The sequence below is a fragment of the Silene latifolia genome, chromosome 7 (genome assembly GCF_048544455.1).
Source record: "Silene latifolia isolate original U9 population chromosome 7, ASM4854445v1, whole genome shotgun sequence".
NCBI lineage: Eukaryota > Viridiplantae > Streptophyta > Magnoliopsida > Caryophyllales > Caryophyllaceae > Silene > Silene latifolia.
The window spans coordinates 99,761,481-99,833,569 of NC_133532.1; the positions used below are offsets into that span (position 1 = coordinate 99,761,481).

Consider the following 72,089-nt stretch of genomic DNA (forward strand, 5'->3'; position numbering starts at 1 on the left):
TCCAAGGAAGAATGGATATTATATTCTGGTTGTGTCAACCACATTTGCACTCGGAAAGATAATTTTGATGAGCTCCAAGAAGGCGTGGCTAGGAAGTTGAGTTTGGCTGATAACTCAACGGTTAATGTCATGGGTGTTGGGGTGGTGAAAATCAAATTGTCAAATGGGGTGGTGCACACTTTGGACAAGGTTGCCTATGTTCCAAAGTTGCGGCAGAACTTAATTTCACTTAGTCAACTAGACTCTGAGGGTTATGGGTGTAAAGCTCATGGGGGAGTAATGAAAGTAACTAAGGGTTCTATTGTCCTCATGAAGGGGGAGCTAGGTCGTGGTTTATACCGTCTGGATGCATATGCAATAAAAACCTCACAGGATAGCTGGAAACGAAAAAGTCGTACACGTGTTTCGATCGCGGAAGAGGCGACGAAGGTAGATTGTTTTCGGGTTACAGACGGGCGCAAAGGTAAAATTTCTGCTGGTAGAAAGGTGGAGAGCAAGAGGTTTCTCTCCGGAGTCAAGTAACGTCATTGAGTGGGTTTAGGCTATACATGGTGCATTGGCCCTGATATTGAGTTAGGGGTGAGGACCGGATACTAACTCGGGTATGCAGCTGGTAATTTCATAAGGCCAATAGTTGATTCCTCGGTGGTGGTCTCTTATGTTGGAGGGGGTAATTTGTTGGGTTAAAACATCCAACACAAGGTATTAAATTTGCTAAGTGTTACATGTACATAAATTAATGATGTATAAGTAACATTTAGGTAGTGTTAAATGATGGACAATGCATTTGCTAAATATTACGGGAAATTGCTTTAGCATTTGGTGAAACGAATGAATTATTATTTCATTTGTTTAACGTAGAATGATTTTATGGTTTTAAAATCTAACGTCATTTTACGTAGCTATATAAAGGATGGCAAATCCTTTGGAAATAATACCTCACAACATATATCAAACAAGGTGACTTAGCTTGGTAGAAAATAGCAAGTCAGGTTTGAGGGTGGGAGGCAGTACAACGGGTGTTTTTATACAATAATTTAGGAGGTTACTCTAGGGGTTATATTAGTGGCATTGACTAATATTACTGGAGGGATAGAGGTTGTTATCTTTTATTATTGTGGGTTTCGGATTGGTATTAATTCGGGACGGTTACGTTGTACTGGTACTATATTATTATAGTGGATTCTAGTCGATTTGGCTAGTGATTTTACTTCTGTTAGGAAGGTTTTCCCCTGGGTTTGACCTAAATATTTGTCTCGTCTTATTATTGCTTACATTTATTTACTTTTACGTTTTACTTGTCGATTGGTTTCTTCCGTTGCAAGTGGGAGATTGACGCTAATTTCCCAACAGAATATATATATATATATATATATATAGAGAGAGAGAGAGAGAGAGAGAGAAGAGATCATGTAAGTCCTACTATTTTGGTTGAATCCATAAGTCCTCATATGGACCTTTAGATTAGAGCTGATCAAATGGCCCAAGCCCATTGGCCCTACCCGGCCCGGCCCGCTTTTTAGAAGGGCTTGGGCCTTTTGTTTTGGCCCAAAAAAGCCCATGGGCTGGCCCAAAAAGGCCCAACATATTTTTGGGCCGGGTTTGGGCCAAGCATTCGGCCCAAATTTTGGCCCGGTCCGGCCCATATTTATTAATAAATGAATATTTTTTTTATAAAACCTATTAAAATAGTATTTAAGTTATAAACACCTTTTTAAAAACTCAAGTATATTTTTTTAGATTTATAAAACAATGTGTATATAACATAAATCATATCACGAATGCATGATTAAACATTCTAAAGTGGGGGTGTTTGTCTTTATTTTATTTTGGAGAGCAATTCATAAGCATTTCATCATATTTTGTACAATTTTATAAACTACGTATGTTTTCAAAGTAGTAATTGAAGGTATTATGCTAATTATTTTCTAAGGTAAGTCATAAATTTTAGGGCCCGAAAAGCCCATTTAGGCCCAAAAGCCCAAATTAGCCCATAAGGGCCGGGTTTGGGCTTGTCAAATAAGCCCACGCATCTGGCCCGGCCCAGCCCAGCCCACACAAATGGGCCGTTTTGGATAGAAAGGCCCGGCCCAAGCCCGCACTGGCCCGGCCCATGATCACCTCTACTTTAGATCTAATAGATGAGTGGCTAAGATTTGAGCAAAATGAAGAGTCAAGATTAAAACACAATAAAACCCTAACCTTCTCACTTGCAACCCATTTTACTGCCTCCACAAACAATCTCACTTCTCTCTCTTCCTCTCATCTTCTCTCTTCCTTCCATTTCTCTCCGGCCAACCACCCCGCCGCCACCACCACTCTAACACCGCCGCACGCCACCATAACCCAGCGCCGCTTATTCTTCTTCTCGTCCTGCGCCGCCCATCCCACTGCCGCCTCTCTCCCTTCTCCTTTCTCTTTTATTTTCCAGATCTGCCGCCACAGCAGACCATGACGCCGCCATCTGCCGCCACAAACCGCCACACAATTTTCTCTCCTTTCTTTCCTTCCTCTCTGTTCGTGCAACACGGTGTTTTGTGGGTGCTTTTGTGGGTGGAGGATGTTGACAGTGGAAGGTAGGTTGCGGCGAGATCCCGTCTTTGTGGGTGTTTCTTAAGTTTTTGATTTTTTTTTAGATAGTGGTGTCGGTTGGTGGTTGTTTTTTTCAATTTTTTTTTTATTAGTGCCGTGATGGGGATGGGGATGGGGATGACGGTGGTGGTGGTTTTGGTGTGGTGGAGGCGGCTGGGGTGGTGGTGGTTATGGGTTGGGTTGATTGGGGTTGATGATGGTGTTCTTTCATGGTTGTGGGACTAAAGGTACAACGACATGGACTGAAGTTACACCCGTAAAGAAATAAAATTACACTGATATGGACTGAAGTTACACCTGTGAAGAACTAAAGTTACACAGATATGGACTGAAGTTACACTGTTTATGGACTAAAGTTAGACTCGTAAAATGATTAAAATTATATAAATTCTAAAATCACTATATTAGTATAAAGTTACACAGTTAAGGGTTAAGGTTACACTCTTAGAAAACAAAAGTTGCATAAATTAGGACTAAAGTTACAAAGACTCTTAAAATTCTATAAATTCAAATTTATATATTCAAAATATTTTTTTTATATAAAAAATCACTTTAAAAAACTAAAGTTACATTTGCATAGAATTAAAGTTACACTCATAGATTAAAGTTACACTCATAAAACAGTAAAGTTGCACTCACAAAATGATTGACTGAGAATAGGACTTAGGGACTCAACCAAAATGGTTGACTTACCTGAACCTCTCTCTCTCTCTCTCTCTCTCTCTCTCTCTCTCTCTCTCTCTCTCTCTCTCTATATATATATATATATATATATATATATATATATAATCTCTAATCACCTTAATCAAACCGCGGAAATAATCCCGTCAGATAGGATACTCGGTCGAGTACCTGGGGTACTCGGCCGAGTATCTCACTACTCGGCCGAGTGCTCCTGGACAATAAAGTGACCAAAAGTCACACGACGACTTTCTTGGTCGAGTTCTACCTACTCTAACGAGTAACTAAGGACCAGGAAACCGTTGTATTACAACTAAACTTGAACAACCTAAGTAATAACCCACCCCCCACCGCCCACCATCCTTGTGATCGACCTCGACTAATAACTACATTAGTTGCGTTATAAATACTCATTTGACTATAGGTGAAGCGATAAAACCTATATCAGAATGGAGATCTACAATGATACAGCAAGTAAGAAGAAGCTTTTCTTATCACATAAAGGCTATATTCAGAAGGTATTGTCAAGGTTTGGCATGTCTACCGGTAAACCCATAGATACTCTTGGTGCATCGAATGCATATATGTGAATTGCAATTAGACCTATATCAGCTGAAGAGAAGGCGTACATGTCTCGAGTAATGCAGTAGGAAGTGTGATGTATGTTATGGTCTGTACTAGACCTGATGTAACAGTTTGTCAGTGTGGTGAGTCTATTTATGGGTGATCCAAGTAGAGAATACTAGCAAGCTGTGAAGAATTCTTTCAGTACCTTAAGGGTACATCGTGATGTTAATATCATTCATGGAGGTAATACAGAGTGTTAAGTGTCAAGTTATTCTCGCTCCGATTATGCTTTGGAAATGTGGATGTAGAAGATCAATGACCGATTATGTTTTCACTCTTGGTGGTTCATTTCACAGTTGGGTGGGTACTTTGCAGCTTACAATAATGTTATCTACTAAAGAAGTTGAGTATATGGCGTTGACAGCAGTAGCGAAAGAAGGAATCCCGTTAAAGGAACTGGTCAATTATTTGGGTCTACATTAAGATCAAGCTATTGAGTACTGTGACAGTCTCAGTGCAATTTGTTTGGCTATGGATCAAGTCACAAAAGAACTAAACACATTAATGCCAGGGTATCATTTTCTTGAAATAAGAAGAGAATTAGGGTGAACAAAGTGGGTATTGCTAATAACCCAGCTGATATGTTTACCAACTCGATTCTGCATAGCAAGTTTGAACACTGTTTGGACTTAGTAAACATTCGAAACATCTGATTACCCCATGGTGGGCAATATCTAAGGGGAAAGGGAGAAGAGTTTCTAGTACATCTGGCATCTATGGGGTGCATTTGGTATATCTGTCTGATTGTGAGAGGATTCAAGACAAGGTGGAGATTTATTGTATTTGTGCCTTGAATCTGGTAGTCGCCGCTTCTAATGACTATCAGGGGTTCTTGGCTACGCCCTCGAAACCTAAACGGTATCTTATATTTAACTGGGCTAGGTTTTTGCTTTAAGTCTTTCTAGGTTGTTCTGTATTGGTCTTAGAGAGTACTATATAAACCCTCCACCTCATGATTTTCTCTTTATCTTTTATTGCTTCTGTTATAACATCTGATTTGAAGGTTAAATTTAGTAAATACCGAGAAAGTAACTAAAAAAATAACTTGGAATATAAAGTACAACGGGTGTACTTTTAGAATTTGCACCTATTTGGACGTATAATTTTGATAACTTATACCATAGTTGATTATGAGTAAAGAACAACCTAGCAGACTTTATTGTTCGACATCGCTCTGATACCACTTTGTAACACACCAGTAATCCAAGGTGCCTTACCAAGAATCACCTTAGCATATCGAGGTGCTACCATCTCGGTTGCCCGAGGTAAAGTATATCAAATGGACCATAATAGAATGTTTATTGAAAGTACAAACTGTTTAACCAAACTCAAACTGAAAACCAAACCAAAACCGTTTACAACTTCGAAAAGAAACCAACAAAAAAGCAAATGTTTAAGACAACAGTGGAAGCTAGCTAAAGAACCTGTGATGACTTTGCCCCGTCCATATCCCGCGTGCTACATTCATATCCAATACCTGCTAAACCGACTACACATTGAAATGTAAAGCCCTGCCAAGTTATCCATCATAATAGGTAACCCACACCGCCAGTGAGGACCACAACCTTGCCGCCTAAGCCCCGCTCATCACAACGAGCGAACCCAGATCATTAATGTCCACATTCCCCTTGTGACGGGAGCCACAAGGGGCGAACATGGGGTTGGAACCATCTCCCGAAAATGGTCCCACAACAACAACCGATCACATTACAATCTCAATCACAATGATAACAATACCAAACAATCAACCACAATCACATCTTATAATCAATTATACACCCGATCGAGTAGGGAAACCATACCTTTTGCAATCCAAGCATACACAAGTAACCGCAGTAGCAATCCTCCATGAAACCGTCACCTACAAATAATAATCACATACAATTACTAACTACCCCTCAATTAACCGATCTAGTATGCCCAATTACCAATTCCCCCAATTTTCCCAAATTAGAGTTTACTTAACTATAAGAATAGCAATAAATCAACAAGGATAAGACGCTTACTACTGCGGTTGACACAGAATAAGATGCTAAAACTCAAGATCTAACAACCTTCGCCTTGGAGATGATTAGAATGGTTAGAGAGGCAGTGTACGTAGTTTATGTTTGATAAAAGTGAATAAGAAAAGATTAGAAACTCGTAACATGCCTTTATATAATTCTCCAATTATTTTAATCAAAACCGCGGAAAATAAATGTAACTGAACCGGGCACTCGGTCGAGTACCTGACATACTCGACCGAGTACGCCATACTCGACCGAGTACCAACAAGCTCGGTTGAGTGCTAATACTCCAGAAGCCAAACTCCAATCACTCGATGACCCACTCGGTCGAGTATCCCCCACTCGACCGAGTTCCCTATACTCAAAAACCTGTGGTATTATAGTCTTCCCTCTTTAAAAATGAATTTCGTCCTCGAAGTTCACACCCATACTACATAGCATGTACACATACCACTCCACCAACCAACACCACTCAACTCTCATCCTCCAACCTTATCACTAACTCACCCAACAACGCTTACCTCAACAACACAACTCATAACATAGCATCAACCATATAATAGCCCACCTAACTCCATAATACTACCAAATACCAACAACACCAGTGCCGCCAACTTTGCCTTAGTTCCATACCGCTCACTAGCAAATCCAATCCCAACACAATCCACGAAGCGAGATGTCACATTCTATCACCCTTAAAATGAACTTCGTCCTCGAAGTTAACTCACACTCATAAACGTCACCACCAAAACCGTCAACACTATCACAACCATACTTATCTATAAACTTAATCGATAACCATACATATAAAATACATACTGCTACAAGCATAACCTTTACCTTTAATAATGTTAACCATAAGTCCATCCTTATTTTACACCAAGACTCAAAACTACCAAATACACTGCAACATGCATAGCCATCAAACTTTCTCTGTCGCATCCTTCCACTCTTAAGATAAACGTTACGTCCTCGTAACCCAACAAGTACTATATCCTTAGCTATTTCTTTCCAATATCACCATCTCATGTCACCGATCACCGACTAGAACCTCGACACCGACAACCATTTCCATATCTAAGGCTCCCTTTGTCTAACAGTTCCATACCTCTAATCACTCCGCAGACCACCTAACATATACCACAAAATTCTCGGCATAACCACTACTTCAACTCTTCAACATTACCGCATAACCACGTTCTTTCCTATTCACGCACGTATCCGCACAACATCACCCACGATCCATAAATTGCTACACACTCACTAGGTCCTCAAATTTCCCTTTTACTGCCGCCAAACTCGTCCATAACTTAACATGATACTAATTCCCAACACTCCATACTTAGTGCCCCGATAAATATTATGAACCACATGTAGCTTCCAGCTCAGTATACACATGCTCCCCCAATTACTTGCCACAACTATGTCAACAACGCCTCATCTAAAACAAGGTCGAAATTATTTCCACAATATCCCACAACTATATCCCATCAACAAAATATCAATTTTCTATGACAAAAACAACCACATGCATAACTCTCTTCCATATTATACTCTACTCTCACCCACAAGCCGAAAATCACAGGAAAAGACTAAACAAAATAACAATATATAAGCCCATAGTAGGCTGACATACACTTTCAGAAGTTCGTCTCACAAATATCCCGCCTGCTCCACCACAACCGATGACGGATTCACAACACCGCCACCAACAGCCGCACCGCAGCGCAAAAGTACCTGCATCGCAACACGGTGTATCGCGCCCGGATCGCAACCCGGAACACAACAACCACATTACTAATAAACAGTGTCCATCAAAGAGGTCACTCGGTCGAGTATAAGCCACTCGGTCGAGTTTTATAACTACTCGGTCGATGCTCACACTCCATAAGCTAACCTATATATCATATTAAACGAACTCGGTCGAATACCACGGGTACTCGATCGAGTACGACCCACTCGGTCGAGTACTCCAGCTACTCGGTCGAGTGGCCACATTTCAGAAGCTACTGTAAAATCATAAACTACCCCACTCGGTCGAGTACCCGACGCAATTCTCAGCAGTGTCAAGTTTTCGTAAAACGGTCATATCTCCCTCATTTCTTGGTCATTTTGGGCGTGCGACCTATCTTAAGAGAACAAGTTATCACCTCCAATTGGAATCAGATCAATATCATTCCTAAAACTAGACTTATGACCATTTAAAGACAGCCCTTCCATAATCGGACTTCATACAAATCAAATTTTCTTAACAAAACAACTTAAACATTACCAATGCAAACAATAGCATCTCAATACTTCTAAAACCGGTATATTAAGTGAGCTTTTATCATACCAAAACCTTTGCAGTAGTTCCAAACATTCCTACCCTTGTTCATTTTATTAGACACCCTATCTTCATTTTGTTTATTGGTTTTAGATTCCAAAATCGTCGCTCTGATACCACTTTGTAACACCCCCATACACCAAGGTGTCTTACCAAGGACCACCTTAGGATATCGAGGTGCTACCATCTCGGTTGCCCAAGGTAAAGTATATCAAATGGACCATAATAGAACGTTTATTAAAAGTACAAACTGTTTAACCAAACTCAAACTGAAAACCAAACCAAAACTGTTTACAACACTGAAAAGAAACCAACAGAAAAGCCAATGTTTAAGACAACAGCGGAAGCTAGCTAAAGAACATGTGATGACTCTGCCCCGTCCATATCCCGCGTGCTACATTCATATCCAATACCTGCAAAACCAACTGCTCACAGTCCTCTAATTGATCACCACGGTTTTGAAAAAAATAACGGGGTCAGTCAATTGCATAATCAAAATTAGAATTACAATAATACACCTCAATAAACTGTAACCAACAATCCTCCAACTCCAAATGTAACCAGTAACCGACTACAAACCAAAGTGTGTAACCCTGCCAGGTTACCCATCGCAACAGGTAACCCACACCGCTATTGGGGATCGCAGCCTTACCACCTAAGCCCCGCTCATCGCAACGAGCGAACCTAGGTCATTAATGTGCACATTCTCCTTGTGACGGGAAACACAAGGGGCAAACATGGGGTTAGAACCATCTCCCAAAAATGGTCTCACAACAACAACCGATCACATTACAATCTCAATCACAATGATAACAATACCAAACAATCAACCACAATCACATCTTATAATCAATTATACACCCGACTGAGTAGGGAAACTCTACCTTTTCGCAATCCAAGCATACACAAGTAACCGCAGTAGAAATCCTCCATGAAACCGTCACCTACAAATAATAATCACATACAATTACTAACTACCCCTCAATTAACCGATCTAGTATACCCAATTACCAATTCCCCCAATTTTCCCAAATTAGGGTTTACTTAACTATAAGAATAGCAATCAATCAACAAGGATAAGACGCTTACTACTACGGTTGACACGGAATAAGATGCTAAAACTAGAGATCTAACAATCTTCGCCTTGGAGATGATTAGAATGGTTAGAGAGGCAAGGTACGTAGTTTATGTTTGAGAAAAGTGATTAAGAAAGGATTAGAAGCTCGTAACATGCCTTTATATAATTCTCCAATTATTTTAATCAAAACCGCGAAAAATAAATGTAACCGAACCGGGCACTCGGTCGAGTACCTGATATACTTGACCGAGTACCAACAAGCTCGGTTGAGTATTAACACTCCAGAAGCAAACTCCAATCACCCGATGATCCACTCGGTCGAGTATCCCTCACTCGACCGAGTTCCCTATACTCTTTTTTTTTTGGTAGAATGTAAGAATTCAATTAATAATAATGAGCTATTACAATCTAGTTTATCAACCAAACAACAATTTATAGAGTGCAAAGTGCATCTCTACACAACATATTCAGAAATACATTACTCAACTACTAATGGGATTCCAAATCAACTTCTTTCTAGCCTTGTTCATACTACCAAGACGACCCTGAACCTCATGTTTGACACGAGTTCCAATAATCTCTGGTCGCCACACCACCTGCTGAAACCTGCAATGATTACGAGCCCACCAAATATGGTAGATCAATGCCATCACTACCAGGGAAATAAAAGTCCTCCTATTCTTGTTTTGAGCCTGCCACCAACTCAAAACATTCAACTCAGGAATATCTAAGTTACTCCATTCTTGTACCAGCTGCAGACATTTTTTGCTATAAATACAGAGGAAGAACAAGTGCTCATGGTTTTCATCCTCCACACCACACAAAACACAAGCTGTATCACTGCACTGAAACAACCTGTGAAGTCTATCTATGGTTAGAAGACGATCTTGTACAAATAACCAGCTAATGAACTGATGTTTAGGCATACCAGCAGAAATCCACACTTAACTATGCCAGGTCACAATATTTTCCTCACTTCCAAGCCACTTATAACCTTTAGAGATCCAACAAGTTGCATCTTTTTCTAACCAGTCACGCTGTACGTAACCAGGTAGAAGGGTTTCCTTAACTCTACAAATTCTTTTCCAAGCCCAACTACTACCTTGAGATGGTTTATAATCAGGCCAGGGCAAACCTTTTAAGTAGGTACAATGCACCCACTTAACCCAAAGGTGGTCTTTCTTATCCATCAACCACCAAACATACTTACCCATTGCAGCCACATTCCACCTTCTGATATCACACACTCCCAGACCCCCTTGCTCTTTTGGCAAACATATTTGCTTCCAAGACACAAGAGCATTAGAGTGTGAATTAGCCTCTCCTTTCCATAAAAAGTTCCTGCAAGTTCTCTTTATCTTTGCCATAACACTGGACGGGATTATGTAGATCCTTGCCCAGTAACTATGGAGAGTACCAAGGACACTTTTAATCAAAACTAACCTTCCTGCATAAGATAATTTTTTTGCCCCCAAAGCTCTAATTCTATCCACAATCTTCTCCACCATAATATTGCAATCAAGAGCAGATAACTTCTTAGCAGAAATAGGCACCCCAAGATATTTAAAAAGAAGTTTACCTATCTTTAAGCCTGTAAAATTAGCAAATTTCTCTAGCAGTCCACTCTCCAGACCATTGCCATACACATTAGACTTCAATTTGTTCATATGCAATCCTGAAGCAGCAGTAAATGTGGATATAGCTCTCATCACAGAAATCATAGAATCCCAATCCCCTCTACAAAAGACTAATAAGTCGTCAGCAAAGCAAAGGTGAGTGAGATTCAGTTTCCTGCAGAGTGGATGATGCTTAAAGCCATCCAATTCAGTCAATCTATTCAGAATCCTTGACAAATATTCCAAGCAAATAGTGAACGATAGAGGAGACAGAGGGTCACCCTGTCTTAGACCTCTTTGACCTTGAAAATATCCAAATAACTCTCCATTAAGTGATAGGGAATAATGAGGAGTAGTGGCACACTCCATCAATAGGTTAGTAAAATGAATAGGAAACTTCAGAGCTCTAAGCATATCTTTCAGAAAGGACCATTCTATAGAATCATAGGCTTTTTGCAAGTCTAATTTCATGAGCACTCTAGGAGAACAAATCTTCCTATTATAGAGCTTGGTAAGATCTTGACAAATAAGGATATTCTCCACAATATCTCTATCCTTAATAAAAGCACTCTGGTTGGAACTTATAATGTCAGGAAGAATTAGACTCAATCTGTTACACAACACCTTTGCTATGCATTTGTAAAGAGTATTGCAACAAGCAATTGGTCTAAATTGGCTCACATTCGTAGGAAAATCAGTTTTAGGAATGAGGGTAAGTGTTATACTATTCAGTTGTTTCAAGAGCTTCCCAGACTGGAAAAAATCCTGAATAGCCTTGATCACATCATTCCCAGTCACTGCCCAATTATCTTTAAAGAAATGTGAACTAAATCCATCAGGTCCAGGAGATTTAGTGCTAGGAATGGAAAAGATAGCCAGCTTTATCTCCTCTCCAGTGACTGGCTTATTCAATATAGCAATATGATCAGCAGTGAGCACCTTCCCTTTTCTTACAGTAGGAATATGCACACTCTTCACACTATTGTTTGTCCCCAGTAGCTTCTTATAGTAACTTTCAAAAGCCTCATTAATGTCCTAAACCTGTGTCAGAACCCTACCATCAGAATCCTCAATTTGCACAACCTTATTAGCAGCTCTTCTCTTTTTAATCACATAATGAAAATAAGTTGTATTGTCATCCCCCTCTGCCAACCACTGAGCTTTAGATTTTTGCAGAAGAAAAGATTGCCTAGCCTCCTCTAACTGCCTATAACCATCAGCTGCTTGCCTTTCTGCTTCAATAAGAGATGCATCCTGAGGTTGAAGTCTTAATTCAGCTTGAATAGAATGTAGAGACATAAGCATAATGTGAGCATTTTTTTCAATATCATGAAAGTTATCCCTATTTAACTTCTTCAAATCACCCTTCATTGCTTTCAATCTCTTCACTACAGTATACATAGGAGTACCATAAATGCCAGCATTCCAGTGTTTTGTAACAATGTTCATAAATTCAGGAGCCCTTGCCCACATATTGAAATATCTGAATGGTATATTCCTCTTCCTATTGTCCTCAGCAAGTTGCACAATACAAGGACAATGATCATACAAACCTTCTGGAAGAAAATTTGCAAACGATTCAGGGAACATTTGGATCCATTCATCATTAATCATAACTCTGTCTATTTTGCTGTAAACCCTATGAGAAGCCTCTTGCTTATTCGTCCAAGTAAAGAAAGATCCCACTGCTTTAAGATCCTCAATACCACAGTAATGCACACAATCCTAAAATGGTGTTATCTCAGCAGAAGTAATCTGAGACCCAACTCTCTCATTAGGAAAGAGCACACTATTTAAATATCCTCCAATAAGCCAAGCTCCAGTAGTCTGTTGCTGATAATTTTTCAAACTATTCCATAAACTCCTCCTATCTGCAGCTTTATTGAACCCATAGACAAAAGTAACCCAAAATTCTCTATTTCTCACTCTATCAGTTAACCTAGCATAAATAGTTTGTGCAGATACATGCTGGATATCCACTTGATAGACCTGAGGATTCCACAACATCCATATTCTCCCTCCTTTGTGACTTTGATGATTAGTGCAAATAGCCCAATTATTACAAATATTATTGCTAACTTTCAACCAATTATTACTTTTAACCCTAGTTTCTATTAGACCAAAAACATCTACCTTATTCATATGCAGAAAACGTCTAATATCCATCTGCTTATTCATTTTATTAAAGCCTCTAATGTTCCAAAATCCAATACTACCCATTAATGCTTGTTTGACCTGTATCCATTCCCACCTCCTTATTTCCAGCTACACCTTTCTTCAAAGATTGAGTTACAGCTTCCAAATAAGAGTGTCCCCCTGGAGTAATAGTAGGAGGATGTGTTTCCTGTCTGCTCAATTGAGATACATGCTGACCAGGTGTTACCACTCTCCTATCCCCAATGACACCCAAATTAGGAGTAACTACTGATTGTACTGCAGGCTCACTTACTTTCTTACGCCATACCTGAGTCACCTTAGAACCCTTCTTTGGTGCTTCTTTCTTCCTACATTGACCAGTAGCATACCCTATGCCATTGCAGGTATTGCAAGTAATAGGGAGCCAGTCATACTCCAGTCTTACTTTCTTTTCCACCCCTTCCTCATCCAGAAAACTAATTGACTTAGGAAATCTTTGATTAACTTTCACCTCGATCATCAAACGAGCATATCCCAAGAATGTCTTCTTCTCAGTGGCTTCATCTATTCTTATAACTTTGCCTATCAATCTACCAATTTTGTTCAAACAATCCTTTCCCCAAAATTTAAGATCAAGACCCATCAGTTTGACCCAAATTGGCAGATATTCCATTCTTTGTTTCACAAGTTCAGTACCCACAGACCACTCTTTTATCACAACTGGTTTGTTATCAAACATAACAAACCCATGTTGCAATACCCTTTTCTGAATTGCATTCGTCTTAAACCTCACCAAAAAAATTCCATTAGGCATAAACGAAACCTTGTCATACTCATCCTCTTTCCACATCCGTTTAACAAATCCTTCAAGAACATTCCATGGGGGATTTGCGCTAACAACATAACCAAAAACAGAGGTAGACCAATATTTTATCTCATCCTTAACATCCTCAACCGTAAGCTTAAGTAAAGGAGTCTCAGTTACCTTAGGAGCATGACGACGAACCTCCGTCCATTCCTGTTCGTGCTCAGGATTATCCTCCTGACCTAGTTCAGGGTTGTCATCCTGACCTGACTCAAGATTGTCCTCCGGAGCATCATCAAATTATTCAAACAAGTCGTAAGGCTCAAGAGTTTCCTCAGTAAACTCCAAAACCCTAGCACTGGTTCCATTGCCCTGACCATCAGTTACAGTAGAACTCGAAATTTTATTCTCCTTATTTAATGGAGATGATTTAGTAGCAGTAATATGAGATTCAATAACTTATTTATTTATTTTTGAGGTATTTAATGCAGGTTTTTTTGCTTTTGCCATCTTTTCACAGATCCCTAAATTGATTGAATTTTTCAGATTTTTAGAGCTTTCTCTCTCTTCATTCTCTCTCTTTCCCCTTCTATCCACGTCATTATTTTGAGTTCCCTATACTCAAAAACCTCTGGTATTGCAGTCTTCCTTCCTTAAAAATGAATTTCGTTCTCGAAGTTCACACCCATACTACATAGCATGCACACATACCACTCCACCAACCAACACCACTCAACTCTCATCCTCCAACCTTATCACTAACTCACCCAACAATGCCTACCTCAACAATGCAGCTCACAACATAGCATCAACCATAAAATAGCCCACCTAACTCCATAATACTATCGAATACCAACAACACCAGTGCCGCCAACTTTGTCTTACTTCCATACCGCTCACTAGCAAATCCAATACCAACACAATCCACCAAGTGAGATGTTACATTCTACCACCCTTAAAATGAACTTCATCCTCGAAGTTTACTCATACTCATAAACGTAACCACCAAAACCGTCAATACTATCACAACCATGGTTACCTATAACCTTAGTCCATAACCATACATATAAAATACATACTACTACAAGCATGACCTTTACCTTTAATAATGTTAACCATAAGTCCATCCTTATTCTACACCAAGACTCAAAACTTCCAAATACACTTCAACATGCATAACCATCAAACATTCTCTGTCGCAATAAAATAATTCTAAGAAATCACACAAAAACTCAACTCTACTAAAATGGTGCCAAGACTAAACTAGGGATATGCCACCACGCCATGTGATAAGTGTCGATGTAACACCCCCACATACCAAGGTGCCTTACCATGGACCACCCTAACATATGAAGATGCTACCATCTCGGTTGCCCGAGGTAAGTATATCAAAAGTAACCATTCAAAAACAATTATTAAAGTATAAAGTTTAGTGAATACATCGTCTTATCTGAAAGCCAAAGTAAAAGTATATAAATCTCAATATATCAAAACAAAGTATCTAAACTCATGACAGCGGAAGCTAGACTCAAGTGATGACATCCCATCCTCGTCTCCGTAGCTAAATGTAATCATCACTTGTCACAATCTGCTCACCATCTCCGAATGGATCACCGCAGTTTTGAAAACACAACACGCGGTCAGTTCACTGAATAATAAAGATAAGCTAATCGCATATAAACAACCAAGGCAAACAGCTGTACAACCATTCTCCAACTCCAATCATATCTCATATCCGGCTACACACTTAAGTGTGTAGCCCTGCCAGATTACCCGTCGCGACAGGTAATCCTCACCGCCAATGGGGGACCGCGGCCATGCCCACCTAAGCCCCGCTCATCGCAACGAGCAACAACCCATGTCCATTAATGTGCACATCCTCCTTTGTGACAGGAACCACAAGGGGCGATGGGTGAATCAAGGGCGTGAATCCATTCCCGAAAATGACTTCACTCAGCCGAGGACGCACCTTATAACCATAGACAAGCAACAACAATTCCAACAACCAAGAAAGACAACTCCAATTACGATAACAATCATGCCATCAACACAATAATTCATCTTAAATCAATTAAACATGCAACTGAGTAGGGAAACCTTACCTTATCACTGATCTGAATCACAAGTATATAGCGAAGTTAGAAACGTTCCTCTACGAATCCTTCACTTAACAACAATCTAATCACAAACATGCCAAATAACCCTTTTCCCCAAATCCAATATTACGGAAAAACCCTAAAGAACAACTCTATACAAAAGATGTGAAACTTGTGACTTACCGAGGAACTGACGCGAAAGAGATGAACGAAAAACTCACGAACGATAAATTTCCTTGAGAGTGATTAAGGATGATTATATGAGTGTGGAACGTAATTAGATTTTGGTAAAAATTGAAAGTATAATGTAAAACACGATTTATATAACCTTTAAACATCCTTAATCAAATCCGACAACTCCATCGAATACCAACAACACAAGTGCCGCCAACTTTGTCTTACTTCCATACCGCTCATTAGCAAATCCGATATCACCACCATCTACCAAGCGATTTGTTACATTCCACCACCCTTAAAATGAACGTCGTCCTCGAAGTTTACTCACACTCATAAACGTCACCACCCAAAACTGTCAAGACTATCGTAACCATACTTACCTACAACTTTACTCCATAAACATACCCATAAAATACATACTACGTACTACAAGCATAACCTTTACCTTTATTCCACATCAAGACTCAACACTTCCAAATATACCTCAGTAGCATAACCATTAAACTCTCTTTGTCACATCCTACTCCTCTTAAGATAAATGTTACGTCCTCGTAACTCAACGAGTACCAGATCCTTAGCTATTCCTTCCCCTTATCACATCTCATCTCGCTGATAACCGACTATAACCTTAACACTGATGACTATTCCCATTTCCAAGGCTCTCTCTCTCTCCTTAATTCCATACTTCTAATCATTCCGCACACCACCTAACATATACTACGAAATCCTCAACATAATCACTACCACAATTCTCCCACATTACCGCACAACCACATTCTTTTCTATTCACGTACCTATCCCCACCACCTAACTCACGACCCAAAATTGTTACACACCCACTTGATCCTCAAATTCCCTTTTTTTTATTGTCTTCAAACTCGTCCATAACTTATCATGATACTAATTCCCAAACACTTCATACTTTCTGCTCCGATAAAATATTATGAACCAACTGCAACTTCCAGCTCAGTACCCACATGTTCCGCTAATTACTTGCCACAGCTATGTCAACCAAAAGTCTCATCTAACATAAGATCGAAAGTGTTCCAACCACCTCCCCCAACTATGTTTCTTCAACAAGGTATAAATGTAACTATGACAACATCGACCACACGTACAATTCTCTGCCATGTTATATCTAGTCTCACCCACAAGTCAACATTACAGGAAACAGCGGTAAATAGAACAACAATCTATATGCCCATACTAGACTGACATAATCTTTCAAAAGTTCGTCTCACAAATACCCACCTACTCCACCACAACCGATGACGGCATCACAACACCGCCACCAATAGCCGCACCGCAGCACGAAGGTACCCGCATCGAAACACGGAGTACCATGTCCAAATCACAACCCGGAACACAACAACCACATTAGTAAAAAGCAGAGTTCTGACACGGCAAACGGAGTACCGTGTCCAAATCACAACCCAGAACACAACAACCACATTAGTAAAAAGCAGAGTTCTGACACAGCAATCATCTCACGACTCATCCAACCACCCATTACCCCTTTATCGATATCGTCATACTGGATCACAAAACAACACATATTACACGGAATAACCAGATCACAACTTTATGAATATCATACCATACCACTACTTATGAGGTCTGAACCTCACACAATCATTTACACACATCATAGACCCATAACCAAATCTAACTAACCAATCCCGACCACGTAAATTGCCACTTGATAATGGATATCTCTCACCCGAGCTTAACTCAGATGCCCTTCATAACATATCCTCCCATCCGCACAATTATCACCACCCGACAAATGTAACCATTAAGTACCCAACTACTAGCAAACACCTCCTATACATACGAACCAGGCCTCCACATAATCAACCTCTTTAAAACGATTAACTTACCTATTTAACATCATCCTTAACCACTAGTGACAACACTCTGACACAACCATCTTTCATATAACTACTCTCTTACCATCACCTCTAAATATAGCAATTCATTTCCTCTCTTTGGTTATCATCCCAAATAACGTACATTAAATCCATCAACAAAAATTACCTCAACAACTATTCAAATTTTATCCTTAATTATATCGTCACCTAGCTCACCACCATAGTCTCATACCATGCAAATACTCTACAAACTTCCTACTCATTTAATTCCTCCAAAACTCATGACTAACAAGTCGTCCTGCAATTTATCTATATCCCTTAACTCACACCCTCATGGTAGTATCACACAATTCCATGATTTCTTACTACGTGTCTCCTAATTCTTCTGAACATTCAATCAACTTACCATCATCTTTCTCTTCCCATTATTTCCCAAAATCAAATTATATTAGCCTATATCATTATTTTTCATTCATTTCTTATCAACAATTCCTCTCATCATACTTCTCACACATACTCCCCACCGATATATCCACCCACTCAATAATTTCTCCTTAATTGATTACATCCTCTTTTAATAATTCTAGAAAACTAAGATTCACTTCATCCCGGAACCTCCCAAATGATTATACACTAGGCTCACTTTCTAGTAATACAAATCTCCATAACGACTTCAATCTAAGCTCTCTAGACAATCCCTCTCCAGAAATCACTATATATCCCAAATTACCAAAAATTTCGCATCCCTTATTTCAAACTTTTTTTTCTCACATTCCTCGAATTTACATTACCACTCTCATCATCACTTGACCATATACGGTCATCACCACACCACTTAAGCCAACGACTAATCCACTCACCATAGCTCACAGAATGTGCTCCTTATCTCAATAACTCGTCAACTTCGCTTATTCTATCCACTATCCATCACAATCACGTGTACCCATGTCCTCCCTACCAAACACATATCCTTCATAAGCTGGTATTCTCCACATCATAGTATCTGGTAACTTACGTATCAAGACCGTCACATATGTAAAGAATGTTTTAAGACCCAAAACATACGTGTGCACATAACCTACTACTCAAAGAAAATATAAGCACATAGCCGTCGACTCAAAACGACCGCCCAAAGAGGTACTCGGTCGAGTACATGACGTACTCGGTCGAGTACAGGACACTCGGTCGAGTAACTATACCACTCGGTCGAGTTCTCGACTCTAGAAGCTGACCCAAATTATCACAGAAATATTATTCGGCCGAATACGAGTTACTCGGCCGAATACGAAAGTTACTCGGCCGAGAAGGCCCTACTCGGCCGAGGTCCTGCAGAGTTCTCAGCAACGTCTAGTTTTCTTAAAACAGTCATATCTCACTCGTTACTTGGTCGTTTTGGGCGTGTGACCTATCGTTAGAATCGTAACAAGACAAGTTATCACCTCAAATTGGAATCGCATCAATATCATTCCTAGAACTCGACTTATGACATTTTTAAGACATCCCTTCCATAATCGGTCTTCATACAAATCAATTTTTCTTAACAAAACAACTTAAACATGAATAAGGCAAACAATCGCAACTCAATACTTCTAAAAACCAGTACATAGGTGAACTTTTATCATACCCACATATAAATTAACAAAACATTCATATACTACACATGCTAGATGTCACGTTCATCCTTTCTTACCACATTCATACTCATACTTCCAAACCGAATAATACGCATCGCATCTCATCAAAATGAAATTCAAATCAAACATATCACAATTCGGTTCTACCACATTGTTCCTCCCCTCACCCATGCAAATCATATTACTCATCAAAATCACCACATTAATCCACATACCCATATTAATGCACATAGACTACCACATAGTACAACTTCCACATCACTTCCAACCCAGATACACATACACCACTCTATCAACACACATATAAACACACACACACACACACACACACACACACACACACAATGATCCTCTTGACACACCCCGTAGTGACCTGCTCGAAGTTGTAAGGGCAATTTTGCGGTTTCGAGACGTCTCTCAAATCTCTGCGGTAGCTCCAAACAATTCTTAACCGGGTTCATTTTAATTAGACACCCTAAGTTCATTTTGTTCATTGGTTTTAGGTTCCAAAATCGTCGCTCTAATACCACTTTGTAACACCCCCACATACCAAGGACCACCCTAGCATATGAAGATGCTACCATCTCGATTGCCCGAGGTAAGTATATCAAAATTAACCATTAAAAAATAATTATTAAAGTATAAAGTTTAGTGAAAACATCTTCTAAACTGAAAGCCAGAGTAAAAGTTTATAAATCTCAATACATCAAAACAAAGTATCTATGTAAGAACTCGGAAAATTTAGAAAAGAAAGAGCACGATACGTGGAAAGTAACGAGAGTGAACAAGAAACCCGGGATAGATAGGGTATACGTGTGTAACAATAAGAGTGATGATGGCAATAGAACACACGAGAACCGAGAATGAGGCTTGAGATTAGACCGAGGAATATTCAGAAAAGAGAGTAAGTGGCGAACTTCGGGGGCGAAATTCATTTTTAAGGAGGGAAGATTGTAATACTCGGATAATTTGGGACACACAAAGGACCTAGGGACACGTGATGGAACCCACATGTACTCGGAAGTAAAGGATGACCCTCCTACGAGACCAAGTAAGACCTCAACTAAACCTAGTAGACTTCCAGTGGACCGAGTAAAACCCCAAGTGGACCAAGTGAGTTGGCACTCGATCGAGTAAGGGTATACTCGACCGAGTCAGTGCCACTCGGTCGATTGAACCGATCACTCGGTCGAGTGGTGCTGAGCTGTACCCGAGAAACAATATTTCAGGATTTTATTCTATCCCAACCCTATCTCATTCATTCTTCTCCTTCTTCCTTCTTACAATAAAACCCTCTCCCCTCTCTGTAACATGATCCATATGCCCTTCCATTAGCCTTCAAGCTTGGATGAATGGCGGAACACCTCTCCTAATTCCCGATCTACCTTTGTAAGTCGAAATCTCACCTTTTCCTCTTTGTCTTATGAGTAATTCGAGTTAGGGTTTACTAAGAGAGGTTAATTAGTATTTAGTTATGTAAAATGAGTAATTAGTGACTAATAACAAGGGATTTTATGTTATAATATAGTATAGAGTGGTTTGTGATAGTTATTACATGATTTATGTAGGATGAGACGGTTTTATGAGATGGATACTTGGTGATTTCGATTAGCTTGTGGATTATGCTAAAAGGTAGGTTATCCTACTTGGTTTTAATATTGTGTATGCATATTTGGGTGTCTTTACTTGATAGTGCATACATGAGTCGATTAGTGTGTATGTGGGATTGAATTCATGAAAGACTCATATGTTTAATGTTGTTCTTCCATTGGTATGTATGGTTGTGATTGTGTTGTGTTTGAGGTCTTTGGTGGTGATACTGGGTTGTCGAGGAGACGTAAGACGGTTGGAAAATCGTCTTGCACTCGGGTCGCCCCTTAGAGCTTCCCACTCTAAGGGGGTGTGCACATTAATGGCTTGAGTCACGAAGGGACTCGTTTGGTTGAGGCATGACGTCTGGCAGGGGATCCAGTTGGCTTTCGGACCCAGTACGTCCGGGCGTGTCCTGGTACCTTTATGTGAGTTGTGGTGTCTTGTGCGTGTCCCTGGCACCGATGATTGTGGGTACGTCTGGGCGTGTCCCGGTACCGGTATGGTGATTTCATAGTCGAGTTTCATTCACATAACTATGTCGCGTCTACACTTATCAAGTCATGTCTTATGTTTGTGTATTGAAACTGACTTTTGTTGTGTCCGTGTAAATGTCACCTATTTCCGGGGTGGTTTGTGTCGATCCATATGATATTTCCGATCATGTGGGGAGCAGTTGTTTACAGGTTAGCTTTGGTAGCATGCGGGAGACGGGACGAGCCGTGATGACATTCGAGTCAAGCAAAGTTGATTAGATTAGTTTAGTAGTCATGAGTTATATTATTCATTTCATTTATGTATATGTAATCCACTAAATACTTATTTATGTTAATTGTTTCTCAATTGCGACTCCGATTTCACTACCTCGGGAAACCGAGAAGGTAACATTTCCCAATTACCTTAGTCGGGTAAGAAGGGGGTGTTACAATCTAAACTCATGACGGCGGAAGCTAGACTCAAGTGATGACATCCCATCCTCGTTCCCGCAGCTAGGGGTGGGCATAATCCGGTCCGAACCGGAAAAATGGACGGTCCGGACCGAATCTAATGGACCGAAACCAGAATTAAAAATTCCGGTCCGCTCTCCGGTCCACCAATTTCCAAGATTCCGATTTCCGGTCCACCAATTTCCAAGTTAAATTTGATTAATTGTGATAAATATATTCATTTGATTTTCATTATCTTGATTTAATTACATGAGATATTGTGTATTTATCACAAAGATAAGGGGTTGGTTGTAATATTGTAGTATTCATTTGATGATACAGATAGAGTGCAATGCTTTAATATGTCACATTTTATTTTACTTCATGCCATCAACTTAATTTTTGAGATCAAATATTGTAACTTTTAATTATTACTTTTGTTAAACATTCACAGCTTTATTTATCAAATAGAAATTGTTATTTTATAAAGGGTAATTATTACTCCCTTATATAATTTACTTTTTGAAACTTACTCCCTTATATAATTTTTCTTCAAAAATTATTCCCATAAAATATAACATTTGTCAAATATTGCTCCCATTTAACGACTGCAGTCAATAAAATGAAAATATTCCATTCAAAATTTGAAATTTGGGAGTAACTTTTGATGTTTATGACTATATTGTCTTTAGACTTATTATATTGAAGACTTCAATACACCGAGAGGGAGAAAGGGATTTAACAAATTTGGGAGGAATGAGGTGAATTTAACAAATTTGGGAGGAAGAGTTTATTTAAATTAAGCATATAATAAGGCTAAGGGTAATATAGTCATATGCAAGAAAAATTAATACCAAATTTCAAATTTTGGAGGAAATATTTCTCTTTTGTTTGACCGGAATCAATGAATGGGAGCAATATTTGAAAAGAGTTATATTTTATTGGAGTAAGTTTCGAAAAAAATTATATAAAGTAAGTTTCAAAAAGGGAATTATATATACCCTTTTATAAAACTAAAAACGAATAAATCTTAGTAACGTGGTTAAGACAGATGCACTGTAAAATTATAGTATTTCAAGTTGGATTATCCTTTACCTATACTGTATTGCCTTTGTTAAGTTAAACCTGATACATACATTTTGTTAAAGATCAATTACACTTTGAAAATACTTATTTATTATGTTAAATTCAATATATCAAAATATACCAACACACAAATTAAATTCCCTCTTATTCAGAATACCTTGTGTATTGTACTTACATACATAGATAATTATACATACATGGATAAAAATAATCTTATGAATGTTAATTACCCTCTTTTTATTTTTTTTAATATCTTTACTTTTCATTATCTTATTATAAATTGATTTTAAGGTAATTTAAAAAAAAAAAAAAAACTTATTTTATAGAGGTGCGATGTCATGTGCTTTAGTAGAACGTGCGGGAAACGTTTGATATTCCATGTAGAAAGTTACCTTATCTAGACTTTCCACTTTAAAAAAAAAAATTGAATATGGAGTAAATATTATCGTTATTACGGTTATCGTATTATTATATATTAAACTGAAAGAATAGATTTTGTGATCGATCTTGGCAAAAGACGAGAACAATAATAAAAAAAAAGAATAAAAAAATTATTTACGGATGAAAGAGTATTTAAAACATGTGTTGGCGAAGATAATAATAAAAAATATAATAAAAAAAGATTATTTACGGATGGAGAGAGTAATAAAAACATGTGCTGATATAAAGTTGGTGTTGTTCAGAGAATCATATGAAAAGTCAAACATCACATCACTTACTAAAAAGAACAAAACAAACAAAGTGATATGTTTGACATGACAAATAGGATACGAATAAAAAATTAAAGTTAAATGAGGACAATATAAATGAGACGCGAGGACACGAGAATGTAAAAGCAGGGGAAAAGTGAGAGATATGAATGATGTGAGTTTCAGAGTGATGAGGTTAGAAATGAGATACAAGTAATAAAGAATAGTAACAACATGCATGAAATACTACGGAGCACTGAATAAAAGAGGACAACCAACCCACCCTATCTTTTCTTCTTTTCATTCTTTATACATTTCTCTCTTTCTCTCTCTTCCTCTTTCTTCTCTGAATGCCCAACTGTTCTGTTTGGTAACTCACACATCACCTCCATTCTCTCTTTTCACCGCCGGCTTCCTTCTCCGGCATTCACCCTTTTTACCGGTAATTTTTTTCATCTACCTGATTTACCTTTTCTTACCATTTTTACTTTTTTTTTTCTTTTCTTCTTTTATGTTTTTGTTTTTATTTTGTTATTTCCAAAGACAACAGTGAATCAGGGTGATATACTGATATTCAGCTAAGAAATAATCAGCTAAAATATCCAACATATAATTTATTTATTTATTTATTGGATTTATTGTCCTTGATGAAACAGAACAAATTCAGAGTTCATAGCTTTTTTTCTCCTTTATTTTTAAGGAATATTAAAAATAAATAAAAATTTGGTAGGTGAAAATGTGTTGATCTGGGAGATCTGGGAGTAATTGTGTTTTTCTTTATTTCGCATTTAATCTAAAATTAATTAAGTATATGATCCATTGTTTCTGCAATACCTGAGCTGGTCTTTTACCTTATAAGTTATCTGGATTATATTCCTTTTGTGTTTAATTTATTTCCATAAAATGAATTAATTTTCAGGTACTAAAGGAAATGGGTCTGATCTGAGAAGAGGGATTTTGTATAACAAGGAGTTTTTTTGGGAAGCAATTTTTCCGGGTCAAATACTCCCCCAACCACCCACCTAATTTAAAGGGAGATTAAAAAAAAAACAAGGAAAAATTGGTTCCTTTGATGAGTTTCCACAGAGGTGGATAATGGAAACTCAGAGAGGAAGATCAGTGTCAGTTGCGAATGAGTTTCATACACAAGGTTCCTGGACACCTGAGACACCAGTGAAGCCAAACATTCCCCGTCCGAGCCCAAGCATCAGTCCAAGCCCGATCTACGACGATGGCCAAGGGGGGTTGCTGGCTCAAGCGTGGGGTGAAAGGGAGGCATATCTCTCCAGAGTTACACAACAAAACGTTTTGTCATACTCGGAAAGTAGGAACTACCCAACAACAAGCAATACCATTTGGGGAAATCCCTTAGAATTAGAGAGAGCAAATGGCGAAATCCAAAGACAGGATTTGGAAGAGTACCTTCCCCATTGGAGTAGTCAAGGTAGGAGATCGGTAATGACTTATGGTTCCAGTGACCACGCTTCAGTTAGTTATCCCATTTATAGTTCTTGGAATAGTAATGGGGCAAGAGAAAATGGAACCATATTAGATCAAAATTTCAGAGACCCTGACTTCAATACAATGTCATTTAGGGACCTCTTGAGTATAAATGAATCACTGACATTGCAGAATAATAATGGTGATAATACATCAGCTGGCATGTTCTTCCCTGGTTGGGTTTCTCAATCCGAAGGCAGCAGAACAAATAATGACCCGTTTCTCAACAACCAAGAAGCGTTACATGGAATTAACATGCAGGGAAATGGCTTTTATGACCTCGGAATGAAAAATGGTATGTCCCTCGTTCAGTCTTGATTATAAGAATAGTTATGGCCCTTGTTTATTGATCCTCTCTTTGCTGAATGATGATATAATTTTTGAAGTACTAAAAGGCAAACATTTTACTAGTACCATAGATTGATGATAATTCGCATGCAAACAGTCCATAAACATGACATGCAAAAGCTGGGTTTAACAGTGAAAAACAAGTGCTAAACATGAATTGATAGGGTGTTTGAGTAGATTCAATAAAGTAGGTGAATAAAAGCAAATGTTGCATGAAGAACAAATTTGTCTTCAACTACAGAATTATTAGTACTACAATTAGTCTAGGTTGAATGAATGAATGAAAGTCTTTGCTCAACTTTTGCAAGATCTTGAAGCTATATAACCCCAAACGATCCAAGGAAACAAATTGTAAACATCATCGGCTTCGTTGTTATGGTTTTCCCTGTAAGAAGAAAAAAATGCCTTTTATTTTTTTATTTTTTTGGTTCAAATGATCGCACTATGTAGCAGGTGAGAATTGAACCCCAACTTCATGGTTGGGGTAAGAGAGCTCTTAACACCAAGACAGTACTCGAGATATTATACAGCCACATGTTATTTACCAAACACACTATATGAGAAACCTATAAGAAAGACTTTTATATGGATGTTTGTGTAAATAACGAGTGGAGATCCTCTCCATTTCCTAAAAAGAAATGGAGAGTCCATTTCCTTTCGGTGGTCCAGAAGGACTTCTGAGATCATCGAACGGTTCTAAATTTGTGAGTAAAAATAAAAGAATAATGGGGTTTTGTGGGAAAAATATTATTTAATGAGTTTAAGAGAGGAATTGGCCTCTCCATTTCCTAAAAGAAATGGAGAGGATCCAAATTCGTAAATAACATTGCAGTTTCGGAATATTGCTTTATATAAGATCGAATATCAGAAGCATTCGTGAAGAAAAAACGATGGTGAATTCTTACCTCTCATTGGCTGTTTACGACTTTGCATGTTTAAATCAGCTTGTCTCCCGCAGACCACATTCATCCTCATTCGTATTGATCTGTATAGTAAATTCTTACCTCGCCTTGTCTGTTTAGGACTTTGCATGTTTAAATCAAAGTTCTCCCACAGACCAATTTCATCCCCACTCATATTGATGTGTTAATACATGTTTTCCTGAACCGAAATAATCATGACCAGTTTCATATTTCATATGCTTTCTCAGGTCTATTCTGCAGTAATGGTGATCCGAATTCACTTCCAAGCAATAAGCATGCTAATGGAAGTTCTGCTTTTGCCCCCGCAACTCCAGATACGTGGCAGAGATTACAAAGTATTACACCCTCAGGCATCAATCAAGGTCAAAATGAGCAAAACGTGCTCCAAGGACACGATGTTGGTGCTACAATGGTCAACATTCAGGACCACCATGACGAAAATGTGCCAGGGCCCATCACAGAATCATTGCCTGGTAAAGTTACAGTTACAGAGGATGCTGATAAGGGAGGCAACGAAACTATTGACCTGAATAATACACCTCAAAAGAAACCGAGAAGGAGAAGGTACCAACCCAAGGTGATCAGAGAAAACAAGCCTAAACGCACCCCAAAATTTAAGACCCCCAACTCCAAGGCCACTGAGTCTCAAGTTAAGAGGAAGTATGTCCGGAAGAACAAAACCAACACTCCAACAATACCTCCCACAGAAGCCACTGAACCCAATCCTGATCCCGAAACCGAACCAAAAACAACAGAATCAACAACTAAATCCTGTAGAAGATCCTTAAACTTTGACTTGAATGGCCAAGTGGGAGAAGCAAGTGAATGTCAGGAAACAGAAAATCAATCTAACCACCATGTACATTCCAAACCTTCAATGACTGCCTATGACCTCAATCTCAATGAGAATCAGGAACTGAGGGAGTACATGTTGCTACCAGTGGAAGATAATATAGACAATTCACAAACTGATGTTAACATTTTTCTCAGGGAGAGAGTGGAAAGCCCTGGCAATTTATATGGAAAAATTGCAGAGAGTTCCATAAGAAAAGACTCTTATTCAGCACAAAGTCCCAACTCCAGCCCTTGTGCAAGTTCCAGTGAAGCGGTGCAAACCAGAGGGTTAAAACGGACCCTATCCTTCACAACTGAGCCCACATTAATTGATGTTCAAATTGCGACTTTCTCAAATACCGGAACACTCCACAGAAACTCCAACCCAGATATTTCTAAAAGAAAGAGAGCTGAAAAGACAGAATGGTCAGACGTACAAAGCACATTATCACCTGTGGCTGTCTCTGAAGTTATCAGCCAAGTAGGCAAGGACCATAGCCACCCACATGTTGAACTCACAATGTCATTACCGGTGGCTGTCACTGAAGATATCAGCCAAGTAGGCAAGGACCATAGCCACCCACAAGTTGAACTCACAATGTCAAAGTACTACTGCTGCAACTCTACCCGTGTTGGAATCAGTGGAGTGGCTAACAATCACACAGCGCTTATGGGAAGATCCAAGAATAGAGATCAACTCATGAAGACATGGGCCGACCTTTCAAGGTTGAAACAGAAAATGAAGCCAAAAGGGGCGACTCATGTTCGGGATCCGGCTAAGCGTTCCGAGATAGCATCAGCAGCGAAAGGTCCACATGGGGAGTTAGCTGCTGACATTAATGTAACCCAGAAAACAAAAAGAAGATCAAAGAAACAAGATTCTGTGAACAAGAACTGGAGCATTGTCCCGTATGACAATAACTGTCCTACTAGACAGCCAACAGGTAGACAGACATCGCCATCAACTACCCAAACTCCAGTTCTGGAGATATAGAATGTAACTAACACAACATGACAAACACTGCAGGTACCAGTCGGGCACTCTCACGTAGGAAGAAAAACTGCTCCATTGAAAGATTAACCCAGTTATTTCAGCAACTAGATATCAACAGACAAAAGTCTAAAATCTCAAGAAAAGGACTGAAGAAGTCAATTGTTCCTTATCAAAAAGATAAGCAACAGTCAAATGCACTTGTTCTGTATGAGAAAGATGGCTCAATAGTTCCTTTTGAAGGCCCCTTCAATCCCATAAACAAAAGGCGTCAAAGGGCTAGAGTTGACCTTGACGATGAGACCACTCGAGTATGGAGGCTTCTTCTTGAGAACATTGATAACGAAGGCATCAACGGAACTGACGAGGACAAAGCAAAATGGTGGGAAAATGAACGAAGAGTTTTTCGAGGCCGGGTAGACTCATTTATAGCACGCATGCGCCTTGTTCAAGGTACCATAGAAATATGTAAACTTATGCTTTGGGTAGGAAATATTTTAACAGTAAAAAACTGCAGGATGATAAGTAATCAAGGCAAAAGAGCAGTCAAGTTTGGAAATAATGAAGCCTCCAAACATAAATGGGTTTAGAACATTATTTTGTTACATGTAAAACATCTGTTATGCATAGATCCAGATGCAAAAGATATATGCTAGGGTGAAACTGTCTACCCTCTATGTCATCTACCATCACTATGATGCCCGAGGGTTTGACATGACAAGTTAAATTGCAACTAAAAGACATCTGCAGATGAAGTAGCTAAGTTTCTTCAACTTACCGCTATTAAGAGTAAGGATAATGGCCAAAGGAACATTTATCAGTTAACAGACAGGACAAGATGACTTGTGTGTGCTCTAATATACCTTTGAAGAGTGCTATGCTTTATTAGAGGGATAATAATAACTTAACATGCCATTGCAAAAAGTTAATTGGTTGCTAACAAAGACTACTTTCTGCAGGAGATAGGCGCTTCACTCCATGGAAAGGCTCTGTGTTGGACTCTGTTATTGGAGTTTTTCTCACTCAGAATGTCTCCGACCATTTGTCCAGGTAAGAGCAATTGAGTACACGGGACTTTTCACAGAGGTTTCTGACCAATGGATACTAATTAGTTTTAGTTCTTGCTCTATGTAGCTCTGCTTTCATGTCAATGGCTGCACGCTTTCCTCTAAAGCCAGAAAGCCCCGGAAGTACCCTGTCAGAAGAATCCACCAGCGCTTTTTTTGTAGAGCCAGAGATTCGTATATTAGAACCCGAGGAAAGTATCACTTGGAATGAGAAGATAATGGAGCAACCAAATGTTCAGAAGAATTCTGGTACAATTTTCCATTTTGACCATAGTGAAGAAAGCTGCAGTGAAGCATGTCGAAAGGCATCCACCTACTCAAGGGGTTACGTCACAAACAACCAAAATACAGAGATAGATACAGTCTACCTTGTAGGAGAAGATAAAGCAAGGGATGATGTAACTTCATCACAGCAGTCAGTTATCTCATCTCAGAACTCTATCAGTTCACCACATCAGCAGACAGTTGGAATAATGAATACTTTTCCCGAAGGCAACTCAAGAACACAGGCTGTGACATCCAGCTCCAAGTTCGATTGTCTTGATCATACAGCTTCTTTCATGGGGCTGCTAAAGATGGCAGAGGGAAATATTCAAAGCCAATCTAATGGCCAAACCCAAGCACAAAGAAATTACCAGGCAGGATTTCAATTACAATATGCCAAAGGACTTGATACGCTTGAAGTGGAAAGCAGGTCTTCTGATATGTCGAGAAAAGATGAGAACAGCCCAACTGAACAAAGTAATCTTACCTCAGAAATAACAGATCAAGAAAAAAGTCCAGATAGCTTTCCAAGAGTTGCTCAAAATATGGCCTCATGCTATATTCTTGAGGGAGAAACTATGGTTGTACAATCACAAATGCAAGGAGCCAAACAACCACTGGATGCTGTAGCTTCATCTGCCTGGGCAGAGATAAGTCCATCTTGTAGAGATATAAATATACCACTGTCATCCCAAGATATGGCCGATGTTATAGAAAGCACCAGAGAATTCGAAAGAACAAGAAGTAACAGAGAGGAAGTTAAGCAAACTCTTGACAATAAATATGCTCCATGTGTGGTTTCTGACACAGCCAACACAAACCCTAACAAAACAGGAAAAGGGAAAGCTGGGAAGGGGAAGAAAAGTGAATTTGACTGGGACAGTCTGCGTAGAGCGGCACAAGTTAATGGCAAGAAACCAAAGACAGCTAACACAATGGACTCACTAGACTGGGAAGCAGTAAGACACGCTAACGTCAATGATATTGCTGACACCATAAAAGAGCGGGGCATGAACAATGTGCTTGCAGTGCGTATAAAGGTAAAGATCAATAACTATCCAGCTTGTAGAAAATTATTCAGGACAACCCATTTCCATAGTATCTGTTCGTCCACTTAATTAACAGTCTTGAATAAAACTGCAGGATCTCTTGGACAGGCTGGTCAAGGATCATGGTAGTATTGACATGGAATGGCTAAGAGATATCCCACCAGACAAGGCAAAGTAAGGAGGGGGGATCCATAAGCTCTCCATTTGTAGATTGTTTATGCTAGTTTAAAATTCTAAAATGCATCGCAGTCTTTCGGAGACCTGTCCTAATTTTCAAAAATAGAGGTGAAGATAAAATGACTTGCATTTTAAGACACAGTTACTTTCCATCACTGTAGTACAAAAGGAACAACACTGTTGAGGATTTTTTGGTCACCAATCTTGTCTATCACAAAATTAATGGTCAGTCAAAATTGATCATTGCATGTGAACGAAAATGAAGCAGCAAGACTTAAGCAGCATATCAGAGACCAGGAACTAAGATAATCTCATTAAGGACAAAGCATCTTATTTTAGTCTTTCAAGCTATGTAAGGGTATAAATTTAACAGCATTCTCAACCTTTCAGGGAATACCTACTAAGCTTCAGAGGTTTGGGCTTAAAGAGTGTAGAGTGTGTGCGCCTTTTAACTCTGCACCATCTTGCCTTCCCAGTAAGTTTATTGAGATATATAAACAAGTTGCTGTGGGAAAATCTCTTGCAAATATCAGACTGAGTTTTGCAATCTTCAAACAGGTTGACACTAATGTTGGCCGCATAGCTGTACGACTAGGATGGGTTCCCCTCCAACCACTACCAGAGTCACTGCAACTGCATCTTTTAGAAATGTAAGTTATAAACAATTTCCAATCGTAAAATGTTGATGTAGTCTCACATAGGTTTAGATAATTACTAATATCTTTAATCCCCTCAGGTATCCAATCTTGGAGTCTATTCAACAGTACTTATGGCCACGGTTGTGCAAACTTGATCAAAAGACATTGTAACTACAGTATTCCCTCAATATTTATTTATTTCATTAACATGGTTTACATAGTTGACAAATTGTACCTTTCAAAATTGATTCAGGTATGAGTTGCACTATCACATGATCACATTTGGCAAGGTATGTCAGGAGAATATGCATACCAGCATATACTTTTCAGATGAAGAACAGAGGTTTACTTTTTGCTTTCATGCAGGTATTTTGCACCAAAAGGCAACCAAACTGCAATGCTTGCCCATTAAGAGGAGAATGCAGACATTTTGCCAGTGCTTTCGCTAGGTTTGCACACCACTTCTACAGATTAGTAAACATTAATAAGATTTATAAAATTTCGAACACTGAAGTTGGTGTCGTGCTCTAAAAGCTGGAATTTATGGCACTGTTAAAAATTAAGAATGAAACCTGAATAAAAGAGTGATGAAAAAATGCAAGTCCTAAAGAGTGAACATCTCGTGCATCCCCAGTCCCACAATGATCCCTAAAAACCTGCCAATCCAGAATAAATTATGTATTCCTTTCTGATTCTGTGGGAACATTTCGTGCTCCAATCAGAATAGTGCTAATCAAGCTTGCAATATAGTAATAACTATAATCCAGCAGCCAATAGTATTCAGCTAACCATGGGAGTTACATTGATAACTCCATTTAAACAATATTTTAGGAGAAAATAGCATAATTTGACAGATCTTCTGGATGTTGACTGTCACCCAAAAAGGCTGTCAATGGATCTGCAAACGCTGTTGGGAAATATTCACTAAAAAAAAGACTAGGCCCCTTCCAATGGTGCATTGTGACGACTCTATTTTTATTTATTTACCATTAACAGTTTCGCTTCTTGGTATAGTGCTAGGTTTTCTCTCCCGGGACCAGAAGAAAAAAGCATCATGCCTGCAACTGGGAACACTACACCGTATGTAAATGTGAGAGCTGGCACCAATCTTTTGCCTTCTAATGCCTCATGGGGAAATCACGATCCTCCTTCAAACTACGAAAGCTATGGTACAGCAATAGTTCAAGGCCCATCTTACCCGATGTCAGCAACAGTACAAAGCTCTTCATACCCTTTGTCACTGCCTTCGCAACAGACTGTCCATTTAGAAAGAAAATCCATAAACAGCAAATGTGAACCAATTGTTGAAGTACCAGCATCACCTGAACAAGAACCACAACATGAACAAGCATTATGTGACATCGAAGACACTTTCTATGAAGATCCGAATGAAATTCCGACTATCAACCTCAACATGAAAGAATTCACAGAGACTTTACAGAATTTCATGTTACAAGAAGCTGGAATGTCATCGAATGCCTTGGTAGCTTTAACTGCTGAAGCTGCTTCCATCCCTACACCAAAGCTGAAAAACATAAATCGTCTAAGAACAGAGCACCATGTGTAAGTTAACAGCTCTTCTTTTTCAACAAGTTGAACTCGCAGGTTAAGTCACAAGGCATGTTAGACATAAGTGTTATGTAAATTGCACTTTCCGTTGTTTAGTTTTGCTTGGTTGTGGGCATGAAAAAAGATAAAAAAATAGGTGCCTACATCATTAATCCTCTCACTAAATCTATACTTTTCAGCCATGCTAAACTCCAAAACCCAAGTTTTCGACTTTGCAAGGAGTGCAAAAAGGTTGGAAAATAAGATTAAAGTTGAAACAGCTGAGAACAATGTACAGTTTACACCAATAATATTCTTTTTTCTTCCTTTGCTCGATATTTTTGCTATAATAGAACAGCAACTCGTTCTCCCCCTCTCTGCTTTGGAGACCATTTATCTACAATTCAGAGACCATATAGATCTTCAATTTCACAGCAAATAACTAAGGAGGCCAACCTAGTCACAAGAGGGCAAACTATTATTTTACAATTACCAAATTGTCTTTCAGTATTATAACTACTTTTTTGCTCTATATTGCAGTTATGAACTTCCGGACACACACCCTCTTCTACATGGGGTAAGTTACTTTTTCACACTGGCACCCTTTGAGCACTTTTAAAAGGTTTCTTGTTTAACATAGGACACCTTATTGCAGTTGGAGAAAAGGGAGCCAGACGATCCATGTTCATACCTACTTGCAATTTGGACCCCAGGTCAGTATCTCACTTCATGATAATGATCTGCAGATATATAGGGTTAAATTAACTACATACAAGTTTGCAATTTTTCAAATGTCCACCATCTTTGTTGAGGACAATAAGGACTCATAGTGATGACTTTCTAGGTGAAACGGCGAACTCCATCGATCCTCCTGCAAGAAGATGCTGCTTTGATGATCCTAACATTCTCTGCAATGAGGAGACGTGTTCTTACTGCAGCAGTCAGAGAGAAACAGACTCCCAAACTGTACGAGGAACACTTTTGGTAAGAATATTTCATATTAACATATACAGTAATCAAGGGTGCCATCCTCCTATATTTACCAAGTCAATACAAAATACTAATCGTCACACAATCCATCTTTTTTCAGATACCAACGAGAACTGCAATGAGAGGTAGCTTCCCACTCAATGGAACATACTTCCAGGTTAACGAGGTAAAGTTATTAAATTGCATACTTTACAATTTGAACCTTATTGGATAAGGGAATTTGTAGGGGGAGACAATTTCTTCAGGTTTAGTAGAAAAATGGAGGTGGAGATATTTGAATGGGAGGACAAACGAATCCCTCCATTTTTCACGCCCAAGGCAAATTATTTTCTCTCCAACAAAGGAAATATTTGGGGTGAAAACTGCCTCCAATTTCCCCTCCCACTTTCCCCCTCCCCTCCCTTTCATACAATACTAAGAAAACACATTGTATGCAGGTGTTTGCTGACCATGACTCAAGCCTCAATCCAATTGCAGTACCCAGGTCTTGGCTGTGGAACCTTCCAAGACGAACTGTATACTTTGGAACTTCTATACCGACCATATTTAAAGGTATCCTATTAATATTACTCCAATAATTTATTGCATGCATAGTCAATGCTCATCCTAATCTTTGGATTTGTCTTCCAGGCCTGAACACTGAAGACATCCAACATTGCTTCTGGAGAGGTATGCAAATCCTTTAGAAGCCAACGAATACTATGATATCAATATCGATTTCAACTACCCCTCTCCACAAAAAGATAATATAGTTAGCAAGACCTATCTTAATGACCTATCTTCAATCCACATTTGTACTTCTTCTTAATCCATTCATCGCCAATTTTTATTCAAGTGAATTATAACATTTGTACCATACATTTTGGTGTGGATAATATTAGCAAAAACTTCACTTACCCTTCTAAATTGTACTCACGTTCTAGTAAAATTACTTGCAGGTTACGTTTGTGTAAGAGGGTTCGACCAGAAAACAAGAGCACCCCGTCCACTCATGGCCAGATTGCATTTTCCAGCCAGCAGGATTGTAAGAGGAGCGAAAAGCAAGGCATATGATGAATAGGTGATAATGGTCTGACTGCTGTGGAAGGCTTATGAGATTAGAGCAGAGGACATATGAGTTTAGGAGATGGAAGCTCGTAGTGGAGTAGGGCCAGGAGGCCTTGTACATCATTTACAAGATTGTAGGCAATTTAATTTACGCTCGAATTGAGCAATTTTTCTGCAAACAGGAGAATAGCGTAGGGTCGAGGTGAACACATGAAAATGTTGTTAAATAATATGTTTTCGATGAACACTCAGCTGGTAGAGTACCTATAGGAAGATACAAGAGAGCCGCCACAGATGAATGCAGCCCCGCAAAATCACAGGGAACAACGCTCTGGATGAAATCTGTGTGCGGAAGCCATTGTAAACTTGATTGACTTCAAAAGGTAATAAAAATAAACAGCCAGAGCTCTATTGAGGGCAACTGATGCAACAACAGAGGAGATAAGTAAATCGCAGGAAATATATGGAAAACAATCAAAGAGGTCCCTGAGTTTGTATATCAGAAAACTAAAACTAGATTTTGTAAATATAAAATCATTTTATATGGATAAAAATAGGTTTAATCAATTGAAAATTTGAGTAAATTAAGCTAAGTCTGCTGTTCGCTACGGAGTAGCAACCCTTTGTTTCGTTAGAATCAAACTGGTAGAAAGAAGGCAAAAAGTAGACTGTTGCATCAGATTTACATAGCATACAGCTGAAGAAGGGGTAAATTGCAGAAGTTCAAAGAACAGCAACTTACTATCAAGATACGTGTAATCTATGCAACCGCGGTGTCTTATAGGGTGTATACTAGTACCCTACAACCAAAATGATACTCTATTTATCCAAATAATTGTTTGTCTTATTAGATTAAGCGAAGTAAATGATTGGGAGAGAGTAAGTACTAAGTACTACACTGCAATTTCTAGTTTGTATCGAGCAAATGAGGATTTGCGATTTAGTACGGCATCTAGTAATCACTATTTCTAGTTTTCTTGCACAAATGAGGATTGAAGTATTTCCTCGCCGCATTTGATTACTCTCTAAACAGTAATTTTGAATCAATTACTTATGCCTATGGGAAATTTACGACCTCCAGAAACTTTAATTCCTCTGCTTCCTTTTTCTAATTACTTTAATCGATTAAAACAATAATAACCACAAATTTATAAAGTTAAGGTTAAAGTGTTTCCAAAATAGAAACCTAGAAATCTAAAAAACTTATTATGAATTGGAAAAGCAAATCTGAATCTATCCGAGTATGAAGCATAAAGCATTGCTTGTATCCACAATTTAACTCTCTCTAATACTTCAATTGAATCCTCATTAGCTAAAACATCCACCGAAATAAACTCATCGAATATCAAATTCGGAATCAAATCAACTAGTTAGGTATTTGCAGTAAAAATAAAGTAAAATAAGATGATTAAGATGAAAATATCGGCGGCTTAAGACGATTAATCTGAGTAGAATGTGTAAATTTAAAACTAGTTAGGTATTTGCAGCAAATACAGATCTCAAACAAGTATAATTGGTATTCGTATACATAGGGTAACATCTACGAAGTACAAAACGGAAAAGAGAAAATAAATCAAGGTCTAAAATACTAGTAAGATAGAAAAAAGGAATGAGAAAGAATACTTACCGTAGATGTAAAAGAGTTGAAAGGAAGGGAGATGGATCGGATGAGAGTTGGGAGATTGAAAGAGAGGAAGAGAGAAGAGATAGAGAGATGGAAATTAAGAGGGCGGGGATGCAATTATGCAAATAAATGAGAGATTTTGAGAGAGGAGGGAAGTTCGAAAGTTTTGGGGGGGATTTTGCCGCCTTCACCTCAATACTTCTTCCCTCCTAAATTTCTTCAGCTTTTCAACTCTGCCTTCCCACTTCCATAAACATTCGCACTCACTAGTAAGACAGGTCGTATCCATCTTAAGATTAGGACAGCCAAATAAAATATACTCCCTCCATTCAACTTCACACTATTATTATCTATTTTGTACACTATTCATAGTTAAACATTTAATTTCAATTTTCTCTCAATAAATAAGTGAAAATATATTCATGTATAATCTTGTTTTATTCGTCTTTACGAGTACATTATAAATATCTAACTTTTATATTTTTTTGCAAATACGTAGCTAACGATATTTAGCGCGTAAAAGACGCGTTGGCAAACGTGAAAAAAAAAAGTGGTAGTGTGGAGTTGAATGGAGGGAGTATATAATAGGAATTAGGGGAAGTGCTGATTGACCTCCATAACTTTGTACAATTGTGAAATTAACCCCCACAACTTTCAGCTGGAATAATTTGGCCTCATAACTAACATAATAAGTGAAATTAAACTCTTTTATCAAAATCTCACGAGAAATTCAATTTATTATATCAAAAAAATAAAAATGGTTATGTTTTTATGAAAAATACAAAAAAAAAAGTTTACAAAAAAAATAAAAAATAAAATAGTACTCCCTCTCAGTCACTATAATGTTCCCTCTTTCCCGAAACGAATTATTCAACTAATGTTCCCCTTTGTATTTTTAGAAATTTTTACTCTTATTTTATTCATTCCTCTCTCCTATTACCAATCCCACACAACTTTTTTACTCCTATTTTATTAATTTCCTTTATGTTTTGGCCCACAATTCTTTATTTAACTACTAATAATTCATCCCTCTCTCCTATCACCAACCCCACACAACTCTTTTACTCCTATTTTAATATTTTTCCTTAAGTATTGTGCCCATATCAAATAGGAACAATATAGTGACTTGGGAGGGAGTATAAATTAGCTAGAAAAAAATTAAAATACTTTACAAAAATCAAACAATTTATTATTTTTATATAAACAACAGATTTTTAAATTTTTTGTAAAAAAATTTCAATTGCAAAATATTTTTTCAACTTTTTTTTACATACGTATGTAATCCGATATGATTTTGTTTAATTAAAACAATTAATAATTTTATGTGAATTTTTTTTAAATGTTGAAAATAGAAATATTTGAATATTTTTTTGCCCTTTAATTAGATTTTTTTGTCATGAAAATCTTTTATTCCGACTTTGGATTTTAACACAACTATCTAACAAAATATTTTGCAATTGAAATTTTTTTACAATAAATTGTAAAAAAAAGTTGAAAAATCTATACTTTATATTAAAATAATAAATTGTTTGATTTCTGCAAAGTATTTTTAATTTTTTTTATCTAACTTATGCTTTTTTTTAATTTATTTTTGTAAACTTTTATTTTGTATTTTTCATAAAAACATAACCATTTTCACTTTTTTGATATGATAAATTGAATTTCTCGTGACTTCGTGAGATTTTGATAAAGGGGTTTGATTTCACTTATTATGCAAGTTATGGGGGCTAATTTCACAATTGTTCAAAGTTATGGGGGTCAATCATCACTTCCCCGGAATAGATTGATTCTGAAAAATTATATCGTATTAACTAATATTAATAATGACGTATGAAATGTCTGAGTGTTTTTTTTTTGTATGATTTCACATTTCTACAAGAAAAACCTTTTATCTGTATTTCTAATTTCACATTTCTACACGAAAAACCTTTTATCTCTATTTCTAATTTAGCATCCTCTATTTACTAAAAGAATAGGCGATTCTATGAATTTTTCCGCTCAAATTACTTCAGCTATAAATTGGGCCTTAACATGTTTGGTAGTTATTATCAGCTATTGGGCCTTAACATGTTTGGTAGTTATTCTCAGCTATTGGGCTTAACATTTTTGCTCATTATATAATCTATACAAATGTTGGTCTACATTATATATTTCTTATTTTTGAATAGTTGTACAAAAATATATTCTACCAAAGTACTTTACATTATCATTTATTTTACGTGTGACATATTATACAGTATTTGTCAGATTGTAAGACTTTTATATATTTCACTCATATTATTATCACATTTTAACCATAACTATATCTTAAATATTATATTTATTTCTATACTCGTAACACCAAGTTGAAAATTTAATTTTCCTTCAAAAAAAAAAGTTTAAAATTTAGATACTATATATTAATTTCTTTATATACCACAATCTAAAAATCCGTGCATTCGCACGGGATCTACACTAGTTTATCTATCTATACAATAACAAAAAAAAGTCTCGTTAAGCCTCCTTTGAATGACACGTGGAAGAGTATCATGTTGTCATTTGGCATATCTATAAAATATAATTAAAAGGCTACCCTAAAATGACAAATAAACGCCACCTAGACAAAGCCACGTAGAATCCAAAAAGCCACCTAGATTAAAATTTAATGTGGCGTGGCATATTTAAATGTGATGTTGCATATTTTTAATGTGACCTGGCGAATTAATGTGACGTGGATTATCAATTTATTATTACATGACATTAATTTAAATCATTTATCTATAAATTAATTTAATTCACTTATATCTATAATATGAAAGGATATTATCATTATTCTTAAATTAATTTTGTATATTAAATATATTGTCTTCAAAAATTTATATAACCCTTACAAATTTACATCAAATTTCATAATTTATAATTAATATTGACATTTTAATTGAAATTTTTGTAATAAAATATGTTAACAAATTTCATACTTTATAATTAAAATTGAAATTGAAATTGAAATTTTTATAATAAAATATGTTAAGGAATTAATTAAACCTCTTCATATTACTAAACACTCACCATTATTAACATTTTCCTACTTAATTCATTGTTTTTAAATTTTTTGTAATAAAACCTGTTAATAAATTAACTAAACCTCTTCATATTACTGAACACCCACCATTATTAACATTTTCCTTTTTTTTTTTTTTAATTAAACATGGTAATAAATTGATTACAACTCTTCATAATACTTAACACAAACCAAATTAATTAAAAGTTTTTCCTATTTAATTAATTTTTGTAATATAATATGTTAATACTTTTATTAAAACTCCTTATATTACTTAACACCCATAATTTTCATTAACATTTTATCCTATTTAATTCATCTCTTGAGGTCCTCGGCAACAATTATCTAATTTAATAATACCACAAAATAAATTAAAAATTAAATTAAAATATGGGAATTTATGGTTTTGTAATGACTATAAAACCTACAATACCTATAATAGTTTCTATTCACTTTATTTATTTAAAATATGCTCATTTGTCATGAGTTTCTAAGTTGTGGATTGTATTTTATGGTTTAATTTATTTACTTGATTATATTGAGTATATTGAGTATTATTATTGAGTATTATTATTGAGTATTGTTGTTGTTGTTGTTGTTGTTGTTGTTGTTGTTGTTGTTGTTGTTGTTGTTGTTGTTGTTGTTTGTGTCCAATAAAGTATATTTTAATTTGTTATGTTGTTGGTTTTATGAATCGTTTGCTTTATATTTGAATTCATGTTTTTCAGTTGGTTTAATTTAAGTGACTTAGATGTGACAATGTTTTGATTCGTTTGTCAAGTTTTTGCCAGGTTGATGTTTTATCTTTTGGTCAATGTATATTTTTTATATAATTTTAAAGCACCATGAAACGTATGTGAATACAGATAAGGCAAACCATCACGTGGGTAATCTGAAGAAGGAAGAAATACAAAAGGCACGAAATCGAGATAAAATTAAAGGTAAAAAAACGGAAGGTAGAAACTGATAAATAATGGATGATTGTTGATCTCAAAATAGAAGTCTTATAATATTTCTTTTAATTTGTTAAACGTATATTGTGGTGTAATTTTACTATTATAGTTTCCCGATCAACCTATTTGAATTTGTATTTTTCTATTCACGAGTATAATCATCTCTAACATATATTTTTCTTTTTCATTTTATATGAACTATTATCAAGGCATGTAATAAAAGGAAGCGAAAGTGAACCTTCGGGTAAATATTAAATAGTATGATTTCGAAAATCTACTTCGTATGTTTTTAAGTTTATGTGTTTTTTTTTTGTCAAAACAGGAATAATACATAAACTTACTCTCATAATTTTCAAAAAAAAAAAAAAAAAAAAAAAAAACTACTCTCATAATTAATGGTGAATAAATAAGTACAAATAATTGAATGAAAAATCTTTTAAATTTCACAATTTACCTTTTAAACCATCATGACAATAATTAATCATTTTAATTTATGTCATTTCCTCTTTCAATTTAAGTTTTCTCCAACTCCCACCTTTTGATTGTTTTTCTATAAAATTTACTTTACTTTTTTAAGTGGTTTAAGCTTTTTTAACCATTATAAGATGATCGTTGATCTCAAAATGGAGATCTTATAATATTTCTTTAAATTTGTTATTAAGCGTATATTGTTGTGTAATTTTACTATTATGCTTTTCCGATCAACCTATTTGAATTTGTATTTTTGTATTCATGAGTATAATCATCTCTAACATATATTTTTCTTTTTCATTTCATATGAACTATTATCAAGGCATGTACTAAAAGGAAGCGTATTAAAAGGAAGCGAAAGTGAACCTTCAGATAAATATTAAATAGTATGGTTTCTAAATTCTAATCCGTATATTTTTAAGTTTATGTGTTTTTTTTTTCCAAAACCGGAAGAGATTATTTTATAGTCTTTAATACTATTTTTATTTTTCTATAGGATCGTGGACATAAGTATAACAAGAGATGGATCAAATTCTTGAAATAGTAATAAGGAACTTAAAAATTTTATGAACCTTTTGGAATTCGGATTTAGGGAATATAATTTTTTAGATTATTGAGCAATTGAAATGAAAATTTAATACGTAATACATGGAGTAGATACCGACCATAACGTTGAATCGTATCTAATATTTTTCTATGGATATACTAAATATTTTTCGGATGTAAATAATAATTGAAGCATGCACGTGGTGATAAGACTTCAAAGATATTTCTATGGGAGGGTTGATGGAGAGGTTTGGAAATAATTTGTAGATGACTATACTGAGGTATTGAGTTTACAACCTTATAAGGCGTCATTGAAGATTTTTCCATAAGGAATTTATTATATACGGATGGTTTCAACTTTTAATATTTAAAATACTCACTTTATTATATTGCGGAGTAAAACACACGTATATATAATGACTCATCTTTGTCATTGCTCCGTTGTCAAGTTTCTCAAAATTAGTAGCTACCACATTGTCACTTGCAGGATTCGATTTAAAAAAATAAACCAAAGTTCTTAAAGAAATAAGGTATTAACTAACTAATTTCTATGTATTTCAAAACTGTATATTTTTAAATGGATCAACAACTCATTGCTCGAACAAATTTTAACCATACGATAAAAATATCAAAACTAAAACAGATAAACCAGTGAATTTCACGAGTCATAAACCTAGTTCCTTGCAAGTTAAACTCCTCCCATATTTCTATACGAACGAATAGCTTCCCCTTTCCCTTCTTAACTACACCTCCTTAACTATACCAATTAATTACATTTGTGGCACTCAACAAAAACATCTATATCTAAAGATGATAATTTTACACTCATCATACCTTAATAACAAAAACATTTTATTAAAAGATGACTTTTTGTCACACTTATCCAAACATGATGAGTTTCAAAATTAATCTTACAAGGGTCTCATGTATTTTAATTGGCCCAAACCATTAGAAAATTAACCTGTGGTATTTATTTTTCTCTTTTCCATTTAATTAGACTCGCCTAAAATTAATTGTATTAATTATTGTTGGGGAAAGTTTTTGTAAGAAATATTATCTTACCAAGAGGTCCAGGGGTTGAGGATCCACATAACCCTCCCCACAAAAAAAATTGTTCTTGGGATGCTCTAATGAATTGCAATATGCATAATGGTTTTTTTAAGGAGAATTGCAAATTTATTCCTACTCAAATAATCCACTTAAGCCCTGTTCTTTTGGACTTAATTTCAGTTTTAATAAGTTCAGTTCAGTTCAACTCCATTCAGTTCAGTTCAGTTCAGTTTAGTTCAGTTCAGAGTAGTTTATTTCAACATTAATATTATTATTCTTATTTTATATTCTTATTGTTATAATTATTATTACATTAATTTATTTACTATTGTTATTATTTTTAATATTTATTATATTACTATTTATATTTATTATATTTATTTATTTATTATTATATTATTATGATTAATGGCAATATTAGGGTATTAATATTTATTTTTATTATTACTATTATTATTATTATTATTGTTATTATATTATATTTATTATTTTATTAATATATTCATTTTTATTAATATTATTAATAACATATTTATTAATATTATATTAATTAATTATTATATTACATCTATTATTAATATTATTACTATTTATATTAATTATTATTATTTATAATATTTATATTATACTTATCATATTTATTTTTTAGTTATTATTATTATTATTAATATATTATATTATTTAATATATTATAATATTATTAATAATATTATTTATATTACTAATATATTATTATTATTATTATTATATTTATTATTATATTACTATTTTATTTTTTATATTACTTATTAGATTATTATTATATTATATTGATATTTTATTATTATTAATAATAATAATGAATAATATTATTATAACATTTATTATTATTATTATTGGTATTATTGTTATTGTTATTGTTGTTGTTATTATTATTATTATTATTATTTATTGAAGGGTGCGCGCAACTTTCATTAAAATAAAAATAAAAGTTTACATGAAATTGGTAGGGAGCCAAGAGACAATCTGGGCTCCCACACCCTTAGCAATAGTAAAGCTAAGTCTAGTAAAAATGTAAGCGGCCACCCGAGCCCTATTATTATTATTATTATTATTATTATTATTATTATTATTATTATTATTATTATTATTATTATTATTATTATTATTATTATTATTATTATTATTATTATTATTATTATTATTATTATTATTATTATTATTATTATTATTATTATTATTATTATTATTATTATTATTATTATTATTATTATTATTATTATTATTATTATTATTATTATTATTATTATTATTATTATTATTATTATTATTATTATTATTATTATTATTATTATTATTATTATTATTATTATTATTATTATTATTATTATTATTATTATTATTATTATTATTATTATTATTATTATTATTATTATTATTATTATTATTATTATTATTATTATTATTATTATTATTATTATTATTATTATTATTATTATTATTATTATTATTATTATTATTATTATTATTATTATTATTATTATTATTATTATTATTATTATTATTATTATTATTATTATTATTATTATTATTATTATTATTATTATTATTATTATTATTATTATTATTATTATTATTATTATTATTATTATTATTATTATTATTATTATTATTATTATTATTATTATTATTATTATTATTATTATTATTATTATTATTATTATTATTATTATTATTATTATTATTATTATTATTATTATTATTATTATTATTATTATTATTATTATTATTATTATTATTATTATTATTATTATTATTATTATTATTATTATTATTATTATTATTATTATTATTATTATTATTATTATTATTATTATTATTATTATTATTATTATTATTATTATTATTATTATTATTATTATTATTATTATTATTATTATTATTATTATTATTATTATTATTATTATTATTATTATTATTATTATTATTATTATTATTATTATTATTATTATTATGGGATGCTTATGACTTTCATTAAAATAAGAATAAAAGTTTACATGAAATTGGTGGGGAGCCGAGAAACAAGCTGGGCTCCCACACCCTTATTATTATTATTATTATTATTATTATTATTATTATTATTATTATTATTATTATTATTATTATTATTATTATTATTATTATTATTATTATTATTATTATTATTATTATTATTATTATTATTATTATTATTATTATTATTATTATTATTATTATTATTATTATTATTATTATTATTATTATTATTATTATTATTATTATTATTATTATTATTATTATTATTATTATTATTATTATTATTATTATTATTATTATGATTATTATTATTATTATTATTATTATTATTATTATTATTATTATTATTATTATTATTATTATTATTATTATTATTATTATTATTGGGGCATATTCGCACCGCCGACCAAGTCAACATATTGAGCAAGGTCAAGGATATCCACAAAGAAAGTCAACGACTTAGATAGTCTAGCCGATGCAACCCATCGGCCTGTCACCTGGGTCTCGGCCTGGCAAACCACCGGGACACATATCCGCGTACTCATATCCAAGACCCCTACGCCCGCCATAGGTCCATCGGCCGAGGGTAGAACGGTCTTTTTCCACCTGCTAGCCACTTGGCCACTTGGCCACTACGTGACAAAAGGTGAAAACCTATAAATACTCTTCAACCTTCATTGAGGAAAGGGACCAAGAATTAACCTAAGAATCATTATTCATCCGGTAATATCTTCCTTATCTCTCTACAATATATCCTTAGCCAAGTAATAACGACTTATCCCTCTAAGTTCACTGACTTGAGCGTCGGAGTGAGTACGCTTGGCACAAAGCCAAGCCCTCGGTTCGTTCATTGTTGCGGGGAGAGGCCGAGAGGAACAATAGAGACGAGGAATCCAACTCAAGACATCATTCTACAAGCCACGGGTGGTAACAATACTTGCTCTGGAATTACACCCGGAACAATTGGCGCCGTCTGTGGGAAGAGACACTAGAAGCTAGTCACATTCATTCCCAAACAAAAATATACACACAAAAAAACCCACCCCAAAAGCCAAGAAGATGTCGAAACAACAAGAGGCATTCGTGACTGACGAAACCGAATTCTACCAAGATGATACCGTCCCCAAAACTGAGTAGTGCAACCCTCCGCCGGCCAAGTGATTCAACCGAGTACGGGATGCCAATAATACAGACACTCGCCGCTGTCGACTGGTCACCATCATGGGGCATGTGGTTGACGCAAAGAAAATCGAAGATGCTCCTGGACCTACTGGGAGCACGCCCGCTCATCTTGTCACGCCGACAAGAGCGGCGGAAACCGTCCAGAGGCCAGGGCCCAAAACGTGACCCCAAGAAACTTGAACGGAGCATTAGGAGAAGTCGACCTGTCAAGACACCGGGGAGCCCAAAGTGGTCGTGGTAGACCTAAGTCCTTCTCGCACTCGTGAGAAGACTGCGTCGCCGCGGCACGAACGAGGCACACCCCGGAGGAGCGAAAGAAGCCCAACTCGTCAGAGTTGGAGAAGAAGCCCGACTCACCAGAGTCGGAGGAGAAGTCCTTCTCGCTACGAGGAGAGAAGCCGGACTAGGAATGCAAGGAGCCGATCGCCGCGTGTCGTCCGACATGTGGTCGACAGCCCCTCGCCGCCACGTCCTAGATACCCTGGTCGACTAAGTGAAGTTACCACCTATAGCATACAAAGGGGAAGGTGACCCGACCGACCACGTCGAGGCTTACGAGTCTCACATGTCAGTATGGGAGCAACCTGATGAGGTTTGGTGCCGAATCTTCCCAACGACACTGCATGGGATGGCATAGAGTTGGTACAAGGGGCTACCCGACGGTCGGTATCGTTACGCCGACCTAAAGGACGCGTTCCTAGCCCAAATATTCCCGCAACAAGAGGAGGGCCGTGGAGACATCGGACCTCCCGACTATCGACAGAGGGAGGCGAGTCTCTCCGAAGCTATGTGAAGAGATTCGACGCCAAGGTTCAAACAAATTCGTGAGTCGAACAATGAACCGGGCAGCCTTCGCGGCTGATGAAAGGCCTCCCAAGGGGAGACCTAAAAACGAGCTCATCAAATGCGGCGGCTCGACCTTTGACGCCGCGGACAATTGGTCGATCGAGCCATTAAAGTGGAGGACTATCACAAAACCCGGGTAGGCCCTAGCGAGGCCAAACCCTCGAAAAGAAGAGCGCCGGGAGGACAACCCGGATGAAGGACGCCGTGGCAATGATCGGTCACGGTCTGGTGAAAGACGCCGTGACAATAACGAGTCACGGCCTCGATAACTCTGCCAGAAAAGGACTCGACGGGCGCCAGGTGGAGTTCGGGATCGTACCACCCAGGCGGTATAATGATAAAACCCCCCTCGTCGTATCGGCCGCCGAGGTCTTCGCCCTGAGCAAGCACGAGGGCCAGAAGTGGGAAAGGCCCCCCTTGCCGAAGGGATACGGTGACACGAGCGCATCGTGAGTACCACGGCCACACCGGTCACCTTATCGACAATCGCCGCATCTCGAAGAATGCCATTGAAGAACTGATCCGGAAGGGGAGCCTCGACAAGTACGTTGCCAAAGGCCAAAAGACTGACGCCAGCAGTTCAGATAAGAAATCCGTCTTCGAACGGATAGGAGTGATCCATGTTGTCATCGGGGGCAACGAGAACGGAGGGTCCGCTCATGGGCACAAACGGCACCTGAACGAGCTATATCAGGCCATCAACTTTGTGCCCAACATAGCGATCCCCGCTTCCAACATCCCCGATATGACTATTGGAAGGAAGGACTACGAAGGATTCATCGCTCCTCACAGCGACCCACTTGTAGTCAATTTGGACATATCCAACCACCTGGTCAAGAGGTGTCTGATTGACACGGGCGCCTACACGAACATCATGTTCAGGGAGTGCTTCCTCAGCCTCGGTCTGAGAGTCAAGGACTTAAGCCCCTGCACCAATCCACTATACAGCTTCTCTGGGGCCGGCCTGGTACCACTGGGGTCAATAATACTGCCTATGATGTTCGGCGAAGGGAATGCGGCTAAGAATGTCCTAGCCGAGTTCGTAGTCATTGACGGCTCGTCCGCCTACAACGTTCTCATAGGCCGAGTCACTCTGAGCGAGGCCGACGCAGTGATGTCCATCCGGGCCCTAACACTGATGTACGTCTCGGACCGGGGGGAAGCGCATAAGCTCGTCTCCAAGGACGAAAAGGACGAGGTGGTCAACGTCCGGATAGCGCGGAGGATGCAACATGCAATCCCTCAAAGTGGCAAAGAAGTCAGAGAAAGGAAAAAGTCCATCCTTACAACAGGAGGGCGACCTCATGGATGCAACTAGCGGCTGACTGGGAAGGTGTGCCTTTGATGAGCCATTAGGACGCTGGTAATCTCGGGAAAACTTTGTGTAGCGGCGGAGGTGTCCAAGATAGCTGTGGGCACCCCAACGCATGTTTATACCTAATGAAAAATCGTCCAAGTCTTCCATCAAAATGTCCATTTTTTCCCCATCAGTCATTAACAGGAAGAAGATGCCGGCTCACGCTGTCACACCGACAAGAGCGGCAGTCTCCATAAAGAAGCAGACGCCGTCGCAGTCACCCCAAGTAGTAGACGCCACGGCCGTCATCAAGAAATAAGACGCCAGCTCACACTGTCACACCGACAAGAGCGGCAGTCTCCATAAAGAAGCGGGCGCCGTCGCAGTCACCCCAAGTAGTAGACGCCACTAGCCAGTCACCCCAAGAGGTAGACGCCGTCGCGATCACTCAAGTGGTAGACGCCACGCCGTCATCAAGAAATAAAACGCCACTCACACTGTCACATCGACAAGAGCGCCGTCATTACCATTAAGCGTACGCTGGCTCACACCGTCACACCGACAAGAGCGCAATCACCCTCGTAGCGACGCCGGCGATTACGGCCAACATAGATTGATACTCGCAGAAACGATCAAAACGCCTTAAAAGCGTTTAAACGCAGTTGAGATGCGCACTCTAGATCGCGCCCGGCCGAGGCGGAAACAAAAAGGCAACTCGACGAAGACAAAAAAAAAAAAAACCCCGCCAAGCCGGAGGCAAAGTGAAGACGCTAAGTACGGTTGATACGCTCAACTATTAGCGCAAGGAAACTCAAAGTGAGGTAAAGACCTCGGCCAAGCCGAAGACAAAAGAAACGAACTCTTATTAAAAATGATAAGTTACAAGTGAGGAGAATACAGACGACGGCCGTCCCCATAAGGATAAGCCAAAACACAACCTACCAAAGTTGTACAAAATACAAGGAAAAGAATAACAAAAGATTACAGGTATCATTTGAAGCGCCAAAAATGGCAGGGAGGGAAGGCTTAATAATTGGCTCCCGAACAGTGGCTATCCGAGACGCCGGGTGAGCCCGGTGACGACCGCCCGTCTCCCTATGCTGTTCGTTGTCGCTTACCATCGCAGCGGTAAAAGATCTTCTTCGATGGGCAACCCAGCGGCGTTCTTAGCGACCTCGGCCGGCAGCCTCGGCCTTAGCCTCGGCAGCCTCTCTCTTGCCCCTTGCCCTCTCGGCTTCCTCCTTGGCCGCCTTAGTCTTCTCAAAGAAGGGTCGCACTCTCCGCGGCCGCCTCCTTTTCTATCTTCACCCTCACCGCCTCCTTGGCCTTCTCCTCCACGGCCTTCTCCTTAGCTTCGAGCTTATCGTCAAACAGCTCGTCAAATTTGCCCCACGGAAAGGAACCAGCAAGAGGGAAGAGCTCCTCAATCACTTCCCTGGCAGCTTCTTCGGCCAGATCCCGGAATTCGGTGCACATGCTAGGGAGCACCGGCCTGGGGGCAATCAAAAACAACCGGCACTCTCAACCCTGGTCTCGGCCAGCGTCACTTTCTCTTCCACATCGGATGTCCTTTACACATCCATGCGGAGGGGGATATATATGGTACGGCCTAATAAGAACCAGGCCGAGATAGAAGAAGCCGATCTGAGTAAAAATTTCGTAAATTACTTGCGCAGAATATACGCTCAAAGATACATCGGAGCCCATACCACGACATAGACTACGCTGGGGCCAAATTGATGGGGCATATTCGCACCACCGACCAAGTCAACATATTGAGCAAGGTCAAGGATATCCACAAAGAAAGTCAACGACTTAGATGGGGTCTAGCCGATGCAACCCATCGGCTGTCACTGGGTCTCGGCCGGCAACCACCCCGGGACACATATCCGCGTACTCATATCCAAGAGCCTCGGCCGGCCTGCCATAGGTCCATCGGCCGAGGGTAGAACGGTCTTTCTACCTGCTAGCCACTTGGCCACTTGGCCACTACGTGACAAAAGGTGAAAGCCTATAAATACTCCTCAACCTTCATTGAGGAAAGGGACCAAGAATTAACCTAAGAATCACTATTTATCCGGTAATATCTTCCTTATCTCTCTACAATATATCCTTAGCCAAGTAATAACGACTTATCCCTCTAAGTTCACTGACTTGAGCGTCGGAGTGAGTACGCTTGGCACAAAGCCAAGCCCTCAGTTCGTTCATTGTTGCAGGAGAGGCCGAGAGGAACAATAGAGACGAGGAATCCAACTCAAGACATCATTCTACAAGCCACGGGTGGTAACAATACTTGCTCTGGAATTACACCCGGAACAATTATTATTATTATTATTATTATTATTATTATTATTATTATTATTTTTTTTTTTTATTATAAAATGCGCGCAGCTTTCATTATAATAAAAATAAAAGGTTTACATGAAATTGGTGGGGAGCCGAGAGACAATCTGGGCTCCCACACCCTTAGCAATAGTAAAGCTAATACGAGTAAAAATGTAAGCGGCTACCCGAGCCCCAAAGATCCCGAGATACCGAGAATTTTCGGATCCGCTTGAGCAAGGCAACAAAGATCCGAACTCAACTCCCCAAGTGAAGAGAAAGAGAAAGGTAGGAAACCATAACCCGCCACCGCGCACAAATCCCCATACTTAGCACACTTTCGCCGAGCAAAGATCGCCGACAACCCGCCCGCACAAAATCGCCAACCCGTCCGAGTCAAAGGTGAAGAACCCGTCGGTCGACGCACACATCACGCCCCGTCCCAAGAATAAAGCAATAAATCCGCAGGACGAAGAGAGCCCCCATGCCCATCAACCAAACCGATATCAACCTCCTTCCCCGCAGTAATACCAGATCTATAGCAGATGTCGAAAAGAGTGTCCCGGACAAGGTTATGCCGATGTTTAACGCCCACAAGACCAAGACAAGAAACAGCGTGGTCACCAAAAACATCCCCAAAAAAACCCGAGAGCAAGCGGGACAGGCCTAGATACCGTGAATAACGGAACACCTGCACGATACCCCAAAGACACTACGGTAAGTCCTCCCGTTCATAGTCCGCCCCAACCCCGAGATAGGAACCGCACGTAACCAATCGAGGAGTGGGAACCCGCCGAGACCGCCATAGAGCGATCCGGCGAGGTGTCAAAGAGAAAACAGACTACGAGGCAAGAGCAACCGTCGTGAAATAAATATCCGCCAATTTCTTCATAAGTTTGGGGCGCAATTTCACTAGGGTGACCTAATATATCGAACCTCGTAGTCGCGCAGAAACACCGCGCGGCATCATCAAAAGCGGGGCCGGCAGCCTACAACACGAGAAGGGCCGAGGAGCTTAGCCTGCAAACCAGCAGACTGCAAGCGGGACGCAATAAAAGCATAAAATAAAACATCTCCCGCCGCATAGACACCAAGTCCACCAAGATGAAAAGGGAATGTAGCAAGGCGCCACTGCCAATCCCCAAAACCCGGCCCTAACGCGGTGACAATACGTTCCAAGCTAGAACGCAGAGCGACATCAAAAGGAAGATGGACAAACCCAAAAACACTAGGGGAGCAAGTACGAAGGGAGAAGTAGAGCTTAGATATACCAGTACAAGCTCGAAGAAGAAGCAACTCACACTGCGGGTCCTCAATCCTCGCAACCAAGTCCATCAGCTCAATGGTCTTAGTTACTCTCGTCGCCACAATCTCACTGCTAAAACCAGGACAAGTACTGACCGGTCCTCCCAAAACTGTAACACCACGCAACGGCCGTGAAATAGAAGTGGGGAAAACCCCCGGAAGCCGGCTCCGTGGATCCTCAACAGGCCAAAAGACCTCCGTCTTGGAGACATTTAGGTGTAAACCAAAACGAGGGCCATCCAACCTAATCATGTCCAACACCTTCCCCACCTCCAAAGTATCTCCCACAATGGTGTCATCATCTAAGTACCAGGCCTGCAAAGTGAGGTCAAAAGTGTCCCGGATCTTGCAAACCAAAGGATGCAAAACCAACGCGAAAAGCAAAGGCCCCAAAGGATCACCCTCTGAACACCCCGACAAGACCACAAGCCAGTGCTCCCCATAAAAAAGGCGGGCCGGGCTGGAATAACAAAACTCCACCCAACGGGAGAGAGCCGGGCACCGACGGCGGACCTCCTGAAGCATGGTCGAACGGTCAACAAGGTTGAACGATTCTCGGAAATCAACCAAAGAACATAGAAAGCCCCACCTGTTCCCCGAACCTCAATGAGCCGGTTCAAGGCATGCAAGATAGCCTCTCCTCCACCGGACACACCCACCCCGAATCAAGCCCATCAAAATAAGAAGATAAGGACGGGCCAACCATAGAAGCACCAACCTTAGAGACAAGCCGTCTCCTGACCGCACCGACAAAGAATAGGACGAACTCCACCACCCGGTTTAACGAGTGGTGTGAGAGGGGCGCTGGCAATGTACTCACCCAGGGGAAGAGGGCACCGACCCTCAAGAAAAAGATTAACCACCCTAGTAATAGAAGTGATCAAATCATCGGAGATAGCCACAAAGCAGCCGCCACTCAAACAAATCCATAAGGTGTCGGGCACGAAAACCATCCCTCCCACAAGAAGTACCACGAGGGAAGCTCCGAATCATATCCAAGACCACCGCGGAAGAGGCAACTAGAGGATGATGATCCCCAGACAGAGGAGGCAATGAAGGAGGCGGGGCGACAGGATGCTTCTCACGCAGGGCCACGAGAGTGGCATCGGAGTAGGGGGCGACCCCAGAGGAAGAAAGCACTCGTGTTGAAAGAGTGATAATGACCATCGAAATCTTCCGCCGGCATTGGCGGAGGTTAAGGTCACTCAAATCGAGATCCTCATCCACAGAAAAAGAAGAAGGACCCTCATCAAAGCACTCCTGTAACAACTGCAAACCCCCCCAGGTGTCCCCCAAGCAAGAATAGCCCTGACAATACTCTCCTCCTAATGCTGACGCCGAATAGCAGTCCGACACTCATGATTACTCCGAGGAGCGAAAGTCCTGAGCAAACAAAGAGGTAAAGCAAGCAAACGAACCCAGCGGGAGAGATCACTAAGGGCATCAAACACCGCATCCAAGGCCCCTTTCAAAGCCCGAGCAAACCCAAGACGACACTTAGGAGGAATAGATTTCACAAAGGCGAAGGCCCAAAGACAAAGAAACGATCCAACGAAGATATAGACCACCGAACGAGCTCCACACTATCATCAGAAGAAACCGAAGTAGAAGGAGCCAAATGTCTCGGAATACCATGAATATGGAAGGTGTAAATGCCATCAACACACACCGGATGCTCCACAATATCACCCCGATTATGCCGACATCTAGCACCAAGAGTATGGGTCATAAAACACACCCCACACAACCAGAGCCCCATCCGTCTCAAAGAACTCTCGGCATTGGAATAAAGGTCAAACTATCGAAAGAGTCCGCCGCGTAAGGTCCAACGCCCGTCATGACAATGTCGGTCCTGCAAATGTTTCTTCCAAGCTGCCTTTGTAAGGCCCTTACCGAAACCATCCCGACACCCATGAAGACTCGAAAAAGGACAATGGTACCGAACAAGCTCGGGCATTAAAGGACAGAAACCCAACACCCTTCCTCGCGCAAGACGGTAAAAGAACAAACCTAGGGCGACCAACACACCAACCACCCAAAAATGGTTGACAAAAGCCCTAGAAGAACCGCACTTTCCGAGCCCCAACAACCAACACCACTACACCCACACGCACCAAAGCCTAGGATGCAGCGGCTGATCACAGAACCGGGGAACCACCAGACCACCGCCGCAAAAAGAAAAAAAAGAAACAAAACCCGAAACCGAAAAAAACGAGAAACAAAAAGGTAAAGAAAAAGGAAACACTCACTGGCAGGGCAACACGTCAAACCACCACAAAGAATGGCGGTGACTTGAGGTCGGAAAGCCAAAGGGTGGTGGCGCAGGACAAACAATGATCGCAGAAATGGCGACAATGCCGCCTGAGAAAATGAAAACGCTGCACGAAACCCCTGCAACCCAGAAAACCACCGTGAAACAACCACAACTCCTTCCCCTGACCGGCGACGTGAGGTCCAAATGGTCGACGTGGGGTGGATGGCGGCAGTCAACGGCGGATGAGAGCACAATCGATGCCCTAGAGGAGAAAAACGATCACCTAATGACGACACAAAAACCGCAATAAAAACCCACCTGAACCCTAACTCGAACCCTAACGCGACAAGCGTTAAGAAGGGGGGCGTGGCGCGATCCTGGTGGTGAAGAAACGCGCGGCAGTGAAGCAGACGTTGACGGCAGTCGTGATCACCTGATGATCGCCTCTCCTCTCTCTTATTATTATTATTATTATTATTATTATTATTATTATTATTATTATTATTATTATTATTATTATTATTATTATTATTATTATTATTATTACTCCCTCATATTCACTATATTCTTCCATATTTCCTTATTCAGATTATTCTGGTTTTCTTCCAAATTAAATTGCATGTGGGGTAGTGTGTTTTGTGTGGTCCAAATTCACTTTCTTATTTCTTGTGCAAAAAGAAAAGGGGAAGAATATAGTGAATATGAGGGAGTATTATTATTTCATTTCGATTCAAATTTCAAATTTCTATTAAGTTGATTGATTGATTCGATTAACTCCATTGAATTCAATTTAGTTGATTGATAATTTTGATCAAACCAAAAAAATGCGCCTTAATTTCATGCTGATATTATGTTGTATTATGTTGTATTTCAAATGAATTTGATGTTATCTACTTAGAATAAATTGAATTGGTTGCTGCTATTTTGTTTTTTGTGTTGTTGCTACAAATGACACTTGGCTTTTTGTTATGCATAATTGAAAATTCCACATCATTTCTTAAGGTGTACGGAGTAACGGTAACACTCACTTACCCGGCCAAGGTAAATGGCATCTTACTCATCTCGATCGCCTGAGTTAGTGTAATCAAAACCACAATCAAGTACCAATTAAAAGTTTCAAGTTTAATGTCAAAATATATATATACAAATCAAGTCTCAAAATTATTAAATACAATTGTTTAAGGCAAAGCGGAAGTAATAAAAGTCTAATGTCAAACTAAAAAGCTAATGATACTTGGACCAATGTTGTCTCGTCCCTCCATGTCCCATAAGCACCATATATATGTTCGGAAATATCATATGGATCAGGGTAGAATCGTATTGACACAAGTAGCACACAAGTCATCACAAGGTTTAGTAGAGAAATCCCTTACACAAGTAAACCTCCAATAAAAGTATAGGTTACCGAATCCCACCCATACATAACCTAATTTCTTTACCTTATCAAAAAAAAAAAAAAAACACACACACCAAGTAGTCACCAATTGTCCTTTGGTTCAGAAATAATTTTGGGAGGTTGAAGAAAATAAAGTGTATAAAATAAAACAATTTTATAATTAAGAAAAATAATCAAACTACCAGTGGAAAACAAATAATCGCTCTAGAGGTAAAGCCTAACTCACTATGGAGTACAATGTAGGCTTAGCTCGCTTCATCTTTACCATCTGGTAGAAAGGTGGGGAGTGGAGTTGGCCAAAATGGAAGTGTAATCTGATATGAATAAGCAACGGGAAATATGCTTTTACAGCCTTTCGGTAGTTTAGAGATTACCTCCATCTCCCTCGTGGAAAAGTTACACAAAACAATCCAACGATCACAAAGCACATAAATAACATCGGGAACAACATGATGGAAACTGATTGGGGCTCCAAAATATGAATTCTGGTTGACATGTTTGGCTAGGCGATGATCACGAGGGATCCAATCCTGCGCCTTGATGTTGTGTAGTAAGGACCATTTACCAGTTTTGTAATCGTCAAGGACCCAAATTCTGTAGCTTCCGTCATCGTCACAGTCACATGTAAATAATCGCTCGTGGAACACATCAAAGGATGCATTATTCATTAAGCTCGGAGGTAAAATGAGTGCACTACAGTTGATAACATCATTGTCGGCAAATGGATCAAAGCTAATTAATCGGCCTGCATACCCATGCAAAACTGACGGAGGCAAACCATCCTGACACTGAAAGCAGAGCTTTCTACCAATACAAAAGAGACGACAAAAGGCTAGTAATCGACATCTCATAGGCAATAACAGGACTACATCGCGCCAAAATACCTTTGTATTAGGGGATAAAAGGTGTGCGGGGTAGTTGGTGACAAATTCTTGTGTGTTAGAAGAGATGACAACAATACAAGTGTTATATGCATTATTTAGTGTCACATTGCCTTTGTGGGTGAAGTAGTATGGATCGCAAATCAATCCAACTGGTCCATGACTACTAAGAGGTAGGGTTGGGAGTGCAAGCCACTGCTTAGTTTGAGCATTGCTAATGTAGAGTTGAAGCTTGTGCTTGACATAGTCAGGATCACCAGCATGTTTTTGATATAAAAACAAGTCATGACACGCTCCAACAATAGTAAGATTACGTGGCAGACCTCCATTCGTCAACCTTGGGAGAGAATACAAGGACAAGTTGTTGGGATTGTGTATAGGATCGTTGAAATAAATCATCAATCCTTTCCAAGTGTCTCTGACTCCAAATTTACGGACCACAAGACCAACTTTTCGATCATTCATCTTTTTCATTCTAACTTCATCATAGTTGGATAATCCATTTTTATATGCGCAGAGAGTACTATGTTTACTGACATTATAAGCTATATATCGAGAGATGAAGAATGGGTGGGAGATCAATGCAGCCCAATGCTTGCATAAGGCTTTGCAAATAAAAGCACTTTTATGACACGGGAGTCTACATAATATTTCGACCAACAACTCCTCGACCAAACCATCAATGTTAGAGGGCTTTCTGCGTTTCGACTGTATCCTTGAGTACTTTTCATCGTGAACCATATTATCTGGTGTAGTTGGGGGTACGACAAGGTTATGAGTATTACCCCGTTTTGAATTCATGCCATCAACCATTATTTCTGGTGTTACATGAGGCTCTAGAACAGAAATAATAGCACCTCTCATTTGTTTATCTTCATCATCAGCGACAACTGTGACTCCTAACAATATAAACATATAATTAGCTATTTTAATTTTTTATTTGGGAGAGTAAACATATATAATTAGCTTCCGACAAAAAAAACATCATCTCCATGAAACATAACATCAAAACAGAACCTAACAAAGAAGACATGATGATAAAATCAAACAAATTTGATAAATTACTTGATAACTTGATAGCGGAGTATTATTCAAATCCAATTTGTGTTCAATTAAACCGTTGGCTAAGCAGCAGATCTAATTAAGCATAGAAAACATATAAAAACCAAGGATTAGAAAATTACTGACCTGGGATTTGGATATTATTGGGGACCATTTGCATAGCTATGGAGCAAAACTAATAAAAGATGGATGCTATTTTTCCTTTTTTTTTTTTTTTAAAAGAGTAACAAAGGTTGATGATGCGTGGTAACAGTATTAGCACAAGCTTTCCCCCTTGGGTGAAATATTATAAATACCCTTCACCGATGAACAACTTAAGAGACATATAAACAAAATAGAATAGAGGAGATTGTTTAACTAGGGGTATATATAATAGATAGTTTACTATATTTAGTCACTATTATCTAGAATAGGAGTCTAGGACAATTAATTTACTTGATGTTTCCATTTTAAAATCGGAAACTAAGTTATACATTGACATATATAGTCATATTTATAAGTTCCAAATTTGACTAAGGCTGTGTTTGGATAGCAAAATTGGAGAGAAATTGAGGGGAGGGAGAATGAGGGAAGGGAAAGGGAGAGAAGGGGAGGGGGAATAGAGTGGGTGTGTTTGGATACAATTTTCCTCTAAATCTTACCTATTGTTAAGAGATTTTGATTACGTTTGGATGAGGGAAATTGAATCCCTCTAAATCTCTCTCTCTTCATTCCCCCCCCCATTTGCTATCCAAATAAGGAATTTCAAATCCCCTACTCTCCCCCACTTTCTTTTCCCTCCGAATCTCTCAATCCAAACACATCCTAAAAGATGAAAATAGCCTCCCTTATTATTAAGGGAATAAAAACTATCTTAGGGTGTGTTTGGATAGCAAAAGTGGAGGGAAAAGAAAGGGAGAGAAGGAGGGAAGAGAAATGGATGGAAGGGAAGGGGAGGGAAAATGGAGGAGATCATTTCCCCTCCAAATCATACATTTGTTGAAGAGGAAATAATTTGGCTTAGAGGAGCGAAATGGAGAGATCCATTTCCCCTCCCCTCAAAATCCTTTCACCTCCATTCTGCTAACCAAACAAAAGATTTATCATCCCTCCCTTTCCCTCCAAATCCTCCTATCCAAACACACCCTTAATTTTCCATTCAAAATACTTATAATTAAATAAGGAAATAAGTGAAACTTTCTCTCTTTTAAATTAGGGTTATTTGATATGAATAATCCAAATTATTGGTCGTCTTCTCCCAATAATCCGAAGTTCAATTTAACTCAAAATAAACCGTACTATTATCATCATCGTCTCATATTACACTTGCGTCCTTTTTAACCTATGAAATCCGGTAAATTAACAGGTGAGTACCATTTTTTGTTTATTAAGCGACCATCTCCCTCCTCCATTAATAAGCCTCATCACCAACCATCACCCACAACGCAGTCAATAACCACACCATAAATACGACACCGGCCATCTCCCTCCTCCATTAAAAAGCATGTCGACCAATTTTTGAGCCGTCGGACATCGTATATCTACTTATATCTCCTTCCTCCAAACCTCCAGTCTAGATCTCGTCGGCAAACGGTGGTGCATCGACCCACCTCTCACTATTCCTCTCATCATCGGAGCTCCTTCCCGCCCCTAACCACACACCAAACCCCAGAAAATCCTCCCTAAATTGTGTTATTCGGATCCCAAACTCGGATCAATAATAATATATACAGTATGAAATTTGAAAACTACCACCACTATTGTATTCTCCGACCTCATACACTTTTTTTTATAGGTACACTGGTTGTCGTTTGTGATGACGTAGTGGCGCGATGACGGGAGTGTGATTGTTGGGGATAAGAGTTAAGTGGTCGGGCTATTTTGGCGATGAATGGTACGGTGTTGTGTTGGCAGTAATGTGGTGGTGGCAGCAGCTCGTCGAGGGTGGTTTTGGTGTTTGGTGATGGAGGAAAGGATAAGTTAAGGAGAGGAAGGGAATGGACGGATGGAGTAAATCCTAATTTGCTTTTAATGATTTTTAGAATTTTTTTCCTTTAAAGAATAACCTGATCATCAGGTTACCGGTTATTAAGGGTAGTATGAGAAGATGATGGTAGTAGTATGGTTTATTTTGAGTTAAATTGAAGTTCAGATTATTGAGGAAAGACGACCAATATGTTAGATTATTCCTATCAAATAACCCTTTAAATTATTATCTTTTCAATAATTATATTCTTATAATTAAAATCTAAGCTTTTTATTAAATTCATATTATGATTTTTTCATTAAAATAACAAAAAAAAAGTGGTATTAAACTATAAATTATAAGTTGCTAAATTTTTTACTATTGTAATAATTATTACTGTAGTGAATAACTTGACAAATACTTACAATTAGCTTCGTGAACAAAAAAATCATAAAAATAATTGGAGAAAATTTATAAATGAATTCCTTAGCTTTATGGTAAAAAAACCTATTTTCATAAGAATACAAAATTTCATAACTTTACTTAATTCTCTTTGATTAGTTTTCATTTCAGTTTTTTTGTTTCATCTCAAAATACAATTGGGTTAAATATTAAATATTAAGGTACAAATTTAAAATGTATAGATAATAAACTAAAAAAAATAAAAACCTATATATACCGCACACGCATTGCGCGGGATCTATACTAGTTACTATAAACAAGTCAAAGTTCGTACTCCGTATTTGAGTTTGTGCAGATATGCATAAGTTTGTAAACCCGTGCATGAGAAAGCAATCGTAACCCGTCATCAAATAATACACAAATAATACATTTATGTGACTAACTAAAAGTCAAATAATACAAGGAATTAATTATCTCGTATCTCATACAAATAATTAATTTATTCTATTTGGGCGTCATCCTATAGGTGTGACCTAAAGGGATCAGCTGATCACCGCCATCACACGACAGTAATGTCAAACTCTAGCCAGCCAATCATTACCGATTAACGATGACCAGTTGACAAATAAAAAGATAAATCCCTGATATTCCTTTTACGAGATTTAATATGTAAACGCACTCATTGTGGAGGACACTACTCCAACAATCTCCCACTTGTCTGACACAAGTGTGCGTTACCAATTCTCTTGTCTAATAATATCTCCCACTCAATGCAAGATGTCTTTCAGGTCGTTCTTGCACGTGATCATATCATAAAGTGGTTTCCTCGATCAGGAGAATGACTTTTTGACCGGATAATCTACTATAGATCCACTATTACAGATACAGGCTATAACAACGGTTAAAAACCGTTGTTATATAAAAAAGCGGACGTTGTTAAAGCGTCCGTTGTAAAAGGTTTTAACAACGGTTGATTTTCTTAAGGAAACCGTTGTTAAAACTATTAACAACGGTTTTAAGTATAAAACCCGTTTTGGAAAGTGTGACTCAATTTTGGTGGGAAAGTTATAACAACGGTTGTAATATACAAAACCGTTGTTATAACTAAAGACAACGGTTTTTTAATAAATAACCGTTGTTGTTTATTCTTAAAAAATAAAAAAAAATTAAATTAAATATTACTAGATGCATGCATAATTACGGCCCGTTATAATTCCGATGCATGCATTATTACTGCCATCACTGTGCATATGAACGGACAATATGGAATGAGAAGGGTTAGTAATAAGATTTGAAGCAGCATTGAGAGATATGATGATGATTATGGCACAACTTCCTAACATAAATATTAATTAAAAAATAACTCAACCCACACATTGCTTAGTATAAATACATGCATTATCTCAACTAACATTTCCATTATCTCACTATATACATCTCCAAACCCTAACTGCTAAAACAAACTCCAAATAAATTAACCCTACTTAATCTTTCAAAACAAACTCCAAACTCCAACAAAATGAATGATATCATCCTTAAGACTCTTACTATGATCGAGAATAACAACAGTTTCATCCGCCGGTTGCTCCACATTGAGGAAAGTTTCAGGAGCTACCTTGCGGATGCTCGATCCATTCTGAAGGACGCTAAAGAAGATGGCTTGACGGAGCAGCAGCAGTTGTAGCTATATGACGATATAGAAAGCTCATTGAACGGAACCTCCAAATAGCCAAGGAGGAGAGGACGGATATCATAGAGGAGAATAAGACCCTCTATGAAAATATAAGAATTGCATTTTTATTAATGTATGTATTTTTTTAATTTTATATATATATATATATATATATATATATATATATATATATATATATATATATATATATATATATATATATATATATATATATATATATATATATATAGATTTAGGATCCGGTGAGAACGAACACTCGGTGAGAACGACCTTATTAATAAACATTTACAAAAACAAACCAATACGTAAACACTAGTCACAAATACAGTCAAGTCTCTCTATCTCATCAATACTCAACCTGACCTCTACCATCAGAGCTGCATACTCCACCGGCACCAATTCCGTCGACGTCATCCACCGTCGCCACCCAAACAGTCTCATTGCGCCGGCGTCACCTAGAGCGTCTTTCCGGCTTAGTCTACCCAGTCCCCACCGTTCAACTTTCCCATTATCTCATTGAAATCGGCGCCGAAAATATGGTTGTCGTTGAGGGTTCGGAAATTGGTGGTTGATGTTGATCTGATCTTGTGGTTTGTTGTTGACGACGATTCCCTATCTCTTTACCATTTCCCACCAAATTTGATTTCCCCAATTTAATTGTTTATAAAAATTCTAGTCAAACCTCGATTATTCAACTGCTATTTCTTCACTTTAGCTTATGTAATTAACTACACCTCCTTCACTCCATCTATTCAGCACCGATAAAGACTACTCTTTTTCCTTGGACCAGTATTGGCACCGATCTAAGGTCACTACCAGAAATCAATGTATCTAGTTTCTGCATAGATGTATATAACCACAATTTTAATGTACCTCGCAAGTAATTTTGTGTATCTATACAACGCCGGCGACATCACTACCAAGCCTTGGGTAGGTGGGTGCGCAAATAGAGGAGTAGGACGAAAATGCGGCGGTGTGAAGCAGCAGGCGCGTCGGTTTGTTTCCGTCTATTTCAATGTATCTACATTTAGTTTTGATGTATCTAACCACTATTTTAATGTATCTTGACATAGATACACAAAATTGGTTATTAGATACATCAAAATTGATATGGGATACATCAAAATCGATATGCTTCAATGATGTCGAAGCGGAGATACTGAGGATGCCGAATAAAGACGAAAATGCGGCGGTGTGAAGCAGCAGGCGCGTAGAAGAGTGGCGAGGGGTGTCGGAGTCGCCAGATACTGATACGGGGTCATGTAGGTTTTAATCGATTTGCTGGTTGCTCGAGCCTTCAGGTGTGGGTTTTAATCTTTCTTTATTAAAATTAATGGCTGAATGTAGAATGGTGGTTTCAGTCGCCAGAGATGGGTGGTGAGAACACTGATACGGGGTCATGTGGAGGAAGTGCGGAAGTCAACAACTGTCCCTATATGGTCTGGTGCGGTGTTTGTCGGAGATCGGTGGTGATGTGCGGCCGTCAAACGAGCGTGCTGCTGGTGATAGCTTGCCGGAGCTCCGACTTTGGTGACAGTATGTGAATGAAGGTGAAGTTGTAAAAGGGAGGTTGTTAGTCAGTTACCGTGTTTTTTTATTTTTTGTAAGACAAGTGTACTGTGTTTTTTAATTTAATAAAGGTTAGATATCTCGTTCTCACCGTTCTCACCGAATGATCGTTCTCACCGGATCCCACCTCTATATATATATATATATATATATATATATATATATATATATATATATATTATATATATATATATATATATATATATATATATATATATATATATATATATATATATTAATTATGTTTATCGGCATTCCTCTCTATCATCTTGCTTCATCTTTGTTAATTAAGCGAATAATGACGATGAAAGACGAATTAAGCGAATAATATTTAAAGAAATAACAACAGTGACGGCGAGATTAGAAACTAACACATACACATACACATGCAAATGAAATAATTAGAAAAAGAAAATAATGACGATGAAAGACGATGAAACCAACAGTGACGGCGAGATTTACCTGATAATTAGATGATGAAATCAACAGTGACGGCGAGAAGATAAAGAGACGATGAGAAAGAGAGAAAGAGACGATGAGAAAGAGAGAAAGAGAAGATGAGAAAGTGTGTTTTGTGTTTGTGTTTGTGTTTGTCTACTGGGTTTGTGTTTGTATATTAAGGTTTGTGTTTTGTGGCTGTAGCAGACTTGTGTTTGTGTGGTTTATAGTATGGAAGGTATTGACAACGGTTATAAAGAACAACCGTTGTCAAATAAGTTTTAACAACGGTTGTAAATCAACAACCGTTGTAAAATAATGTTTAACAACGGGTTCCAAAAGTAACCGTTGTGATTACTTTTCACTAACTTTGCGTCAATTTTGCGCCAAATTATTAACAACGGTTGTGCATGTGTAACCCGTTGTTAAAACTTATAACAACGGTTTTTATAACCATACCCGTTGTAATTCATTTTAGTAAAATTCGCGCCATACATTCTACAACGTCTATTGTGATTTTCGTGAATAATCGTTGTTGAAGGGGCGTTGTAGTTGCCTGGATTTGTAGTAGTGATCGCATCCGAGCTTGGCCACGCATTCACAGTCATCTCTCCTCGAGTGGCCTTGAGATAAATATGACTTAAAAGGACAATCCCGTTGACTTATTTTCTTCATTCGATACAGATCACAATGACCCAGTAAATGCTCATCGGCCTCCTTTTACGGTGTGACCTAGAACAAAAACCAAAGCCACCGGAAAACCGTACCAACTCAGACAAATAGTCACCAGTCTAAAGAATTGTTTCAAAGGAATAAATAGAAATCCTTGCCACGACCTAGCAACAAAAGGACTCTATAAACGGTCACTGTCCGACAAATTGTCTCACAATATGCCTATGTAATCGACCAGTCATCACTATAACCATATGACAGTCGAACCTGTCATCTATCGCCTTACAATCTAGTCACTCCGAGGCGTCACCTCATTAAGTAACTAGGGACAAAATACAATGTTAATCCAGTTCACTTAATAGGGTTCGACATTGTCTTTACAACCTATTTGGAGAAAACAAAGTATATAAATTCAGACATAAAACTGAATATAACGATAAATGCAACTTATCATATATGAAATAATAAATACAATATTTTGATTATTACATATCATATAATTTACAACAGTTTTGGCATTCGTCTCAACCCCATCGAAACTACATGACTATCATGTTTAGCTTGAGACAAAGGTTTGGTTAAAGGATCAGCGATGTTGTCAGCTGTCCCAACCTTACAAACTGTAATTTCCTTCCTTTTGATTAAATCTCTAATTACATGAAATTTCCTAAGTATATGTCTAGATTAGTTACTAGACTTGGGCTCTTTTGCTTGAAAAATTGCCCCACTGTTATCACAATACAAAGTGATAGGATCCTCGGCGGTAGGAACTACCTTCAGTCCCTCTAAAAATTGCCTAATCCAAACAGCTTCCTTTGCAGCTTCAGAGGCTGCAATGTACTCAGCTTCCGTTGTAGAATCAGCAATCACAGACTCCTTGAAACTTCTTCAGCAAACCGCCCCTCTGTTCAACAAAAAGACAAAACCAGCTTGGGATTTCAAATCATCCCTATCGGTTTGGAAACTGGCATCCGTATAACCTCTTATACGTAATTCAGATTCTCCTCCAAACACTAAGAATAAATCATTAGTCCTTCTCAAGTACTTTAGAATATTCTTGACGGCTATCCAGTGACTCTCACCTGGAGTTTTCTGAAAACGACTCGTCATACTCAAAGCATACGAGACGTCAGGACGAGAACACATCATAGCATACATGATCGATCCAACAACGGAAGCATAGGGAATCGATTTCATGCGTTCAATATCTTTAGGCTCAATAGGACACTGTGACTTACTCAAAGTGATCCCACTGCCCATAGGTAGAAAACCTCTCTTGGAGTTTTTCATATTGAATCGATCAAGAATCTTATCGATATAGGCTTCTTGACTCAATGCTAATATCCTTTTGGATCTATCCCTATAGATCTGGATACCCAAGATGCACTGAGCTTCTCCCAAATCTTTCATTTGGAAGTGATTTCCCAACCACTTCTTAACAGAAGCAAGCATATCAACATCATTCCCAATGAGAAATATGTCGTCCACATAAAGAAGTAAGAAAACATCTCTACTCCCACTAAACTTCATGTATAAACATGGTTCCTCAACACTTCGAGAAAAACCATTCTGTTTAATAACATGATCAAAACGATGATTCCAACTTCTTGACGCTTGCTTAAGACCATAAATGGATCTCTTAAGTTTGCATACTTTGTTAGGATTTTTAGGATCCACAAAACCCTTAGGTTGTGTCATGAACACTTCTCTTCCAGAAACCCATTCAGGAAAGCGGTTTTGACATCCATTTGCTATATCTCATAATCATGAATGCAACAATCGCTAACATTATCCGAACAGATCTAAGCATAGCAACTGGTGCAAAAGTTTCATCAAAGTGTAAACCATGAACCTGAGTGAAACCTTTTGCTACCAATCTAGCTTTGTAGACATCCTTATGTCCATCCATGCCGATTTTAATATTGAATATCCACTTACACAGAAGAGGTCAAACATCTTTAGGTAAGTCAACCAGGTCCTATACCCGATTATCGTACATGGAATCCATTTCGGATTGCATGGCCTCGAGCCATAGCTTAGAGTTAGAACTCGTAATAGCTGCTTTATAGGTCTTAGGTTCATCACTTTCTAAAAGTAAAACCTCATAGTCACCATCTTCCTCGATAATACCAAGGTATCTATCAGGCTGGTGACTAACGCTTTCTGACCTCCTAGGTTCAGCAGGAACAATAACCGATTCTGACGTTGAAGGAACATCTTCCTGCACTGTCACATCAGTTTGTGGCTCTTGAACTTCATCAAGTTCAAATTTTCTCCCACTCTGTCTTCTAGAAATAAACTCCTTTTCTAGAAAGACAGCTTCACGAGCAACAAACACTTTATTCTCGTTACTATTGTAGAAGTAATATCCACAAGTTTCCTTAGGGTAGCCTACAAAAATACATTATTCAGAACGAGGTGCAAGCTTATCGTCAGACTTGCTCTTGACATAAGCATCACAATCCCATACTTTCATGTATCGCAGATTCGGGACTTTCCCTTTCCATATCTCATATGGAGTTTTGTCAGTTGCTTTAATGAGACTTTTATTAAGTGATTGTACCGCAGATAAAATGGCAAAACCCCAGAATGACTTAGGTAACTCTGTTTGACTCATCATCGGTCGAACCATATCTAATAAAGTTCGATTCCTCTTTTCAGCCACACCATTTAATTGTGGTGTGCTAGGAGGAGTTAACTGAGATACAATACCGCAGTTCTTAAGGTGATCTCTAAAGTCATTGCTTAAATACTCCCCACCACGATCTGATCGTAATGCTTTAATCTTCTTATTTAATTGGTTTTCTACTTCATTCTGAAACTCTTTGAACTTGTCAAAGGCTTCACTTTTATACCTCATTAAGTAGATATACCCATATCTACTCATGTCATCGGTAAAAGTAATGAAATAGTCAAAATTACCTCTAGCAGCGACTGTCATTGGACCACATACATCGGTGTGTATTAAACCTAACAACTCACTAGCTCGAGATCCTTTTCCTAGAAAAGGTGAACGAGTCATCTTGCCAAGAAGACAAGATTCGCATGTACCAAATGATTCGAAATCAAAAGGTTTAATTATACCAGTCGACACTAGTCTTTTAATGCGTTTCTCGTTAATGTGTCCTAATCGACAATGCCATAAATAAGATTGATCGGGATCACCTGTTTTGAGTCTTTTATTATCTAAATGATAAACATCGTTGCAAGTGTCTAGAATATAAATACTATTGATTGAAATAGCTTGACTATATACAATCCCATTCAGGGAAAAAGTACAACACTTGTCTTTAATTACAAAGGAAAACCCTTCTGTGTCTAACACAGATACGGATATTATATTTCTAGATAGCATTGGTACAAAATAACAATTATTAAGATGCAACTCCAACCCTGAATCTAAACTAAGTACATAAGTTCCTACTGAGACGAGCAGCTACTTTAGACCCGTTTCCCATTCGGAGATCGACATCACCATTGTTTAGCTTTCTTATGCTTTTTAGGCCCTGCAAATGATTGCACAAATGAGAACCACAACCAGTATCTAATACCCAAGTTGTATTTGAAGCATAATTTATGTCTATCATAAAAGATTCGGTTGAGAAATTACATGTCGGCTTCACAATGCCAGCTTTTATGTCATCCAGGTATTTCGTGCAATTACGCCTCCAATGTCCCTTGTTATTACAATAATTACAAGTATCTTTAAGAGGATTACCCTTTATAGGTTTAGGCTTGGTAGAGTAATTCGCAATTGCTTTACCTTTGCCCTCCACCTGAATGGGCTTCTTACCTGCGTTCCTCTTAAACTGCTTCTTCCCCTTCACGTTAATCGCAAGCACATCTTTCCTTGTACTCCCACTCAATCCCATGTCCTTCTCTGCTTGCACAAGCAGAGAATGGAGCTCATGTAAACTCTTTCTCATGTTTGTCATATTATAATTTACCCTAACTTGGGTAAATCCTTTGACGTGAGAGAGAGAGTGGAGCACTCGGTCCACCACTAGTTCGTCGGGGATTTTACATCCCAACCCCTCTAAAGTTTCCACGTACTCAATCATTTTAAGTACGTGTGAACTTACAGGTTGACCATCTTTGAGGTTAGCCTCAAAGAAACGAACTGCGGTGTCATATTGAATTATTCTCGGGGCTTGAGAAAACATAGTTGAAAGCCTCGAGAATACTTCATGTGCATCACGAAACTTGACACATTGCCTTTGTGAAGCATGATCCATTGAAAAAATCAAAACATTTTTAATTGCAGTGGATTCTTTTTGATAATTTGGAAAAGCCTCCCTTACATCGGCAGTGGCCTTAATACTAGGCGAAGGGGGAGAAGGATTGACAAGGTCGCGTAATTTGCCATCACCTGCGGCAGCAAATCGAAGTTGTTCCTCCCAATCTTTAAAATTACTACCGTCGGCTTTTAATACATATTTGTCCATAAAAGAACGTAGCCATGAATCTCTAGCTATGGTGACGGTTTCACTAGTAGAAGTCATCGTGATTACTACAAAGGAAATAAAGGAAAGATTAACATTTATCGTCTAAAAATTTTTTAACTTGTGAAACTATTTTAACAAGTTCCCATTTATATAATGATCTCCCACTGAATTATATAAATGATTCCAAGATCTAATTTTATATAAACACGGGCACGATGGACCGATTCAACCCATATTTATATAAATTTGGTGAGTTGTCAATTTGACTGATTCTACTACTAGAACTCTTGGTTGACGGATTTTCTTAAAATCTATCTTTTAGCCCCAAAATAAATATGGGCACGGTGGACCGATTCAACCCATATTTATCCCGTTGAGTCCAACCAATTTTCACGCTTAATAACTTTTATTACCCTACTTACCCAACGTAAAAAGAGTGTACCTCGGTGATCCGAACCTACCTCTAATGAAGAAGGGATTCATAGGTGCTATTATTTGGTAAGGCTTAATCTCAATTTTAAACAAATGTGAGAGATCTTATCAATTTAATTGTCTATCACCTTTAAGTGAACAAAATTAGTGAATGCTAGACGATTAAATCGATAACAACAAAATAAAAATATGTAGTGACGATTTGGCATGAATGCATATAAGAATTAAAACAAACAAGTCCTAATATAGCCACCTAGTTAATCTAATTAAATAAAATTATTACACTTCGGAAACCAACTCCTTGGTCCCTTGAGTCTTCATAAATTGGCCTCCTTCTTTAGGATTTCGGAACGCCTTTCCGAAAACACCGTCTTCATGAAAACTCCGTCTTTAGATGCTTCATCTAATTACTAATAATTAAATTACATAACAATACCCTATTATACAATTTGTAATAAAATTAAAATAAAAACTATTAATTAATTACAAATTAGGCGATACGAAATCGCAATTAGTTACAAAACAAATCGATATTCCCTTATATTACGGGAAATACCAATTTCTACCTATGGCCATATTAGGAAAACTTACATAATTATAATGCTAAAAAAAAAAAAAATTCATCCAAATGAATAATAAAATGCATTATGGAAAATGACATGCCAAATCGTCTAACTTACCAACAACGATTATTTGAGCTTGCTTTGACGGAATTTTTACCAATAAAAATTCATAATCAATTCTTAAAACAATTTTAAGACTTACTCATCATACTAATCTGGTCTAATATCAAAATAATTATTCTCAACAATTATCTTGAATTTATATGGGAATTAAAACACAATTATGACAAAAATGATATAATAATTCACAATTATCATACAAAAATTCCATTTAATTTAAAAATTTATGGAAAAATAAATTTCAAAGCCATGAACATTCTGATCTTACACCAAAAATGCCATGCAAGTGAAATTTTTTGTTTTTAAAATTTATTTAAAACGATTTCACAATTTAATCGGTAAAGCGACAATTTTTTTGATTTAATTCTAAATCAAACCATAAAAATTGAAATGACTTAAAATAAAATTTTGTACATTTTGGAACAATTTCCAGGAGCTAAAAATTCAAAATTTCGAGCCCAAAAATTAAATCAATATTTATTTACAAAATAATCATTATTTACCAATTTTTATCAAATAAAAATTAATAAACTATCTAAATTAATCACATTAACTTAAAGTATCTACTTATCTCATAAATAGAACATGCATGTGGTTATTTCTAAATAAATATGCATAAAACTAACATGCAACCAAATTTAATTAACTCTTAATTAATTTTAATGCATTTTTACTCAATTTTATGCCATTTTAAGTTATAAAAAGTGGAAAAATTTAACAAAAAACAAATTTTCGTCCCATATCATCCTAAGACCAAATTATTTACATTCAAGACCATATTATGTGATAAAACTAATTTTAGTAATATAATATCAATTTTATTAATTTATCTCATAAATTACTAAAATCGTCTTAAGACAACATGCATGTATTTAACAATGCTCTAATACCACTTGTTAGTCATTTAGACCAAATTAATACTCATCTTATGATACCAAAATTACAAGTTAATTTTTGTGGTCTAAATCTACATGCATGCAAAGAAAAGTATTAAAGAGATGGTATAAAACCATCTTAAGACAAAAATTCCTTACATTGTTATAAGGCAAAATGGGCACAACTCAAGGACTCCTTCCTTGAAGTTGTTCTTGAGCTAAGGCAATAAAGATGATCCTCCAACACCTTAATTACCAAAGTAGGTGATCGCCTAAGGTGGCAACCAAAATTAACCCAAAATACTACTAAAATACTAACTAGGTAAATGTAGTAGTAACCTTGTTTATTTGTATTTTTGATGTACTAATTATATTATTACTTTGATAATATTATTAGTTTATTTTATATGTGTTTTAAATGTTTTAAGATGAACAAAATAAGAAGAAAAATGTTCTTTAAAAGCTCCAAGTGAGCCTTTCAAAACAACAAGAAAAGACCAATTTTTCCAACAACAAAAAATGGTGGAGTTTGGTGGTATTTATAGGCAATTTGAGGGGGACAATTATGAGTGGAAAATGCCACCAAATGAACACTTGTAATGCCCTAAAAAATCAGTCCATATGGACCATTTTGGGTCCATTTCGATTTTTGACATTTGCCCCACAAATGCTTATAAGTCTTATATTTAATTATCTTACATAATTAAATATTAATTTTATTATTTAACACTTAAATAATACAAATTAACTACCAATGACTACTTAACTATTAAGTGGTCATAAGACTATTTTATCAACATACAATGTGTCAATATTATCCCACTTAGCTAATTTTACAACCTCTTGTAAAATTTAATAGCTAATTAATTCCACGTTAAAACATATACACATATCGTATAAAATTAATTAATTAACTATTAATTAATAAATTTTAATTCATTTATTTATTATTTAATATCAAATAATTAAATAATAAATCTCCTTTTCCCGAGTTCGTAACCCGTCATCAAATAATACATTTATGTGACTAACTAAAAGTCAAATAATACAAGGAATTAATTATCTCGTATCTCATACAAATGATTAATTTATTCTATTTGGGCGTCATCTTATAGGTGTGACCTAAAGGGATCAGCTGATCACCGCCGTCACACGACAGTAATGTCAAACTCTAGTCAGCCAATCATTACCGATTAACGATGACCAGCTGACAAATAAAAAGATAAATCCATGATATTCCTTTTACGAGATTTAATATGTAAACACACTCATTGTGGAGGACACTACCCCAACAATGCTCAGTTTCAAAACCATAAGAACAAAGGAATCCAGATGCGACCCTATCTCCCTACCCTAAACG

The 72,089-nt window shown here is 37.5% G+C and overlaps 3 protein-coding genes and 3 long non-coding RNA genes across 8 annotated transcripts; 1 reads left to right on the forward strand and 5 right to left on the reverse strand.

Annotated features, from left to right (window-relative positions):
* Nucleotides 1–9,792: 9,792 nt before the first annotated feature.
* On the reverse strand, nt 9,793–10,236 carry LOC141590410 (uncharacterized). The gene has a single exon (XM_074411005.1). The coding sequence runs from the start codon at nt 10,234–10,236 to the stop codon at nt 9,793–9,795; it is 444 nt and encodes a 147-aa protein (XP_074267106.1).
* A 13,842-nt stretch (nt 10,237–24,078) lies between these two features.
* LOC141592393 (DNA glycosylase/AP lyase ROS1-like) lies at nt 24,079–35,733 on the forward strand. The gene is made up of 20 exons (XM_074413030.1): nt 24,079–24,378; nt 24,856–25,731; nt 26,935–28,485; nt 28,569–28,985; nt 29,492–29,582; nt 29,667–30,903; nt 31,007–31,086; nt 31,480–31,564; nt 31,648–31,739; nt 31,826–31,894; nt 31,981–32,017; nt 32,094–32,176; nt 32,742–33,290; nt 33,816–33,852; nt 33,931–33,988; nt 34,120–34,259; nt 34,366–34,431; nt 34,703–34,817; nt 34,896–34,934; nt 35,204–35,733. The coding sequence occupies exons 2-20, from the start codon at nt 25,032–25,034 to the stop codon at nt 35,323–35,325; spliced, it is 5,568 nt and encodes a 1,855-aa protein (XP_074269131.1). The 5' UTR covers nt 24,079–24,378; nt 24,856–25,031; the 3' UTR covers nt 35,326–35,733.
* On the reverse strand, nt 25,918–26,940 carry LOC141592395 (uncharacterized). The gene is made up of 2 exons (XR_012521149.1): nt 26,690–26,940; nt 25,918–26,169 (listed from the first exon to the last, which is right to left on the reverse strand). It is a non-coding gene; the product is annotated as an uncharacterized LOC141592395 (long non-coding RNA).
* Nucleotides 28,712–30,474, reverse strand: LOC141592396 (uncharacterized). Its single transcript, XR_012521150.1, has 2 exons — nt 30,351–30,474; nt 28,712–30,165 (listed from the first exon to the last, which is right to left on the reverse strand). It is a non-coding gene; the product is annotated as an uncharacterized LOC141592396 (long non-coding RNA).
* Nucleotides 35,577–37,029, reverse strand: LOC141592394 (uncharacterized). The gene is made up of 2 exons (XR_012521148.1): nt 36,940–37,029; nt 35,577–35,733 (listed from the first exon to the last, which is right to left on the reverse strand). It is a non-coding gene; the product is annotated as an uncharacterized LOC141592394 (long non-coding RNA).
* Nucleotides 37,030–55,683: 18,654 nt separating this feature from the next.
* LOC141592397 (uncharacterized) lies at nt 55,684–58,265 on the reverse strand. Of its 3 annotated transcripts, none has more exons than XM_074413032.1 (2): nt 57,702–58,265; nt 55,684–57,403 (listed from the first exon to the last, which is right to left on the reverse strand). In XM_074413032.1, the coding sequence occupies exons 1-2, from the start codon at nt 57,733–57,735 to the stop codon at nt 55,878–55,880; spliced, it is 1,560 nt and encodes a 519-aa protein (XP_074269133.1). In that variant the 5' UTR covers nt 57,736–58,265; the 3' UTR covers nt 55,684–55,877. The 3 variants fall into 3 exon arrangements, with proteins under 3 accessions (XP_074269133.1, XP_074269132.1, XP_074269134.1); XM_074413031.1 differs by having other exon boundaries at nt 55,684–57,412; XM_074413033.1 differs by lacking the exon at nt 57,702–58,265 and adding an exon at nt 57,579–57,691 and having other exon boundaries at nt 55,684–57,412.
* Between the last annotated feature and the right edge of the window lie 13,824 nt (nt 58,266–72,089).

Coding starts and splice junctions, on each gene's coding strand:
- LOC141592397 (XM_074413031.1), bottom strand. CDS start 57,735: ATGCAAATGGTCCCCAATAATATCCAAATCCCAG. Junction 57,413..57,701: donor CAATAATATCCAAATCCCAG/GTCAGTAATTTT, acceptor TTATATTGTTAG/GAGTCACAGTTGTCGCTGAT.
- LOC141592393 (XM_074413030.1), top strand. CDS start 25,032: ATGGAAACTCAGAGAGGAAGATCAGTGTCAGTTGCGAATGAGTTTCAT. Junction 31,565..31,647: donor TGCACCATCTTGCCTTCCCA/GTAAGTTTATTG, acceptor ATCTTCAAACAG/GTTGACACTAATGTTGGCCG. Junction 32,177..32,741: donor TTTGCCAGTGCTTTCGCTAG/GTTTGCACACCA, acceptor TTCTTGGTATAG/TGCTAGGTTTTCTCTCCCGG.
- LOC141590410 (XM_074411005.1), bottom strand. CDS start 10,236: ATGCCTAAACATCAGTTCATTAGCTGGTTATTTGTACAAGATCGTCTT.